We start from the raw sequence: 72,089 nt of genomic DNA, 5'->3' as shown, positions 1-72,089 counted from the left end.
ATGGGTTACTATCGCGTAAGTTCTATTGAGAATTATACAACCTATCGTAATTTTACGTATAATAATAGTAGAGAAGGTATGTAAAAGTTCTCAGTTACAATATCATAGCGGAGAAATTCAATATAGTCGATGGTAATAATAGTCTTCAGTACAAAGTCTATATAGTATTCTTATGTTCAATTCAACATTAAATGAATTATTTTTAAGTCATAAAATTTGATTAGCGATGAAAAAAATTACCTACTGATCGTGAGATCACACCGTTATACTCCTATATGGCATAGAAAACTAATAGCTGACCTAATGACCGCGAAAGTTGACTATCCTGAATACTCCTTAACAAACATTTTCGTATTTGACACAACCCTACAGTATGAGTATCTGATCTTAAATCTACTGTAGCTTATAAACAATAGCAATACTAAAAGCTACCCTCTAGCTATTGCATCCTGGCGAATTTTGATCATTTTTCGTGTATCTATGTTTGCAATGGGAATTTTTTCCCCAGTTAGAATACTAAGACGATACACAGAATTAAATGCCGATATACCTCATATAGATGACGATTCTAGTAATCTCCTGTAGAAGAGCCGTATTTCCTGCTCTTCTATTTGATTAGAAATTGAATAAATTAATGCTGAATCACAATATTTGGTAGGCTGTATTATACATAAATATGCTTAAATTACTTAATAATAGCAATTCTACGTCAAATCTCGGCATCACGCGCAGTATATTTATGATTGAGGTCAAGGCATTTAATAATTCATGATTACTAAAATTTGCACCAGCTGATATTTTCATTCTTACGGTATCTATAAGGTTTTTAATATAAATTCACCACTACACAAAGATTTTTTCAAGTACTTTATTACAGCTATCATTTGTGGTCGAGGCAGCACCGTTTAGTTGTTACAACAAATTTTAAATATTACAATGCAAAGGACTACAACCATTAATATTCTTATTACTGATTGATGATTTAAAAAAATCCATCGAGAATTGGTCCAATATGCTAATAGCTATAGGTGCCAGCAAAATTGCAACAACTCCATTCAAGGTATTAAATAATATTAAAACTAAGACTAACTAAGATGAAGATTTCATATAATGTAGTGAACAATCAATATAGATCGATTATTAAGTTATTTTATCATGATATTAATACATTCTTTCCGTAAAATGATATCAGATCCTACGGACTCCAGATAAGTCTTAAATCAACAATCTTTATATGTACATTTTGAAAGACAAAGCAGAATGTCCGCTGTTGTTGGACGAGAAACCGGATTCAGAGACCAACATTGAACCATTAAGTCTATCCAAGCTTTTGGCGGTTGTGGTGTAAATTCCAATGAAGGCCTCTTGCTTTGAGTGATCGCATCGATATAATTTTTCTCGTCAATCTCTTTCTTATCGTCCTCCTTCTCTGGCATAGCTTCTTCAGCATAACTTCCGTACCACATCTCATACATTACCATAGCAAAACTATAAGTATCTGCTTTGACATTATAAATTCGTTTTCCGGTCAATACTTCTGGCGCTATATAGAAGTGAGACGATGCATCGTCTTCCGGTTGTGAAGAAGTGGTAACATATCCAAATTCACACAGTTTAATTTCATTGCTATGCGATAGCTACCCAAAAAAATATGGAATGTATGTAATGAGTCACTGTTTCCGTATCAATTTCGATAAGTACTCGGTAAAGTAACCTTTACGAATAATTAACGAAATGAAAATAAATTCCATTAATTAAACATTGGAATAATGCTCCCTTTTTGGATACTACTACTACTCAAATTAACGGCATATCCGTATAATAGCGGTTATTACCGTAAATTCATGAATTCAGTAATATTATATAATCAATGACGATAGAAATACTTTTAGGTATGAGGTTATCTTGAGAATGAAATATCGGTCAGTACAAAATCGAAATTAATGCATCGTTATGGTTTTAATTTGATACTCACAGTGTACAGTATAATATGCTGTTATTACCTTGAATTTACGAATTTAGTGATTTTATAATTACTGATGATAGGCATATTTTTAGTCATAAAACTATCTTGAGAATGAAAGAGGGAACAGCCCAGAATGGAAATTAAAGGATTATGGTGTTTCAAATTTAATACTTACGGTGGATTGTATAATTTGCAAGTCTATTAATCTCGTAATAAGAGTGCTCTTATGTTGCAGCATATTATGAAGAAATCAATAACTGCAAAACTGGTGATGCCGGAATGGTTGTACGACATCATTACAGAATAATTATCTTACGGCGCTTAATGCTAGACAGTTGTACCACCGCGTAAATTTTAAGATTCTTTCAGTATTAACTAGCTGAGTAATACTCTAGTTATAAGTCCTACGTTCTATAGAAAGTAATAATAATCTGCACGATGATTCTACAGTCCTGAGTATCAAGATAATTATCCGGTTTATCTTAGCTGAGTGTCGTTTCTGGGTTTGACTGATTTTCAAGTAAGGAATTACTATATAGAGAGTAGGGACTGGTAGATATATGATTGGTATAGAATTGTGATTGATTAAAAATTGGCTAAGTCTGATTATCCGGTTTATCTTAGCCACTTTCGACTGTTCTTATGAGGGAGGAGAAGTGATTTACGACGGACCTTCCAGAACTTAATTTGCATAGCGGTTTAATAAACCCTTTGAATTTGAAGGCTATGTCTATATCGGCTATTCTTATTGTGAGATAAGATAGTGTTTTGCTAATTCTAGCAAATTGAATAAATATAAGCGAAGTGAAGTAAGAGAGATCTTACAATAGTATAGCCATAATATTTATTTGTACTTTTAAAATTACACCGACTTACAGCAATTGTGTCCAAGTTTAAATTCTTGTAGATATATCCATAGGTATGCATATAATCTAGTGCCGAGATGATTTGAGTTGCATAGCGAATGACAACATGATAGGTTTCCATCATATTCGTATCATGTTCATCATAATAAGATGGAACATTGGCCATATAATCAAAGAAATAACTTCTCAGAGTCATTTTAATCTGTTCAAAGGCTAAATAAGGTGATTGTATTCGCTCCGGATCCACTACCAAACCATAAAATGCAATAATATTGCGATGATTTAAATTTCTAAGATGTTCAAAATGAAATGATATTAAAATAAAATATTTACTGATATCATCATCGATGAAAGAAAAACTGTAACTTCATAGGTATATGTTAAATTTTTAAATTGATATAAATTACAATAGCGTATCCTTAAATGAAGCTTTGATAAGTTACTTCGTTAAGTAAGAGCAGCAGTAAGAAAACAATTATAAATACTGTTTCAATCATCGGCTATGATAGATGTTGTCAAGCCCATAACAGGTGCAGTAATAATCTTATATTTCCTGATATTGTTATCAACTACTTTGCTACTGAATGGTAATTGTATGATTTTCATTGGATTCATATATTAAAATCTTTGCGCTATAACTGCTAAATGATTGATGCTATAATTTCAATCCTTGAGTTAATTTTTTTAAGTTTAGTAATTTGAGCAATACTTGAATATAATGCAGATATAATATCAGTAAGTAGTAATAAGTCAAATTTAATACACTAAAGAGTTAAGATCAGAGATAGATAGCTCCAATGCTATTTAGTGCCCTTTCATTAATTTAGCGACTTTTACTTTAGCTAAATTATAATATTGGCTTCAAAGTAAGGCATCAAACATTTTTAGATTATTTGAAACATTGCACTTTTTCAACCTTCAGAAAACTATGGACTACAGTAATCGATGAACGTAAATTAATATCCATAAAGGGGTATATGAAATTTATATTACCTCAAGATCGATTCAGTGTTGAGAACTTGAAGGATACACTTTGCTTCATCTTGATTAATGTCGTTGTCGGCAGGTTGATTAGTTATATTTAATGTTATTGGAATAATTTCACCCCCGCATTTTTTTAATCGACTAAAGTACATGCTACTTTTCTCCTGCTGAAGAATTGGATTTTTCAAATTTAAATCGAGTATATCTTCCATTTTGTAAAATTGATGCTGTTTTAATTTTGTATACTTAAAGGTAGCAATGTCCTCTAATAATTGTTGGCCAAATTGCAGTATATCGAGTGTGTCTTCATAGATGAATTGATTATTATGGATATGATTTAACTCTTTTTGTAATAAAGATTTTTCGGTTTTAAGTATACCTGGTATTTCTGAGCTCATTTTAGTATAATATTCAATAATTGGCTTAATATGCCCTTCCACTAATGAATTCAATCGGCCGGGCACAGTAATAGATTCAAGGGATGCTTCTACTATTTCTTGGACATATTTTATCTTGTCCTTATTATATTTATGCTTTTTACGCCTTTCCGATAAGCTTGTAAGTGTAAATTTAAATCCCATAACGGGCAATGCAATGACAGCTGCTAACAAGCCTGCCGGTACCCAAATTGGTGAAGTTACTCCTATGGCTACTTTCTCGCTGGTTGAAAAAGCACGATGAAATAGTGTATTGGATGGATAAGATGCTTTACCATGACTTGTTATCGTGGAATGAACAATTACTTCATTACGATATTTATCTAATGTATTTGCAATAGCACCAAATTTTTCCTCTAATCGTTCAATAAGTTCTCTGCGAAATTGAGCAAACATTTGCTCTTTTTCCTCCCATTCATTAACAATGGTTATATAACGCCGATTAATTTTCTTTTGGATAATACTATCAATTATTTTCATACCTTCACCGGATGGCAGATCACTATCAGACCATTGAAGTAACTGTTCTTTGGCTTGCGGTGATTGCAGAAAGCTAACGATATTATGAATGATGGTTTCCTGCTTCTCTTTCATTAGGTCCATAGTATCTTTCAAGACATCTTTCTCTTCAACTTCAATAGTTAATTGATCCAAAATTTTTAACAAATTTTCAATTTCTTCTTCTCTTTGGTGATGGTTTTTGTCGAAATTTTGTAGTCTTACACGGTAACGAAAGAGGATGGAATCGAGTAGATTCTGCAAAGTTCTGTAAGTTTACACCGAAAATGTATCATTCATTATTAGCAAGCGAATGTAATTAAAACTGTATAAATAATATAAGTATATATTTGATATTCGCAGTAATTATTAGGCACAGTAAAATTCAATAAGTAAAATTTGGGGCTATGAAATTTCTTTGTTTATACTACATCATTTTAAGCAAGTTATAGTTTAATACGTTATTGGCGTTAAGAATTGCAAGATTTTCTAAATCATTTTCTAAACATTTTGAAATAGCAGCTGCTATTTATAATACTAGCACTAGGTTTAGAATAGGATGTCTCAACTAGGAAAATGATAAATCATTCTTAATGCAAGTGTAGCTGAAAAGCTAATCGCAAACACTTACTCGCCCTGCTTGAGCACTTTGTCATTCATACCATCTATAACTAGCCGTTGTAGACCACCAATGATACAGTATAATTCGTCGGAAATATAGCCAAGATGGAAATAATGGATAGCTTTAGTAATTGAAAGGAAATGGATTTGCGTTTCAGTGCATCCTCTCCAGTAAGTTAACATTTTTGCACGAATTTTACTTTGTAAATCTTCTATCGATTCTTGCGGCATCATGTAGTCTTTGTGTGTGCATATAAATATGACAGATTTGGGAGATAATCGTTCGAAAAGCTTCTGATATTCATAGTACATGATGGATAATAGATCCATAAACTAGGCATAGATAAATGGAAGAATATTATGTTTATAATTATAATTTTCATAGGCGAAGCATTGACATTGGACGATTTCTCTATGTATCATTTATATAGACTGAATCACTTTTGCATTATTCACTACCATGTTTAATACTTTTTCTTAATATGTACTTGGTTTCTACAGCACTTAATTTTTGGTCATAGTTATCAATTAGATGCTCTTAAGTGATGTCTACAGATATCAAATTACGACAAATTTTCGTATAATTGATCCAATTATTTTGTAGCTTTGTAGAGATCCTGCTAATCATATTATTAGCTTACTCTTATTAAATTATGATAATTCCTTACCAACTTACATAATCTGTGCTAACATGGTATTAAATCGCTCTTGATATCTTTATATAATTGATTAATGTACTAAATCTTCGGTAATGTAGTCTACATTAAGTAATTATTAAATCAAACTATCTAAACTTGAGTTTTAGGATTGGTCAAGTTTATCTACTTATAATCGTTTATTCACATACCTGATTTTCTTGTAATTTAATATCATCATCACATCGTGTAACATAAATAACTCCAGTAATTAAAGGTAAATAGCTCATTAACTGTTTAATAGTATCTTCTCCCGTATCGATTCCTGGTGTGTCAATAATCACTAAGCCGTGCTGGTAAAAATGAAATTATTTATAAGTTAGTTTAAAGAAAGAATGTATAATGATAATATCCTATAGGTTAGAAGACACATGTAGCATTTGTATTGCCTAATGTAACTGATGATTAGAAGTACTGTATATCGTTTCAAGATACAAAAGTATTGGAATTAAGAACGTTATGGACTCGTTATATTATGCCCAATCTGCTTTATATTCCATTAAATAGAGATGGGATTTGTTATGTTTTGATGAAGATAAAATTGCTTTGAATACAATACATGCTTTCAACATTAAAATTGAAAAAATGTTAATTGGTCGATATTATGCCGAAATTGTTGCTTCATTTATCACAAGTACTTTAAATGCAATTTTTTCTAAAAACCCTGTATAAATCAATCGTTGTAAATTCTTGCGTAATCAATTTTATTAACGAAGCAATAGAGCGAAATGCCTTTAATTGGTGAATGCAGTATTTAATGGCGTTAGAATCACTCGCTACGCTGTATTGGAATTTTATTTGCTATCAAAAGAATAGCTAAAATATCGAAGTAGTAATAAAAAATGCATATAGCTACTAATAACCTGGTAATTAAAGCTGAAAGGAACAAATTGGAATTAATGACCCAGAAGTAATTTTGAATAGCCACATAATTCTTGAATTCCCTTTAGTATGAGTTTGAAATTATTGTGAATGCTAACAAATAACGATATTCTATCGAAAAAACGATAGGAAATAACGGATTAACTAGAAATAAACTAACTTTTATCCATAAATGCTGACCATGCTAATGAACTAATTAAATAAGGTGGTAGGTTTAATCACTAGACCGAATTGAAAGCTATAACCATTACTTGCAGAATAGTTAAATACTGTTACAGCAAGAAATAGACTGTATTAACTATGAATAATTAGTATGCAGTTCAATTGAAATCAATGTTTCAGAAATCACCATCAATAGCTATAAAGTATACTTATTTAATTCTCTACATTGGAAATTTGAAATTATCGTGAATGATAATAATTAATATGGAACAATATTCGGTTCTGGCACATCAGTAATCTACTTGGAAAACTGCAGGAAACGATGGGTTAACTAGAAATTAACTACCGTAACTTTTGTCCGTAAAAAAGAAAAGAAATCATACCGGTTAAGTTTAATGTAAATAAAAAAGCAATAGATGAAAATTTGATGAAATAACTAACAGGCGAAATTGCTATAATTAGGGTTAGACAAACCTAGATATAAATTTACCTTAAGAATTGGTAAAGGTAAGAAAATTTCTGCTCTTTGATAATAGTTATTTTGATCATCACAGCAACTTGTAAAATTGATCAATTGCTCAGAAAATCCAAGATTATGATCTAATTGGACAATAATGGGCTCTGAAGAACCGTGACAATCCGTATATAAGTGTATAGCAGGGCGTGTGCTATAATGCAATTCACAAGGGCATGTAGTAGGGAATTCGAAACCATTGGGTAAGATATCATAGCCAAGAAGTAAATTGATAAAACTGCTCTTTCCCGCACCGGATTCTCCTAACCATTGATGAAAATAATAAACAGTATTAGTAACAACTTTACTAAGAGACCTTTTTCAGCACATTCTTCCGTTTCAATACGACCTGAAACAATCTTAAATTACCTACTACTAGTAAGCGACATCGAGTATCCGCCAATTGAGTAGAAATGGTCTGTAGTTTATGATCCACATTAAACATGGCTGCATGCCATTCTTCTCTCATTAGCTCGTCTACCGATGCTACAATATCGTCATGGAAAGCATTGGTCAGTCTCATTAACTCTATCTTATTTTCTTCGCATGCTTTTACTGATTGATTGATGACCGTGGAAAGCTAATCAAAAACGTAATAACAACAATAGCAAAATGTCAATAAGCTATGAGCTAATAAGTATATGTGCAGTATAAGCAAGTAGAATTGAATTCAAACATTAATTTATGGAATGGATAAAATATATTACATCCTTTCTATTCGATCATCTAATGTAAATAATAAAATAATTGAACTGGAACTTAGCGTATCAGTATTGATTCTATTCTTAATATGTAGTTTAAGTAGCAAAAATATTCAATTGTTAGCATGGTAGGATGGTTTAGTTATGATATATTCAGTGCATGGAAGGATCATATCTTTTCCTAGACTATATCTGCAAATGCTAGCGAAATGGACAAAGCTATTAGTAATCATTCCTTTCCATCATTTAGAGAATAATAGTAGAAAAAAATTTGTTGGTTTAATGCTAGAATAAGAAGACCAGCAACAAATCTCTGCTAGCGGTAAATAGTATGAACAATTTTGCCTTTAACTTGTTTTTTTAACTAGCTCTCGAATACTTATGAATTCATCAGTGTAGCAGCATTAGTCTAAATAGTTCGGTAGTTGTTGTACTATATAGATTAATACTAAAATCATAACTGAATAATTTTACTGGAGTATGTATGGGCTAATTCGATTGAAACGAATTATTTATTGTTTGATCAGCAAACCCTTTATCGATACATTGGATAGCTTAATAGGATAACTTTGTAAAACAACTGTAAATGTCAGTTATAAGCTATTTTCTCGAAGGCTTCTCCTAGCTATCAATGGTCATTGGTCTTGGTTTGAAACTTGAATCTTAAAGATCCCTTTGACTTGATCAATTTTGCCAAAGGTTGTTGAACTACAGTCAATAACCAAGTAATCAATGAAACTAGTAAATTCCGTTAACTTGTGCATGGGATAAATCGATGGAAAGGAATATTATTTTACGTTCTGTAGCAAGCTCTTTATTGATATATTGGATAACCCTGATAGGACTCATTTTTGAAATAACTAGAAATGGCGACTATAGGATATTTTCTCTAAGGGTTTTCCTGGCCATCGATGGTCATTCGCCTTGATTAGAAACTTAAATCTTAAAAGATCCCTTTGATTGGCCATTTTTACGAGTGGTTGTTGAGCTACAGTCAATAGCCAAGTAATCAATGAAAGTAACGTAGTAAATTCTGCTATAGATCTACTTGATTGCAGCCAAGAAGTTAGCCTGTTAATTTAAGAAAATCCAAGTAGCTAAGTTCATTAGCTTGCTCTCTTTACTGAATCGGATGCTAGTAGCTGATAAAATAGACGTTTCTTCATTTGTAATTCCATTCAATAAGGAATGCTAAGATGATATTCAAACAGCAATCATGTGGTTTAATTTTGACTAGTCTAGATGGGAATGCAAATTATAGACACATAGGATGATACTGAATATTTTGCTTGTACCTCTTACCACAATCTACTACAAGTAATGCCGTTTTTCGAAATATAATTTGTTGATTTAAGCCATAACCACAATTTTTTGTTAAAATCGATAGTATGTCAGGCTTTTCTTTGGTGTGTTCGGGCCCGCACTACAATAGTTTTCTTCCTTCAAAGATGGTAGAAGATCGTTCCTTTTTCATGCAATTGATTTATACGGTGTTCTTAATTGCACTCATTATCGAAGATGATTCATGTTATTACAAAAAATATAATTACCTTGAATTATTACCAGATTTTCTGGTAATTGTTGCGGTTGAAGTGGTGAAAAACTTTACTTTTACATTATTTTTTTTGTACGGTATATCAAAATTTCTGCCTGACTTATTGATGTAAACATGTCATGTAACCATTATCGAAGTCCTCAAGAAGACTTTCTTTTAATGAATTAGATTATACATGGCCTTGTCTGTATAAATTATAATTGTAGATGTTCATGCTCTACTTGTTCTTGGATAAAAAATTACCGATATAATTTTTCAAGCTGAGTATCAATTGAGGTTGAAAAAAGGAAAAATGATATTTGCAATCTTATGCTATATCCACTATTTCTAGTAAACTTGATCGGCTTGAACAAGCTAATGCAATCATTTTTTCTCATTTAAATTCTTATTTATAGACTATAAAAAAACTTTTCTCGACCATGGAATGCATCTTAAGTGGCGGATAGATCAGTGGCGACTATAAATGCTACTACCTGATCTTGCAAAATAACCAATTATCTGTAAATTATATCTTTTCGAGTTTATGTATTGGTTGAAAATCAAAAGCTGAAAGCTTTATCTCAAATTGCTTTACAAAATGAATTTATACTCGTCTATGGTAGCCTTAGATTGTGAATGTTAGTAGACGTTGTTTGTAGAATAATGAACTACTAGTATATTAGTTCAAAGTTTATCGATTAATTTACGGTTAAAGTCTGAATACTAGGAAATTAGTTTAACTCCATTTTAAAGTTTGCCTTGCAATAGGGAATAAGTAAACTAATCTATAAAATCACATTTTATAGTACAACTCAAATCAATGGAAGAGTTAACGCAATGGTTGGGTTACCTGGCTATTCTTGCGTCTTTCACCGTTAATACATAATTTTAAAATATCTTTAACATCGTCTAATGTCATAGCCATGTTGCCAATATCACTTTTACGCGCTTTAAGTAACTTCATAGCTATTTCAAAATCTTCAATTTGGTCAATCTGATCTTCAGTTAAACCAGAACCTAAAGTAAAAGTTGTTTCTCCCATTGTATATTATATACTGGTATATACAGGTTCGTCTATCTAGAGATGGTGTATCCTTATAATGTGGAGTACGTGTGCCTTGGATTGAAATTTTGAAAAAAGAACAAAGTTTGATTGTCTAAGATGTGTTAAATGTTCATAGACAAGAAAGAAGTCTTTCTAACAATACATCTAATTGATAGTTAATTTTTGGTGAATTAACGTCGTCTAGTCTACATCAACTTACTGAATGATAGAATAGCGGTGAATTCAATCAAAATGGTAATAATATCCTGTTGTGATGGTTATGGATGAAATAGATCAGCTTACTCGAAGATGGAAAAAACTAATGGCCTTATATGTCGACGCATTATTCATTGATTTTGCAATTCCGGCATAATCTATCCAACAGCGAAGATTAATAAACAGCTCGTTTAATATCAAGCATAGCTTTGTATTCTAGGATTATGGCACATTTGAAGTTGTTTAATATTCAATATTTCTCTATCAACAAGAAAGGGCATTTTATTGTCGAACTTTGTTTATGATGTCATCATTGGCAGTATGGGGCACATTAACATATAGCTACTAAATACTCAGATTCGAGGGGTATCGAATAAGCCTCTTCAGCAGTAACTAATGGAAGCGTTTACTTATCCCAATTGCTATACTATCCAATACGAATAATGTTAATAATCATTATAAGACCACTTTGAGTTGTTTATAGTAGTACACTTTTTTTACCTCTTCAGTCAGATATATTTTAGAAGGGCATTTTTTAGTCAATTCTTGTATGAATCAATCGATCATTCATGGTCGATACTTAAAATAGATGTTATTTAGAGCAACACTTGCAAGTAATTATCACATAGCTTTGATCCAACAAAGGAGTAGTTCTACCTAATTGGTATCCACTTAGGAGGTTAGCGATTGATGCAGAATCATCTCTGCGCTAGAATTAGAGCAGCTCGAATGATTGTATTTTATATGGTATCTTATGCTTTATAGCTTTAATTTCTATATATAATTATTGAAATAATTCATTCTTGGCAGCAAATAGGCAAAGGGCAATTAAAGTCAAATAGACTGTATAGCATATTCTAAATCTTTTTTTTGCCTAAAAAGTAGTTGTATTGCTCGAATCAGCTCAAAAGAATTTGCATACTGTCGTCATACTTTTTTTTATGCTTTTACATGGCTCACAAACCAAACCTGACCATTCAGTTTCTGTCTGTTGCAGTCCATGCAAAAGCGTACGTAGTCTACGTAAAAGTATTGTGTGTTTTAGGAATATATTGATTATGTAATTATTAATACAAAAATATGGCATGATCGATTAATTTATAAATAAATATCGACATTCTTCTTATTAAGTGGAATAGTTAGCAGTGATATTATAGGCTTCTCTAAATTGCAATGATGGATCTTATTAGGACATTTCAACACGATAATATGGAATATGGAGACTAGATCAAAGTGCAAAATAGATTCGCATCATTCGAATTTACTAACTTACAACGAACAGCGATCAAGTTTCATATTGCTGTAGCTATCTCACTTTGATAAAAAAGAAAACAGGTGTTAACCATTACAGTTTTAAAACAGAGAGCTATTTTCGTCGACCTGCCTATTTAAATTGGCCGATTGAAAATGAGTTTGTTCTTACTTGTGTATTGACGAGAGCAATCTTTAAACTCGATCGTATGGATAAAGAAACTTAGTATATCGCGTTAAAGTTAGAAAAATTTTTGTAACAAATTACTAGTAGTTTATTTTAAATTAATCCTCTAAAGATACCTGATATTATCGCCATATCAAGTAGCTTAATATAGAACTTGAGGTGTGATTTACAATGATCTAAGGGAGGATAGGATAGTTTCTGATTACTGATTGTGTTATATCTTCAATTGTGCTTGATTAAGTCGTAAAGGCACCAACGAAAATTTTTATTACATGTTATTTAAAGAGTACTCAGTAGTAAATGAATGATTAGCAGACTAGTAAATAAATGGAAAACGTGCATTCATAGCAAATATAGAGATTATTATGTAGGAATTAGGCCATTTTAATAGTTTATTATACTGCAAAGTTCGAAGATAAAATTGGTGAAAGATTTGAATCCAGTTTAGTAGTTAAGGATTAGATACGACTTAGTTATTTGGAAATGAATATACACAATCTTATATTAGTCTTGATTGCTTATACCTTGAGGTAGATACTGCTAAAGCAATAATTAAAAATGACAGGAGTGAAAGAAAGAAAAAAAACAGATTAAACTAGTACCGTGGCGACGATATATTCTATAAGCATGTATAAATGAGGTTTTATCGGTTTTGCTCTCTCTATCTGCTGCTGTCTCGGAATTCACAATGATTAGGCTATATACTAACGCTATTCACGAAGATGGCATGAAATAAAAAGACTTAATTTGGCTAATATATAACAAACTCTGGAGTTGTCATTGAGCAGTTTGAAATCTAGAAACTAATGAAATACTTGAAAATGTTAATTGTTATTACTAGGAAGATCCTCAGCAGTTTCTACACAAGGTATAAATTACCCTATATCGACATCTACATAGCAAATGATAGAATCCTAATCGCAACGAAGAAAGTTCAAAATTAGCAGCTGTCTACCCTAAAGTTTAAGCCTAAACTATTCAACATCAATACCAAAAATGTTAACTTACATCTTGGCACGGTTGAAAGAGACAAAGCAGTGCACGTCTATTATAGGATTAATCAATAATGAATAAACAACATCAAACTCTAAATTCAAGATATAAAAATATCGCATCAATAAGCATGAAGGTGCTGTAGGGCATTTTTGCTCGTTATATTCATTTATCTATAGTAATATCGATCAATTTTTCTCGTTGATTTAGTCCAATGGAATGTTATAACATCATGTAGCGTATTGTAGTTTTGTTACTATCAGTTTGTTGCTATTTCAGTACGTTACTTCGAGTAAAATAGAGTGGATCAATATCACTGGGAAATCCTTTTCCATATCAATAATATCATTTATGAGTTGTTACTGAAGTCATTTTAGTCCAAGGCCTATCTTGTCATCACCTAGTTGTGACATATTTAGAGAGCTCCGGAGTCCAACGCGGCATGACGCTTGTTGTACCGATCTCAGTATAAGTAAGACTAAGCTTGATTGCCGGTTATTTTGCTGCATGTTTTACAGTTGCACTTCGTTTTAGAACATATTAGATGCATGCTAGGATTTGAATCTATCAAACATATTTTTCGACTTCAAAGTTATTTTACTGTACTGTATAGCGACGTGGCGCTTGTTATATCGATAAGAGTATTAGTAAGACTAGGCTTCATTGCCGGTTATTTGCTCTACGTTTTACGCAAACACCTCGTATGATAAGTCTTAAACCTGACATACTTGTGTTTATTTCTCGATTCCAAAGTTACTTTACAGTACATCGACATGACCTTGTTATATCGGTGCGAGTATTAGTAAGACAGGGCTTGATTGCTGGTTATTTACTCCATGTTTTACGGATGATATTCTTCTTTTTATTACCTAGTACTACGTACGCGTATATGCTAGGATTTAAACCGGGTATACTTATTTTTTGACTCCAAAGTTACTTTAACCTGTATTTGTTGACAATTAGAAGTTGGATGACATTTAAAAATATCTCACTTGGTGGTTGTGTACAAAGTTATTCAAACGATGCTTTACGCCAATATAGAAGGGATAATTTTTATTTTATTATCATTGCATGGTAGTCACTCTGAAGCCCCCCTACCATTAGAACTTGATGAAAATATTTACTAGACTATAACATTCGCTGTGATATTCACGTGTAAAAATTGCTCTCTTCACACTTAATCCGAACCATCTAAGGATATATTCAATTGGTAATGAATTAATTCAGATATTTCGAGGTCTTTGGATGACCAAAATGATCTTAAATGCGGTGCAGTGATATTGAGTTTAACTGATTAGGAGAGTACTTTTACTTTACTTGCTGTGAATTTAAGTCATACACCGTGCAATCTAGTACGCATAGAGTACATTGCTACTTAACCAATTCTTGGAGTACTTTGCTAAAACTGTCCACAGATACATGGTATATCCCTCACTCATTTTTAGTAGCCAGTGGTTCAGGTTTCGGTCACGGTAAATTTTTAGGAGTGGTACACTCCAACTTTTACATAAGAGAGAGTTTTTTGTACCAGATTGGTTGTGAGAATTTCATACTTGATAAAACACTTGTGCACAGACTTGTGCACACATAAAAAGAGTCTTCAAGCTGATATTATTGAAAAATATTTATCCAACGATAGTGAATAAACACTTTACATTCCTGTTGATCGGATGTTTAATGAACTTGTGAGTCATTTTGGGGTCGAGATCAGTTAGAAGTTGTCCTTATATAGCGGGAATATACATTATAATTGATTATTCGATACTTGCCTATCGATATTATTGGCAGGAGATTGGAGGTATTTTTTTTGCGTCTTTCGACAGTAGACAATTAAGAAAAGCAGAAGTACGAGTACACTGGTATGCGTTTTATGCGATCAGCATAAAAACTTACTGTACTTATACTCTATGTCACTATAGGATTTTCCACCATTTTCTAGCTAGATATATGAGATCAGCTAGTCAAGATTGTCAATACACTGGCCTGCTTCTTATTTAAGCTTGTAGATTAGGATACAATAATGCCGGTATGGAATGGCAATCCAGATTGCGCTACACTTTACTAGGATTCTTTCGATATCTTACTGAGTTTACGTCAGGTAGATATTTCGTCTTAGTAATAATGCATGATTTATTATTAGATCGTGATCGGAAGGAGTATTTTCTATATCCGTTGACAGCAGATGATTCAAGAAAGCTCAGACACATCTATTATGCAAATTAAATAAAAGTATAGTATAATAAAATAATATACTCTGTACCCTCAGTAGCAATCGAATTTTTCGTATGCATGATCGGCTAGTCAAGGTTGCATCAGTAATAGTAAGGTGTACTTTATTGAGGTTTGCTGAATGGTATAAAGTAGATATTAAATAGCACTCCAGCTTACACTATTATGCGCGTATGGTGTACTTTATTTGGAGTCTTTCGATTGAATGATCTTAATGAGGATTAGTTAGATTATGGACTACTAAAAATACCAGTGCATCGTTAGATACTATTCTTAGTCAAAACTAATTCTTTATTGGACCATAATGGAGAGGAGATACGTGTATTTAAAAAATAATCCTTTGACAATAGATGATTCAAGAAAGCATAGGTACACCTATTTTGCGAAAGTATTGCATAAGTAGAGCATAATACTGTATTCTATATAGCTATGAAAATTTCGTATGGTTGGATATGGTATTCGGTTTATAATAAGGTTGTTGTCATCGACATCGATGGTGGCATGCATTTTATTAAGGTTTGCTGAATTGAATAATGTAGGTATGTGAGCTTGCATGGATAGCCGATGTATACATTCTACTGCAATTGATGGGCACCAACTAGGGGTCTTTCGATTGGATGATATACGAATACTCATAGAATGATATGGAATGGACAGTTGGATACATTTCATTTGCATATTTTGCTTGCAATTTTACTTCAAGAAGGAATCGGCTCTGCAGACGAGTCCAATGAGTTGCACGCACCAGGCTGTAATGCGTGAAAAGAAAATTTTTCTTGCCGTAGGCGATCAATGAAACAGCAATTGGTGTCCATTGATTCATCTAGTTAGAGCAATATTGATTGTATTTTACATTGATGACACAAAGTGATCTATCCATCGAGGTAATGGAAAGTTTTTTCGACCTCCATGCATCCATCATAGAATACCTACTTCACCGTAACAAGGACTCGAAAGAGAAAATGCTGTCATGAATGAAACCATCTGTCTATCCGTAGCTTCCATGCACCGTGTACCGGATTCACTAGCTGCAGCTGTCTCAGAGTCAGGGACTGCTATAATAACTAGTATACTAATAGTGTAAGACCAATACACTATACTGTCGACCGCTTACAGTATGTTGCCGATCCCTTCAGTTAAGACCAGGGGTCTGAAATGGTCCCTATGGAGATTGGGCACTGGGCCGGCACGAGTTATTTGGTGAGCAACTTGAACTACTTTAAAAGTAAAATTTTCTTAGTTAGGTAATGAGATCGCGATAATTACTACTTTAGTATGGCTCAGGATTGATAGACAATGCTATCGTTTACTGTGGTAGAACATGGTAATAGCCTTTATTATGCTTTTACTACAGGTAAAAACAATAATTATAATCGAAGTGAAAGAATAAAGCTGATTAGAAGGTAATGGAATCTGATAGCAAGTTAACCTCGGAGGAATCGGAAATTTCGTTGCCATCTTCCATCATCGATGATGGTTGTTGTGTTGCTCCATTTTATACGCAAAATGATTCATTGAACGATGATGCAACGTGTTGGAAGAATGAAGAAAACGATAATATTAATAATGATCATTCGCCTACTTACATCACTTGCCCTACTGGCTTGAATGACCAAGATAGTATCAATCGCAATCTAACAACTCATCATACGGATGATGATGGAGATAATTTGCATGATCGCTTGACCAATTTAATGCAAAAATTGGATACCACCCAATCATCAGTGGCAGTAAAAACTGTTGATAAATTATTAACTACGGCAATCAATCGTTATAGCGATGATCAATATCGTTGTAGAGCGTTCCAAATTGCTCGATGTATACTACAACAGTATGGAATGGAACCATTTCAATCTTTGCAAACAGATGTAAGTCTCATCTAATAGTATTTTGTAACCTTTTCTGCATCGACTGCAATATCATTTTTATACTTCTAGAAGTATTCGAGATTGTCTCTATGATATTCCTTCTAATTCACATAAAATCCATTGCATTAGCTGATAGATGATCATTTCGTGTAATTTGGATAGTGCTTCGAAATGAAAACATGCTCGTTCTAGTTGTAGCTGAAAATTTCACAGCATAGTATACTGGTGCTTTAGCTTTAGGCCATGCAGTAGTAAAGATTCATAATGGCCCGCTACTAATAACATTGCACAAGTTTATCGATACTAAGATGTAATCTGAGAATTTTATATCTTCTTCTAGTCATTAAAATACCCGGGATTAACTCAAGATGTTCTAGATTATCTTAATGAAGTTCAGTTATCAACAATGGATGAAATAGCTACATCTTAGTCCAAGACCATAGCTTCTATTATTGCAAACGGGCCAATTATTCTATAATATGCAAAGTAGGCTTGTCTTGTGATGACAGTTGCTATCTGGTGCTTATCGGTATCAAATTAGCCAGCCAAATCGATCATTTGTGATCTTCTGCAAATTTTGTAAATATTTGAAACAAGAATTCGTTGAAAACAGATTTTACTTAAAGGACTGTCTTTCTGTACGCTACGAAAGCTATTTTGGTAGTAATGCACTTATACTAAGATGTTTTAAATTAAGCGATTTTTGTCATAAAGTCACTGGAGGGTACATTATTCGTGGTATTATTTACTGTAGTTCAGCATAATTGGTATGCCTTATTGATTGCAATCAAATATGTGTGCCGTGTAGGTTATTCATATTTCCAGTTCTCGTGATATACAGTATATGACTTGAAGACGTTAATTACTAATAGTGTTAAACGTTCTAACAACATACTTGCAAGAATACATATTACATAATTCTTTGTGTGATACTGAACATAGTATTTATTGTCATCGTCATAAATTTTGTACATATATTCGCTGACGTTAGTGTACATATAAATATATAGTACATATGCATCGTATAATTAATTACCCTATAAAGTTGGCCACTTCGGAGGTTTGCAGTACAGGTGGATGACATCGTTCAGGCTACTGTGACCGATAGCAATATTCTATTCATAATATAATTACATGTTGAATTTTTCCCAATCATTTTCTTGATTAATTATAATTATTGGTATTACTATTAATAAGTTTTTTAAATAGAAATTATAAAGTCCCGCAGAGAAATCAATGTTAACCTAATGAGATATATAAATTATAATCACGTTACGATATCAGTCATATGTATATGTTAATTTTCACTCTTTGTTACTTAATCTTTTCCATAATATCACGCCGTCAGCTTAAAAGTGAAATTAAAATAACTAAATTTACTTTAAATTATTTTCCATATTGAGGTATTGAATTGCGCACCTCATAAACTGATGCCAAAATCTTTATAAACTACAACATTTGAAAACAATACATTGTAGGTGCCTTAATTCAACTAAAATGCAGTAGGATATGGATTAAGGCATCGGCACGAAAACTTCTTTTTAAAGACTTGGTATTGTTCGAGATACTTTGCATTGTACAAGTAGTATTAATATTCAAAAATAAATCGACACTCATTGCAATGGTAGATTAAAAAATAGCAATGTACTGTTTGTAATTTTATCCATATAATAGTAACATTATCAAATGGAAAGCCTCTGTAAACAACTATCTTAAGAATAACGATCTGAAATTATGATCCAAGTGAAATGCAGTCCCAAAATTACTTCAAAACTTTGCTGTACGTAGTAGATTAAAGTAGCTAAAAAGTAATTCAATATCGAATCAACGATAAAATTCAAGTGCGATCAGTATATCTTGGTGTTGGACCTTCTGTAACAGTTTCCAAAAATGCCTCTGAACCTTGTGATGAAAACTGCTGCACTTTAAGATTGCAGTTATGTGGAAATATAGTCTTAATTTCGGAGTATAGATAGATTCTACATGATTTGGAGGATATAAACCTGTGTAAGATTACACCAAAACGTTAAGATTGAAAATAGCTTCATCGCTGAGTATAAATTTCATTCAAAAATTTTATTGACTGCGAGTAAATGATTGTTAGTTACTCATAACCTACCTTAAATGAATAACGTATAATAGTGTATGTTTATCCTATCATAAAGGATGTTCAGAAATTAGTGTCATTGCACTTAAAGTACTGCACACAATAAAGTATCAAATAGCGCTAATTTAAAATTAGCTAAATGGACAATTTCAAACGTACCGATCTCCTATTCGTCATTATAGTAGTTCTTTGGCGTAAAAAAGTTTTCGATTTACCGGGCATGTCACTAAGGTCATAACTTGATTTAAATACTTTAATAATAGTTTCTTGCGGATTATAGATTGTCTGTTCAGGAGAAAGAGCGAACTTCTTGATGAGTGTTTCAATAATAAACATTATTAAATAGGTCGAAATAGATAGGAAAAAAGTCGATACTACGAATCATATAGTACATCCTAGTCTTGCGTAATCTCGTATATGAAAGTTTTACTATAAAAGGCGAAAATGGGTAAATTTGATATTGAATCAGCTTTTTACTTACCATGTTTAAAGTACCTTTCTTTGGGATATGATACCGTGATTTATTCAAAAATTGCAAGGTTGCTATCCCCTACAGAATCAGCAGAATAAATATTAAATTCAAACAGTAGTAGGCTTTAAGGATCTAGTACAATCTGCTATTTGTACTCATAGTCTAGTAGATTGCGGTTTGAATATCTTACCAAATAAGGCGATGGCGCTTTATTGTCTGAAACGTTATAGTAAAAGGTATTCATAGGCAGGGTAACTATTTGCGCTGATGAACCGACGACGCTTAAGGTCAATTTAAATCCCTAAATTTGGTTATCGCAATATTGTTAATTAATACAAACATTTGGTTAATAGAAGAACTAATATTAATGCAAAGTTCAATTGGAACTTGGAATTTAATACGAACGTACTTGAATTCTACCCGACGATTCGAGTCGATTGTTTAGTACAGATTCCTGAGTGCAATATTTACAATGGCAATATAGTTAGCATTAGCTATATGAAGCATGAAGATACAATTTGTGTTTTTAAGCACTTGATCTTCTTAAGTACCCGAATAAATAATGATATTCGTTTATTTGAGCATTAAAACCATGGTGAGTATAAACAAAAAGTAGCTACTTTATAAAATAACTGCAAATATCTAATTTTTACAGTAATTATACATATATCGAACGTTTAAAGTGCTAAAGTATTTTAGGTAAAACATTACTTCAAAATTTCCAAGAAGTCGCTGTTCATGAAGGCCAATTGGTGGGCTTGAACATCGCTTTTGATGCACTAACAATCTCTGACCCTAGAGGAATCATCATACAATTAGACTATTTCATTTTATATCACCTTCCAGATAGGTATAGCACGACTAACATCGTTACTATTATTGAATTGGCGTAAAAGAATTTTGATTCTTATCTCACCTTGACAAAAGCTGCAACATTGCCTGAAATTCTATGTAAAGCGAAGGTAATGACAAATTACAATCAAATAGAACAATTTTGAGGCTAGTAGCACTAGCAATATACCGTATTATCTACAGTCAATTAATCATATTTGTTGTGGCGGTATCGCAATAGCGTAATCGACGCTCAAATTACATACTGTACCCAGTACATCTAACTTACTGCGTAGGACTCTCGGCGGTTAAGAGCTTTGAATGCCTGTCTACTTCCTATCAAGAAAAATGTATATCTGATTTAGTTCCTATAATCTAATGAATTATATATTGTAAACTATAAGAGTTTTTCTGGATTAATTATACTCGTAATATTCAAGAGGACACAAAAATTTAAGTAAATAAATACAAATTATTTCTATAGTCATGTCCAAGTAATATGTTACCACAGGACATAAAATGGCCACACTTCACTGATATTGATGGTACCTATCTTTTTGTAGGTACAGGGTGTTCTAAAATATTACTTTTAAAAAATTTATTTCCTCACTTTTCTAATAAATTAGTTTTACCGTACCGTTGGACTTCGCGTGGAGGTGTTAATATTAACATCCACTGGGGCGGGAGTGGCACCAGAGGAAAGCTTCGGCAAGTGTAGTGAAGACCGACGAGTTGTATCGGTTTCTTTCGTATTTAAACCTGACTTTTGCTTATAAGATCCTAATGATGACGAGCGACGCCGATAATTGTTACTGTCGTCACCAATATCGTTTGCACTCTGTGTTAATTCTTTTAAGTGCAATCTAAATAATAGCATTTTAAAACGTGACACATTCGAATGACGGGGTGAAATTGGGCTTGATACTTTTACTTCTTGAGTGCTACTTGAATGTTCTCGATCGCTGAAACTTTTCGATCGAAATCTTAGCACAGATTTTTTATGAACGTTTGCCATAGTAGTTTTATCCGTAAGATCGCTATCTCTATCGACTTTATCTTTCATCTTGGGCGATAAATTAGCTGCCGATGTTGCTGGCTTTGTTGTAGCTTTAGTTACTTTCTTATTGATAGCATCGCGGTGGCTTGCTGTTTCATTGTTGCTTTCAAAACTATCCTTCGAAATTGGATCAATTGTTTCAGTCTTTTGTTTATAGAAATTTTTTGTTTCAGGTTTAGCTATTTCGATATTTTTACGGTTTGGAGATGAATTATAATGATTTCCAATCTCATATGACTCATTGCCGTTATTGCTACCATTTTTTTGATTCATAGAGTCTATATGTTTAGTTGATTCTACGTTTTTTAAGACATTCACTACAATTTCGTGAACAGCTGAAGGATCAGTTGTTTTGTTTTGGCTAACATTGACCTCTTCTTGTTCGATAGTTTCGTTATAAATATAAGCACATTCAGCCAGTGAATTTCTTCTCGGTCTATTATCGATTGCTATCACCTCACGATTATTAATGCGACATCCATTGGTCTGTAAGCTTGCACCTATTGCGTATTCATATAGCGGAAATAGGTATTAATTGCTATACGGTAGTACTTGCTACTGCACTTAATATTGAATAGATTAAGTTAATCATTGTGAAGATGATAACAGCCACGGAAAAAAAGGTGAAAGATATTGAACTAAGATCGTAAACAATAACCAATGGAATGACCTTCGAAATGTTCAATTTGCTACGAATTATTTCATTGGCGAAGTGATTAATAAATGATGAGAACATGAATAAGTCTAACATAATTAATTCCTTATAGAAATATAGATATAGAAATGTACAGTACAGTATAATTATAATACGTTATGAAATTTTAATCTAATATTAATATTATTCACCCAAGGTCAAACAGTTACAAAATAAAGCGTCCGTACGTGGTAGATAATTAGGATAAAAAAATCTTGGGAAAGTATAATGATCAGTGCAAACTTATCTGGAGGAGTACTTTTTTTATCAACCAATTTACTATATTGCATTTAAGGTCTTGCAAAACTCTTGGAATTTTCTATTTCACTATCTTAACGCATAAAATTGTAAGCATGTAATAACTTGTTACATACGTATTAATAACTATTACACAATATATCACTACCTCGATTCTGAATTCCTAATCCTAGATCAATCGATTGTCGTCTTTTATTCGGATTATTTTGTTGAGATTGAATGAAACTTGGCTGGTAGGTTACTTGTAGATGTAAAGATGCTACATTTGATAAGCTTGTGGCAGGAAATATTGTCTTTAACGGCGATCCTGGGCATTTAGTTATGTCGTCCCGGCTACATATCCTAATTACAATAATTAATTTAATTGTTATAGCAGACCAACGTGCTGACTTTCTTTAGTGGAGCGGTGATAAAAATTTTAGTTGCCTTTTTAATTCATTAATAAAAAAATGAATCTTGATATACTATAGGTATAGGTGTGACTATGCATTACGAAAACTAGGTAGAAGTGTTATAATAGCTATATCTACAATTTTACAGAAAAATTGAATCCGTGACAATGATTGACATACATCCAGTCGTATATAAATTTTAGTGTAGCAAACTACTATTGAACTCAATTAAATCAAAGTTTCAGACATAATAGCTATATTGCTTTAACTGGACTTTAGTAATTTACTTGCATTGATATGAAGGAAAGCGTACAAAGCTGCTGTTTCAAAACTAAAAAGGAAGTCATCGTTAGCAGCGTAAAAATACTGTGGGTGTATAATCTTGCACAGTGTACTATTCGCGATGATATCTCTAGATAATTTATTCGACTAATTTCTAGAGAGGCTATGAAATTTGATCATTACTATGACTGCATGAGTAGGTCACTTGTTCATTAAAATTGCCTAGAGCAGTACAATAACATGAATAAAGTTCAATTAATAATGTTGTGTCAATTACTAACTTGTAGACCACATTCGATGGCATTTGGCCTTGACTTTCTTGCATCATTGCTCGAATTTGTGAATAATAAAGATGCGATTTCATACTCTTAACCGTTAGATTCGATGCTAACATAGGAGTTGGTTTGCTAGTGGAATCTTCACCACTGTAAAATTTTGATTAAAGAATAGTAAAACAATTACAAATAATACATACTAGGCAAGAATTTCTAGTTTGCTGGTGTGACTTTATTTTGTTTGGCTAATAAAAGTTAAAACTTCTTCGTACTGTATTATCACAAGTTGCATGCCATTCTAATATAGTAAAGCATTTTTCCTTTAAGTAATCCTTACAAACGTCATTTCTCCAGTTTCTGTTATAATTTGATAGGGAATAGGATTTTGTAGATTTTAAAAATCAACTAATACATATAAAATTCTTCTCAAATACCGTACCGTAACAGTTTGATATTTAAACATATGAAGGAAAATTTCTCTAATATCGAATTCAATAATTACATAACGAGTATACAGTATATATGAGTAAAACTATTTCAAGAACTGCAACTCTTCTTATTCTAAACATTCCAGTGTTTGAATATATATTGCAATATTATAAATCTAGTTAGCTTCTATTATTTTTGATGGATAGATATCAATTATACTGCTGAAACAGATATTGTAGTATTCGAAATACTTTTCAATTGGTGACTATATCATCCATGTAGATAAGTTTGGTATTATAATTTAAAGTAGATGCATTACAAGTTACCAATATAGTTAAGTTGCAATCAAGCTTGAATAATGACAATTTCGTACTCATAAAAGGGTTAATTTGATATAGGTTAGCTATTTGAATCCGATTTCGTCTTCGTTTTTAATTAGGTAAAAAATGGGATGATATCGAATAGAAACTATTCGTATGTGAGAAAATTATTTTATAGCTATGTATTCATTTCCAACTCCAGAAGTAGCCATAATCACTGCATTTTTTAAGAGCCAGTTCAGTACAGTATGGCATCGCTACTGGGATATTTTAAAGCGATAATGCAAAATAATATCACAGCAGTTACATAAACTGTAGTACAGTACCATCTAAACTGTGTACTTTATCACTTACTCCTTCAAAACCGATATCATCCACTGTTCCATAAGGACGAAATCTTCCGAATTGACCTGAGTTGGACATGATACACGCTGAGGCCATGTGAGATCCGCTATTCTCTCTGATGATTCTTTAGTAATCGTTTCAAAACTACTTTGTTTGACCCATACTTCAATACATACCACGTTTTTATTTTGGCTTATGATTCGATCAAACTGCTTAATAGCAGCCTTTCCTAATTGGGTCTATGCGATAACGTAGTTTATTGGAGGTATTAGATAAAAAATGATTTATTTTAACAAAATGAATGAACAGCTAGCTTAAGTTTGGGCGGGTAGTTGTACCAATATTGACATAGAATTTAAAATGAAGTACTTGAAATAGGTTTATATAGTATAGTACAAAAGTGCGTACATACTATATAGCAATGAACACTAGGCAAACGGAAGATAACGCTGTTTACTACAATTGCACTGTAACTGTTGTGAACCCTAATTTTATGCTAGTAGATTAGGATTGTTACAATTTAAGATAATTAAGATAACTGTATTTAATTCTAAACATGTTCAAGACTAGATACAATAATTCATAAAAACAGAAACAATCAAGATATTTTTGCGTATTTTAAAAGACGGTTTGGCATGATTATTACTAACCTTTATCTGTTGTGGGGCACCTAGTAATCTCGGATAATCAGGCCCTTCGAGAAATCCTTTCTTTGATAAATGTGGAAGCCTGCTTTGAGTTATTAGTAAAGTGATTTGGCGAACGACATCCATAGTTTGAGCTTAGCAGTATTTCAAATAAAGGTACCACCGGTAGCAAAGGTGCTAAAATGGTAAGAATAAAATCTATAAATAATTACGGTAACCAATGGAGCATTTCCTTCATCGATTTTGTGTGCTATCATATTAGTATCCTATGCTGTACAGTATATATCATGGGCAATAGCAAACGAAGCAGATTCATTACAAAATGATTTGTATCCTAGTAATTTCGTAGATACACATTGCAAGGTAAGATATTTAATTTTACTTTTTTAACATGATATAGAAATATTGTCCATTCCACGGTGTTACTTTTACAGAATAAATTGTTATATGAGTCGGTTCGTTCCAAAAGCTAAACCAGTAGTAAGAATAATATATAATATTTCCCTTCACTTTTGCTGTTGTAATTTTGAACTAAGCGTATATAAGAGCTATATGAAAGGCATACAGTTATTATATGTTACTGAAGAGATCTCGAGGTTTTCAGTAAGCGTAAAAATACGTAAGTTGGAATACAGCTGGCAGCCAGGCCACTTTAAATAGGCGTAATATTTGATGACTTACTGTAGAGATTGTAAGTGGTAATTGTCAAACGCGTATATTTTAGTAGATCCCAAATTATTATAGAAATACTACAGTATAATATTTGTAGACAAAGTTGCTTGATAATTCCTGACAAGATAAAATCTTCTCGGCTAATAAAATACACAATATGATAGTCGGTTTACTGCAGTGATACATCACTTGGCTTGCAATAAGGAACAGTTATTACTTATTATAATAATATTCAGACATAACTGTCGTTTCTATAGATTTCTTCGTCATTATTAGTTCAATTCGATTCCACTGCGTATAATAGTAAGTCAATAATTACAGCGATCAATGTTTGTAAACTACTTATGGCAATAATCGGTTACCAAGAGTATGTGTCAATATTGCTTGCATAGATACAAAAAATGATAAAACAGCTGCACTTTAAATGATAGATCATATATATAGTCATTAATGCTCACATAAGGGTTAGCATCATTTTACTACAGTCGTCAAGACATCTTGCATAGTATACATTAGAAGAAGAAAATTGAAAAGTCCAATGTATCAGTTTTTAAAATAACAGTAAGCTCTAATACAACAGCAAGTATCATTGTTAGCAACATCAATCAATTTTTTTATTAAAATTTCAGTAGTACGATCTTAGTGCAAACATCATACTGTACAGCTAAATTTCAATTCGCTAATTACGCTCATGTATATTGGTAATTTTAAAATCGATATAATTCAGCCATGATATAACAGTTCTAGTGATTTCATTTTGTTAGTTTTTCGCCGTCTTTAACGAACATTTCGATAGTCCTTATACAACTTTTATTGTAAACTCTCTACATTACGGACATTACGGATACTATGTCAATCTCGAAAAATCAATATATGGAAGTACATTAAGTTGTTACATGTGATGGTATGAAATAAATGGATTAAATTGGTAAAAAAATAGAGTTGACTTCCGATAGCACTAGATAGAAATCAAAATAGGCCGCTCAAAACAATGCCAAATACCATATCTACGCATTTTTGAATTCATTAATTCATTCGTGTTCATTTCCTAGTACTACAGTAGATATGATTTCACAAGATCGCAAACAGACTAAACTAGTGTGCTTCAAATCTATCATACTTAACACTTATTCAATGGTACACTAGAATTGAATTTCTACCTGCAGAAGCAGCCATTCCGCTACATTATTCCCTTTAAACCTGATTAAACATGTGCAATGCCCCAATTCTTAAGACAGATCATAATAACTGCAATCCATGCAGGCAATTTATCCTCAATCTCCTAAAAACTGGTGTCAATATCTACATTGGTTTACATACAATACTACTATACTGTACTTAGTCATCCAAAATTTTATGCAAACGAGTCGGTAAGGTGTGCTCACTTAAATGATGGGTTCAAGAGTTTAATCCCTACTTCCATAACGATTAAAATTTGAACGGTTACTTCTTTACAGCCAGCATATACGTAATATCACAGAGGGTAAAAGAAAGAAAAAAAAACTAGCTATAATACTATAGCGTTGAAATAGGTCAGGATTGACCTCTAGTACGGTACAAGCTAAGTAGAGTAGATTGGCATTGGTAATGGATGAAAAACTGTGGATCAATATGAAATTTGAAGTTATTGGTACTTTGTAATAATCTATTTCTATGGACCAACAGATACAGCTACAGCTGATCACGGTTTGGTTTAGGTTTTGAAACCTTCACCATTTCAATGCCGAATCAAACCAGACACTGTAAATTTGAAATCAAAATCAAACTAAATGAGAAAATGTTTTACCATTATCAAAGGAAACCTGCTCGCCCGAAGTATAATTTGCCTTTCAACATCAAAGTACACATCAATGTACAAGTCTATCAATGGAAAATTTGAAATTATTGATATTTTACAATAATCTACTTCTCCTTATGTAGCGTAGCGAGTACAGGAAAATTTAGCTAGTCCAAACGCTGGCAATGCGAAATTTAAAGTTATTGAAATTTGGTAATAACCTATTTCTGCTTCTAATATAGCAACTACATGTGATTTTCGCTAGTCCAAACACTTCCAATGTGCAATTTCAAGCTATTGATAGAAAGGAATAAATCTGCTTGTATTAGTACACCCATTTTGTCAGGCATGTTTGTATCCGATTGTAATTGAGTAATTTATGCTGTCGTAGAGTATAGCATGGAGTAACCATTTTACTGTTTGTAAAATTCTATATAGTAGTGGCATTTTAAGAGATTTAATGCGCTTTTCAACATTGCACCTACGATGGCTTTATACAGAGAGTAGGATGATAGATAGTTGAGTTAATTTTACAAATTCGATTTTGTAGTGGCATTTTCAGAGGTTGAAAAGTGTTTTTCAACATTGCATCTACTACAGTGGCTTTCTACAGGGACTTGGATGATGCAGAATTGAGTCAATTTTACAACTTCTATTTTGTAGTGGCATTTTAAGAGGTTTAAAGTGTTTTTCAACATTGCATTTACCATTGCTTTCTACACGGACTTGAATGGTAGATAGTTGAGTCAATTTTACAAAATATTCAACAATAGTAATAACAACTTATTATAGTAACTATTTATTAGCATATCTGTAGAAAGAAAGTTATACAATGCTAGGCATGTTATTATTTGTATTCTCTTTTATGAAAGTCAAAACAAACTCTGCCGCCTTTTAATAATAACTCGGTGATGAAACACGGGCAAAACACAATAACCGTGGAAGTCATGGAATATTGAGTTATTGAGTAGAGCAATAGGAGTCGACTAGAGAATAACTCCTTTTGTATCTGATTGCTATCATCAATGACAGTTTAGCGTCATAAGGAATAAAAAACATTGCTTGCATCGCATATTATGCTTTTTCTTTTAATGGATCCCATTTTATAGCAGTTTATGAAATGCTTCTTTCTCAATCTACATGGTTCAAATTATGTCGCCAAAGTAATCCACTAGCTTAATCGCAACTCGCTCATATTAGTGTAAGCAATGGGCCAAACTTTCAATTGTACTCTAAATTACAGTACTGGGAATGTTTTGATCATGTTAATAAGATTGAATACTTTATTTACGATATGGGATACCAAAAAAACGAACTTTTCATAAAATTTACTTTCCTTTGTCTGGTTGAGTGTTGTACTTACAAACTACTGTACACTATAGTGTATACTAGACAGACAAGGCGTAAATCATGACATGAATTCAAACTTGTACCAGTCTATCCCATTTCTTCAGTAAATGTTGCACAAGCTGTAAAATTATACAAGTTTGTGTATCTATCTTTATCAACTTCATCGAAATGAAATCAATAAATTACGATCAATCCTCCAAATGCTTTTTTTTTTTATGACGCGTACATCGATATACATAATAATAATATACTGTCAGTGGAGTTTGTTAAGATTGACCAATCTACTCTGTGAAGTCCTTCAATGATCCACTACCTTATGTTGTTCCATCCCTCCCGCTGCTACGATGGCACTGCCGGTGTTGCAGTAACATCAATAAATATTATAGCTTCTATTGGTGTACCTCTTTCTACAGTACTGAATAGTTAGTGTCTAATGTCGTAAAACACCATTACTCTTCTTCATAAAATGGTTCCAGCTGCTAAATGATGACAGATGAGACAGCGGAATATTACGACATTAACAATCAATCAATTTGTTGCCGTTTTATCAGGCCAATCAATAAATGAAATGAAAATTTTGATCGATTGGAGTCGATTATTTCACACTATAAAATGAAAGAAAAAAATAAATCTCTCGCCATTTAGAATATTCATTGACTACAAATGTCTACCAAATAAAAGATTCAAGTTGAAGCAATGATGAGAATCGATACTTTTTCTACGATATTTATTACCGGTTCTTTATCTTTCTAAAGAACGCTTGTGCTATATCATTGGTAATGTCTGCTCCTTAATTAATTTATGTGAAAGTAACTTATGTTATTGAATGTTTTAGTAATTGGTTGAAAAAATTACCTTTGAAGCGATAGACGGATTAAGGGTAGAATTAACGCGTCGTACATATACTGTACTATAAAGCTTGCTATTAAAACAATTTCCCTTTAAAAAGTTGCTATTCCATATCAAAATAATTTTCTGATCATCCTATTAATTATAGATCGGAGAGCGCATCATTTTACTTTACGGCATCAGTTATTCCTTAATTCTATTACTATTACTATTTGTAAAAGGAACAGGATTAAAAGGTTTGCTCCATTACCTTTCAATACATTAACACTGCAGTCTACTGCAAGTTTGTCGTTGCTGCGCAATATGTTGCTAACAGTACCTAAGTACAATTATCGATGTATTTCCAATACTACTGTACGCCATCCTTGCTCATCATCATCAAGTATGGATAAAATTTGCAGTTAGCAAAAAGGCATGTCGATGACAGGCTATAAATGAAATATGTGTACTTGAATCAAAATCAATTGTACAAAATTAACTACAGACTAGATTGTACGAGTCGATGGTTTCATTTCATACTGGACGACATGATTGTGTTTTGGATGATTTTTGTTGATGCTTGTATCGAAAATAATAATTAGTGCCATAAAAGCGCATAAGCAAAGATAGTCAAGGCTAACGTGATATCGATCAATTCAACGGTGATAGCGAAAGAGGCATTCTATTTATTTATCTATTACAATAATACATCATCATCATCATCGTTATTTTTCTACCTAGCTCAACGATCCAAATCAACAACTGGCTAATACTAGATAGTAAGAATATTTACCTGATTGCTATCATCGCCAATCCACAAATACGATGAAGTTGATGAATGGAATGCTCAATTTCCAAATAGATATGCTGACTGTCAATAGATTGATTGGAAATGGATTGAAAACTATTCCAAGCTGTTTCTTTTCATCTCATTGATTTCCATACATAAGAATTGCTGATGAACGACTGTTGCTATATACTCATTCAAAATATCAATCGGGATTAATGCATGACTCCAGCTGGAAAATGCAGTACTATACGCTTGTAAATAAAGCTAATCAAATTGAGCACTTTTGCTCAAGGCAAATATTTTTGTATTTTAAATGAGTTGGGTACAGTACAGTACTGATGTTGTAATCCTGCCCTATTTAAGATTCATTTACCAACTGGCGTTGCATATGGTAACATGTTGACCGTGTTGGATACAGTCTTGTCCTTCCAAGCGTCCCGTCCATGATGGCTGGATGAGTTACAGTATTGTGTTCAAGCAGGCGACAGCGTCCTGATTACAGTTCAGTGCAGCACTGTACAGTGTATGTACAGTATAGCATTCTGGCAACAACTGGCGTTGCATAAGGTAACATGTTGACCGTGTTGGGTACAATCCTGTCCCTCCAAGCGTCCCGTCCACGACGGCTGGATGGGTTACAGTATTGTGTTCAAGCAGGGTGACAGCGTCCTGATTACAGTTCAGTGCAGCACTGTACAGTGTACAGTATGTACTGTACAGTACAGTATAGCATTCTGGCAACAACTGGCGTTGCAAAGAGTAACATGTTGACCGTGTTGGATACAGTCCTGTCCCTCCAAGCGTCCCGTCCATGATGGCTGAATGAGTTACAGTATTGTGTTCAAGCAGGCGACAGCGTCCTGATTACAGTTCAGTGCAGCACTGTACAGTGTATGTACAGTATAGCATTCTGGCAACAACTGACGTTGCATAAGGTAACATGTTGACCGTGTTGGGAACAGTCCTGTCCTTCCAAGCGTCCCATCCATGATGGCTGAATGAGTTACAGTATTGTGTTCAAGCAGGCGACAGCGTCCTGATTACAGTTCAGTGCAGCACTGTACAGTACAGTATAGTGAAGCATTCTCAATCATTTTTAGTGTACTGTAGAGCGTTCTCAATCATTTTTAGTGTACAGTATAGCATTCTCAATCATTTTTAGCGTACAGTACAGTACAGTACTGTACCAGCTGACTGTAGGATAAAGTACTGTAAATACGGATATTACCTGGTGTACTGTACTTGCTGTACAGTATATCGCTCTTATACTGTACTGCTACTTGGTTGTTACATGAACACGAACAAATGAACAAATGCTTTTACTGTTAGTAAACCTTGGTCAGCAGTCTGCTTTTTACTTACTCATGTTGATACACCCACAGGACGAGGTAAAAGAAACGCCTATCAGCTTACGGTTATAACTTACTCTTGTGGCACTAGTGAATCCTTGCGTCTGGGTAGAGTACAGTGTACAGTATTTGACTTACAGTACATATACTGTAAGGCTCATGGAGAGTAGTGCAGGACGAACTTTCAATACAGTTGTTAGTATCAACTCTAGACAGTAATACACAACACAGTACAGTTGTACAATGTACAGTATAGTGCTGTACTGTACTGTACTCTTCTGTCTGTACAGTGTACAGTGTACAGTTCTCTTCGGTCCTCACAGTACAATGTACTGTGATATAGTACTGTACTATACTGTACATAAGTGAAGCACAGGTCTGTAGTCTGTACTAGAGACCCTTCGCCTGTACAAACTACACACTACTGGAAAGCCCCTGCAAATCCAACCACGTCTACCCCACAAGAGTCGTTACTTATACAAATACATGCTGTACACGCGGAGATCTTCCTTTTCTTTCCGCCTTATTGGTAGCACGAGGAGTCAAAATGCCTGTAAGTATAGCAAATTCGAATCATCATTGCGCTGCATTTGCGTGCGGATGAAGGTTATTTTTACAATTTACAAATCCTATTCCTTGTCATCATTGCCTTCTATGTCTATTCTACCAAAATTGAAGTACTAGTTGTATTCGATTGCTTCGCAATACATGTGTTTTGTGTGTGTAGTTTTGCAATGGATCATACTGTTGAAATGAAAGATTGAAACACGATACGGTACTGCCAAAGGGATGCACCCTGTCGCTATAGACATTGTGCATCGTCAGCGAAAAAGTTGATAAAATGATCGCCAATAATTTGCCGTGAAAGATGAACTATTTAATAAATCGGATCAAATCCAATACAGGAGTCATATCTGCTAGTTCTAGTACATTAGAATTTTCTTTCAATTAAACAATCATTTTTAGTAGTGTACAAAATGAAGCTTTTACACGAAATTTTCACCTAGCATAGGTACTCGTACATAGAATCATGTTGTGTATGGTAGTGTTATTTTTGCTAAGTTGTTCTATTCAGACTTTACTATGGATATCAATCAGTGTAGTCTTACTCAGTACTGTATTCCCTGCCTTGGCTTACGAGTCCAATTAATTTCGTCAACATCTATTTGTAATGCAGTCGGCTCTATACAGCCCACACACAGTACCTGGTAGAGCGAGTTGTAGTTAGTTCGCAAAGTGTCATTTTACTTCATATCAGTAATATAAGTCGGTGGCATCACAGATCGAACAGTCTAGTCGTCACGGGTAGATAATTTCTTACTACTCGATACGGTATTCAACTAGACATGCTTGAGTATAGACTGTAAGCAGTATCTTGATAGTACTACGGTAGTTTTACTGCATTGGAAAGCATTACTTATGTTGCCTTATTAGCGTCTCATTACAATATATCTAGGGTATTACAGTACCACAATCGTGCAAAGAGTATACGGCCTAACATTACTTATCAATTACCGTTGCAAAGAACTAGTTGAATTCATTTTTAAGGTTCTCTCTTGGAGACTCTGGTACTGTCTAGTCCTGCTCTTAGATACCTGTTTCACCAATCTGACGAAGGATGACTCGAGGCATGAATCGAAAGGCCTAGTTGAGTTCAATATCACGAATCAGTTCATACTGTATGTTGCATCTCGTGATGGTTGCGAAACAGGGTACCAAATAGTTACATTAACGATTTTGAACTATAACGGTTAGTTAAAGTGCATTTGCTTGGCAGAAATTAGGTGGAGATGAGTCACAGACTCTACTGTAGCCTGTAAGCCCGTAGCGGAAGGGCAAAATTTTACAGAACTTGATTGTGTACTAGGGTAGTATCTGTCGTGTCGCAGCGACGTTGATATTTATGAGGCAGTGTTGCAAGGTTGCGTCTGATTGAAAAGTCGCAGTTTTAACCAACATACCGTAACTACGTCAACAGTAATGTTGTAATACAGTATTGGTGATCACGGTAGTTTATAGTCAGAAATTAGACATTGACTTTCTACATTTTGACGCATCTTACTATGTTGAACTTGTGTATTGTCAGTTACGTACAGTATGGCACGTTTTAACTTTTGATTACTATTCATAATCAAATAGCTTCCGCGAGATTTGTTACACCCGAATCGTAAAGAAGAACGTAGGAAGCACAAATTGAAAAGACTAGTGCAAAGCCCTAATTCCTACTTTATGGATGTTAAATGCCCTGGTTAGTAAAAATTCTATTGCCAAATTCTTGTCAAGTGACTTGTTTAACTGGCATTATTTCACTTGCAGGATGTTTTAAGATAACGACGGTATTTAGCCACGCTCAAACTGTAGTTTTATGTGTTAGCTGCTCTACCGTTTTATCGCAGCCAACCGGTGGGCGATGTAGGCTAACTGAAGGTACGATAAAATTGCTAGCATTAACGTTGATAGAAACTGACTGCGAATGCTTATGTTATTCTTATCTGCTTTCAGGTTGCTCGTTCCGTAGAAAGCAACATTAGAATGTACAGAAAGTGAAATTAGCCCTTGATATGGCTGTTGTACACTATTTTGTTACGAAGCAGCTTTAATAAAGTTTGCATTGAATATTGTGACTACAAAAGTTTGTTTTGGAATATTTATTGAGTTTTTATCTTAAAAATGCGTTTGTATCACACTGCAAGGCTAGATCTAAGACAATAACTTTTGAACTATGTTAGATTATCAGTTTGTGATAGCGCATTGATATTAGAGTCAATAACAACGGCTGCAATTCACATGTAATACAAACTTTTTGACTCTTGCTACCAGCGTACAGTATAGCAGTTAGCCTGGGGGCCATTGCATTTGTCTTCCTCCCAAGACATGGATATGCAGATGGTAAACTGATTGAGCACCGTCTTTGCCATTGTTGATCACAACACGATATCCATTGGTGACGTTCAGTTGTTGAGCAACTTTATTAGCTATTATTAGCAAATGACCTAGTAACTAGATTAGATTAAAAAAGAAATGAGTCGCCTTCGCGTTCGATATGTGGTAATAACATGGTCTACAATTGATATGGCGTAGCATCATGATAATACACTTAAACTAAGGATGCAAGTTTCATAAAAGAGCTAAAGGTGTAAATAGCAATTTCCTTACAGCCGCTCACAACGTTTCGACTACAGTATTTGATTATATCTAAGTAGGCCTACATCATTGGGTAACCAATCAGTCCTGCTGTGATTGGCACCTTCAGAAATCTCTATTAATGGAGAAGCTAGCGGAAATACAAATTTGCGTACAGCTACCGTACTGTTTATCAAGTATAAAGGTTATTAATTAGTTCTAATATTGTAATTATTGTAAAGTGTAAACTGTATACTATGGTATCGTACATCAAAATTGCTAATTTCGCTAATTATATGATCAATCAGTTAGATATATCACTAGCTAATTTACTACTATGCAGAGACGACGGATTATTTGCGAGTACGCAACTGTAGACATGTATTACTGAAATGCTCTGCTTGAGGATGGCTTATTGGCAAACTTTAGTATTGCTATTATTTGGTAAATGCTGTACTGTAGTCATAATTATCATATCTTGTTAATAAGCACATACAAGTTGCAGTCAGCAATATGGTTGTCAGGATATCGATATAAAAATGTTGAATGTAGATAACACAAACGGATTTGCTACGAGATACCAATGTAGGAAATTGCAATACGGTACACAGTAGTTTACAAGGTTACGCTATCACAGATATAAGAGTATGTCGTGATTTTTTCAATAGTGCGTAACACAGATGGATGAATGAGCAATAGTAATGACTTACAGAAGTATGCTCATTGCAAGCTTTCTCAAGGCATGGTATAGGCTTTCGCGGAATGACCAAAAAGTGGACTGGAGCTTGAGGATTAACATCTTTGAAAGCTACACACTAAATAATATGAAACGTATGCATAAATAAAACTGTTAATTCATTCGGGATAATTTTCATTAAACAAAGATTCATCAATCGTCACGTATACAGAGAGACAAAATTTCATTTCCATGACGTTTGTAAAGGTAATACCGAGTACTACCGAGAACACTGGAACGAACTAAGTGGTAAATACAGTAGTTCCGAATAACCTGTCATGGCAAAGTACAGCAATAGCAGTGTATCGTATACCGTACACTTGTACTGTATATATACTTTATTTCAGAACATGTATCTCTTTTTCTTGTTTCAAATTACAGTCTTAACATCAAAATTAGTTCTAGTATAAATTGAGTCCAGTACAATGCTATGCAGAAGTTATGCTGCAGTTCATTGCCAATCAGTTTTGCGAAAATCAATAATTAGATTGCGATATGTATACCGTGAAGTATTCTAAAGTGAGGGCCCAGTAGGCGATGAGTACACGTATGCTTGCTTTCATGAAGGGCGCACGTATAAAGATTATTGAATGTGAATTTGTCCGTTTTTACTGGGATTATTGCTTACATATAACGAATAATTTATTTGATTTGAAGCTTTAGCAATGCTCACTGTCGTCTATACAGTGAGCATCCATGCAAAGCAGACAAAGGAAATTGGACTATTTTCAATAAAGTAGTAGCTACAGTACTCATTGGATTGTCGCCCTTATTGACAGTTGCAGATGCAACAGCTACCCTACGTCTTCGTGCAAGAAATAACAACAATGTAACACCGCAATCAATGCTGTCTATTTATGTAGCCTACCAAATCATCTTCATACAGAAAGTCGCATGGAATTTCACGTCGTAAAATTTTACCAAATATTGTATCACCAGTATCGGGTGCTTCTTGAGCTTTTTCCACCTCCTCTGCCATGGTGACTGCGAAAGATGGAGCAATGACGATGATGCGTCAAGGTGCTTTTTATACAGTCCCTTTTTCTATACAGTACAGTATACAGTGTAGTACAAGTCTATTGTACTGTTGCCCAACATTCTGACCACTAGACTACTGACTAAACTTGGCAATAATGACTGGCGTACAGTAGGAATATTTGTCACCAGAGTGGTAGAAAAGAAAGAAAACCGAGCAGTACCGTACAGTACCGCACAGTATGTTGTACTGTAGTATGCGTACAGTACAGTACTATACACTGTACTGTATGCTACAGTGTACAGTACTGTGCTAGAATACTGTGTACTGTACTGTACACTGTACAGTACTGTACACTAAAAAGTGTACAGTGTGTATGTATAGTACAGACAGACGTACAGTACAGTACTGTACTGTACTGTACTGTACTGTACTGGACAGTGGACAGTACTGCACTGTACTGCAAGACTATAGATTGTTACTGCGCATGACACACTGCTGATTCTTCTTGCCTCTATGACAGCTAGAACAGTCATACTAGACTCGGTTGACGTAGTGATGCCCTACCAAGAAAGTTATTGCTACCTAATTGAGCCACGAGAAAGGATCGACTCTAATCCCAATACCAGCCATCATTCAAATAAATCAGGTGAGAATTCAAAATGAACTACCTGCCCAGTATGGCGTTGATAAATTCGATCGCTTACAATTACTGTAATCAATGGATCGCATACAATGGTCGGCATAACTTGGTAGAAGGCAATTCAACTCCAAATCACACCTTAACGTCAAATGCAAGCAACAAAATAGTTTATACGCGAACTGCACCTTGAGTCTACAAGAGTATACAGAAGAAAGTACAAGAGTACAGAAAGTGAAGTACAGAAGAAAGAAGAACGCGATCATCCGATGTTATGAAGTACTACAGGATCTGTACCGATTGAATAAAATTCATTTAAGTGTATTTGCAACACAACTTTCTAGAAGTACATTGCATGGTTGTACGCACTCATACAGTTAGATAAATCCTTTCAGGCTTTAAGAGCAACGCCGCCGCTCCTCATTCACAATCGAGTTACTGCCTTTTATACTCCACTCCATCTACGTAGAGTACGATAGTATAAATAGAATAGTAGCTACTAAAGGACCAATATGCTTTTGATATCGATTGCATTGATCACATCATATTAAGGAATATACTGTAGAGATAGGCCTATATTATATTTACTGTGTTCAGGCATAGAATTATCGTTCGCTAGAATATTCTCTTAACTGCTATATGTATTAATTCGCCATCTTCGGAATGCATGTGGCACGAGCTAATGTAGATTATCAATTTTCGCTCTTTGCAGGATTAGTATGCAAATAGTACCTTAAAATGCTCTCGCGTCAAGCTTCAATCGGCCGTTTCATCGTTAATTCTAGCTGGTTAACGTCTACAAGAACTCTTACAAACTCCAGCCATGTGTAAGTTCCTTATTTAGTATAATTGCGTATGATATTATTAATGCCAATGCAGTATCGAACACGTAGCTATTAACTAAGGCTGTACTGGTACGAGTAAGGATTATTTTAGTGTACAATGACGGTGTGATTCATCGGATAACAAATATTAACAGTACTGAGTAATCAGGCCTACTATGTATATTTTATTGTCGTCCCTGAGTTATGTTATGCAATGGAATTTAGTACAGCTATCGCTTGTATCAGTTATATTGTATTAACCTGATGGCCAAATTAATCCCCTTTCATAGGTTAAGGGAGGTATGAGTAACCGAATCAACTGCTATAGTTTGATAAAGATTGTATTTATCATACTCTTCGGCACTTCTTACGAGTTTAGTCTCGTGTACGTCCTACAGATTCACGATGATCGGAAAATACACGTATTAAAAGTTTATCTACTCTATACCTATGGCTTAGTATTTGGCTTATATGCTAGCTAAAGTTCTAGACATTGCTTTGCTTAGCTACCCTGCATGTAAGATGTCCACTGTCCAGTTTCCGGTACTACTGTATATGTACTGATATATCTACTAATAACTGAAGTTAGTATATATACATAGCTAATGCTTGTACGTAGTAGAGTCGAACTTGCACAAATGCCAAGTTAAAGTACTCGTATTAGCACTGATAAAGGTTAACTTTACAGAAAACCAAAAACCGCTATTATGATGCTTAATTTGGGTGGTCCAGAGAAAACGGAAGACGTACACGATTTCTTACTGAGATTGTTTATGGATAAAGATTTGATTCCATTACCTGCACAGAGGTACGTATGTGCGTCTATATTTCAGATAATGGTTCCTATTTTGAATTTTAGTAATGAAAGAAAATAGGAGTAAAATTCTATCATCCCAAATTGATATCGATAAGCATGCACTAGTACATACATGCGTATTAGCCTTTCGTACGCAGATTTAAATACCAATGGTTGTATTAATATTTGCTTCAACTGTCTTGTCGTAATTATAGTCAACTTGCGCCATGGATTGCAAAGCGAAGAACTCCCAAAATTCAGGAACAATATAAGAAAATTGGTGGCGGATCTCCAATTCGAATGTGGACGACTAAGCAAGGAGAGGCAATGTGTAAAATATTGGATGAAGTTTGTCCAGAGTCCGGTATGAATGTTGCCAGAATTTTACAATAGCCTAGCTGGAAGGCACTTCAATACTTTAGCCAGTCCTTACTACTAGTATATATATACATTTTCTTGCGTATTCAAGTCTTATAGATTAATGCATAATTTTGAAATTCGTAATTTTAGTTAAATACTTAAAAAAAAACAATCAGTGATGTGTTAGGACTCAGCTATTAGATTTAGATACTATGCAACCGTTGTTGATTGATTTTATGTCATTTTGCAGCACCCCATAAGCATTACATTGGTTTTAGGTACGCCAACCCACTAACAGAAGACGCCATCGATCAGATTATCAGGTCAGTGATGCTTCTCATTATTATCGTATATTCTTTAGAATGTTTAGTTACTAGTATTTAAGTAATATGTTTCTGAAATTACCATTTTTAAGACTCATACATTGTATGACTTTTACATGACGGCTTTATTCATCGATCATAGCCTCCATAGTCTTGACTACAAAAATTTACAGACAGTATCTTTCTCTATATTCCTCATTATTAGTTGACTAAAGAAAGTTTCTGTTTATGTTAGCGATGGGATTTCTAGAGTAGTTGCTTTTACACAGTATCCACAATATTCCTGCTCTACTACTGGAAGTAGTATCAATGCTATCTATCGTTATGTCAATAAAAATCCTAGCAATATTCGTTGGAGTCTCATCGATCGATGGCCAACGCATCCAGGATTAATTAAGGTTAAATTTAACAAATTTTAAACATCTCTATTGATCATTCAAAATTAATAGTCTTGCCTATAACGTCAGCTGTTTTTATTGACGCAGGCTTTTGCAGCAAATATTCGTAAAGGGATAGAGCAATTCCCTGAAAATACGAGAGACGATGTCGTAATATTGTTTTCAGCTCATTCTTTGCCTATGTCAGTAAGTTCTAATGCAGTTTCGATCCATCCATCATAGCTGCGATAGAAAAATTGTAACCTTTTGTTGATTAAAGAGCTCGATTTTCACCTACCTAACGTAACGTTTTTATGAAACTATCACTTGCAAACATTGCTTGCTGTATTCCACGGTAGGTTAGTGGGCTGACAATTTTATGTTAATTACAGGTTGTTAATCGTGGTGATCCTTACCCGTTAGAGGTTGCATCTACAGTAGAAAGAGTTATGGAAGCATTAAATCATTCTCATCCTTATCGCCTTGTATGGCAGTCGAAGGTAATGGAAACTTCCCATATCATTGATACTTTGTAACCGTTTGGTAGCGTAATTTTTCTAAATGGCAATTTAAAATTGCTTCTTAGGTTGGTCCTTTACCGTGGTTAGGACCTCAAACCGATGATTCGATCAAAGGTTTTGCGAGAACTAATGAAAAGAACTTGTTATTAGTGCCAATAGCTTTTACTTCTGATCACATCGAAACTTTATACGAGTTAGATATAGAATATATCGACGAATTAGCTACTAAGTGCGGAATTAAAAATATTATAAGGGCTGAATCATTAAACGATAGCCCATTATTCATCAGTGCCTTAGCAGATATTGTTGCAAAGCATCTAAAATCTGGTCAACTTTCTACGCGCCAGTTCGCTTTGAGGTGTCCAATGTGTGTTAACCCAATTTGTGCATCGGCTAAGCAATTTTTTACGAATCAATGTAGTGAAGATTCTTAGCAATTTAGAGCTGTACTAAGTAATATAGTAAAATCTTACACCATCAAATTGATGGCTCTTTAAGCATTAAACAGTGTTTTCATAGTCCAAACTATACATGATATTTGTCATATTCGATCAGATTTGTCATTTGTGCATAAATTCGTAACAGATGTTATCAATAAAAATTCTTTTATTTTAATTTCGGGTCTCTAAGAAGTACAGATTTCTATATTTTCTATTATACATACATAATTAGTTAGATAGGCATTTTAGACGAAAACTTATTTGCTTATAGAAAATGTCCTAGCAAGAAATTTTAATATTAGTAAATTAATATGTGCAATATACTCTTTGACTTGAATTTCTACTTGTGCAAGTTGTAATAAACTGTAAAGTATTTAATATAACGGGTGGACTTTAAGAATTTTTTAGAATAAATTTCAGGCGTAAAAATTTCTTCACAATAATAATAATTAACAACTGTGAAACTTGAGTTGTAATAAACTGTAAAATATTTAATGTAGCGGGCGGACTTTAAAAACTCTTTAGAATAATTTCAGGCGGAAATTTTTTCATAATAACAATAATTAACAACTATTAAACTTAACTTACTATACTCGGAAATTATCAGTCTGAAACCATAAAATTGACAATGTATTGCTGCTAAAGTATTCTACTTTCCACTATCACTTCATCGTAATCGTTTTTATCTAAAACCACATGAAGGAATTCGTCTAGCTTGATATTATATAATTTACATAGTATTTACAATTAGGTTATACTAAAAGTTCTAGTGTTTGTAATACAATATAAAGATTGCATCATTTGTTGTAGCATAGCGAAAGTACATCTACTCTTAAACGCAAAATTACTATTACAGCCTAATGTTATATATTCTACTATCAATATTATAGCTTATAGGAGTATATATTTGAGTGATAAGTACACTAGAATTTTAATCGCTTTTAGAAGTGATGCATTAATATCAATAATTCTCTTGATGCTGGTTTCAAATATATTTGCTACGTTACAACAGTTCTATAATCATGTCTACTGCATCAACGAATTTATCACAAACCGCGAAAGGTTTAATACCATGAGCTGATTCATCGCCCTCTCGATATTTACCTATTTAAGTAATAAAGTAAAATTACCTTTAGGTAAGGCTAACGAATAAAAGATACTAGCTTTAGGAGGAATTATGTTATGTATTCACCCGTCTTTACAAGGATTCCTCTCATGCCGATAGCCTGTGCTCCACCAATATCGTCTCTGATATCCTGCCAAGGCATAAAATAAGATTTATTCGTTAACCAATTCGTGAAATTAAATAAACTTGATTACTACGAAGTAAACGGTACAACTTCTGTTATGAGTTAGTAAATTAAAGGATTCGTATTGCATAGCAGTATCGTTAACCACCGTTTATTTTGTGTACTCACATCACCAATCATTATGGTTTCATCAGCTAGTCCGTCAACGCTTTCTAGTGCTGACTGAAAGAAATTGCTTTGAGGCTTGCCAACGACTTTAGCTTCAACTCCAGTAGCATACTCCAAAGCAGATACAAACGGTCCAGGGCCTAACGATAGCCCTTCAAGAGTTTTATAGTATCGTCCTTTGTGAACTGCAATCAGAGATCCAGCATTACCTAAGATTCTAGATATAAGAAAGCATAAAATAATTCAGTAAATACAGTGCAAATTAATACTAAAATTTTAGCAGTATATGCAATAAGAAAGGAAAGTATCCATTCGCCATCAGAGCTAAGTATACTACAGCTAAATCAATTCTGAAGTATAACTATTCAGTATTAGTATTATATAGTACATAAACTTCCAATAATATCAAACGATGGCTTAATTAAAATGAATTAATAAAAGCTACAAGATAAGTCTTCAGGTCTATACTTTCAAATATAATATGAATAGTATCATAGAAAGATGGAGGTGAAATTTAATTGGACTGTTTATTAGTCAGAAGATTCTGTACTTAGATGTACCGAAAGGCCTCGTTCATAGTTTGGTAATTGAATGAGTCTGGCGATAAGCCAACCAATACACCATTTGGGTTGCTTGTAGGAACATCTATAATTATATATAAGAATCAAGTACCTTTATTTATCGAGAATGTTCGACATTGAATATGGCCAAAATTTTATGTTTCATTTTGAGACACAATTACGAAAAAGTCGGTAATATGGTTCTACCTTGAAAGTCTTCTCTTGCTTCGGGCTGCAGCATTAGCATAGGTCTAATATTGTTCTTTAATACCATAATCTTAGCAGCAGTTAAAGATGTAAAAATCTCCTCTGTTCGAACGCCAAATCCTAAATTATTTAGTCGATCAACAAGAAGTCGTTTCGATTCTTTCGTTGTGTTCGTAACAAATCTCAACTTTAGGTTGGTCCTTCGCAATCTTTAACAAAATACAATCCAATAATTACTCATTGCGTTACTTTAATTAACCTGTTACAGCTGTATGAACATATGAACGTTCAGTACGTTAATTAGACGTAAATCCAAGCTTTTATGTAATGCATTTAAATGATGGACTGCACTACATCGTAACACTATAATTAACTTTTTACATTAGTTCATAATTGTTATGATAGTCACTATTACAATGGGGGAATAATATTACTGATTTAGATTTGCACATTTCACATTCCATCATCGACTCTCAGAATATCATGGTAAAACAAAATTAAATGAAAGAAAAGGCTGTTTATTTGTTCTTTCTATGCTGGTTAGAAATTTAACATTGGACAAGAAACCGTACTTGAAGGTGGAGTACCATGAGCAGTTTTAATTAACTGTAAATATCTTTATACTTCATAACTAATTCACGATTCTCGACCATTCTGTGTAGGTAAGACGTACATATAGACCAGTAGTAAGTGCGATATGTTATCGTAAGATTGATTTGGCAAAGTTGCTAAATTACCTAAGTAATCCAGTAATGCATTTTAAACACACAGCTAGTTTAATGTCTTGCATGTACTTGTTCATAAAAATTTATTTATTGTATAAGAACTGTTTTGGTGACATGGTAATTCATTTCATGTACTATGGCATTTTTTAATGAATTACAAATTACTGTATAAGAGTTGAAAAGTCCAAGGCGAAGTTACAGTCTTAAATATTAGCATAATAATTTCCGTCATCAAATTAATATAAAATCAAGCTGTCATGTTTCATGGTTATGTTAAGCAGGCACAACAGAGCAACGATGAGTAAAAACGTTGGATGAATGAAATTTTAGTAGTGGAGAAATCTTATACTAGTATCGTACCGTATACAAGTGTGTGTTGTCATTTTCCATTAGAAAAGGCAATACATTAGAGTAATTTAATTTAATTCAATTTTACTTTGATTATTACTATCTGATCAAATCATCGTCAGCAGTGTAATAGGCAGTATACTGTACAGTATGTTAAATTATGATTACTATCCGATTAAATATTACATATATAGAGTCTTTGTTTAACACATACATTACAAACCAGCAGTGAAAATATTACTGGTAAAATACTGTACATGATAGTAATATGAATTAAAGAAGATTTTGCTGATGTGTAATTATGTGCCATAAGAGGATGATAATTAAGTTATATTGAATATAATTATTATCAATATACGATTGTGAGAAGCGTAAATAAATACTAATTAATTAAATAATCTAATCGATATTGTACGCATGGTGCGTAGAAACTCAAATTAGGATCTTTATAGCTTCAGTTTAGCGACATTATAATTAGTTTTATGTCTATAAAAACAATAAAAGCTGATTGTTTTTAAATTTATTTGCATCTTTGCGTAAGTTTAATGGCTTTATAAATGTATAAATGATCGTAATCAATGTCTGTGAGTAACTACTGTACGCGTATAAGGTAAGGGCAAAGTACAGTAGGTAAACAATTATTGATTTGCAAACGCTGTAAAATTAATCAAGTTCATAGCCATGGAGTTAACAAGCTAAAATTCGGTTTTATGATTATATTATTTTCGTTTGCAGGTACAGTCCATTATCTAGATTATTAATCAAGATTCTATAATACTGAAGCTATGCGTGCTTCAACTTAGTTTGCAAACAAAATTGTAAAGACTTGATAAAAGGAGATAAGTGCTTACTTGTAATTACAGTATTACCTATCACTATGTAAACTATGCGTAACACATACACAGTACAATTACAGTACAGCCTTCAGTAAAAGCCCATTACTAGTAATACAGTATATTAAGGTAAAAATAAACTAAAACTCCCAAGTGTAAAAAGTGTAAAATGAAAAGTGATAGGCCAGATACTGATCATATGTTAGCTATGACTGTTTTGTGTAGGGTGCTATTCGACCATAAGCTATTATTATTATTAAAAGGAAAAAAGAACAAAGCAGAATGGTGCCTTATACTTAATCTTGTCATTAACAATTTATAAGATTGGCTACGCCATCTCTAAAAAAGTCTCGATAGTTTTAAATTGAGGAATATGTCGTTCTATCTGCCTTACTTTGTTCATTCTAAAAGTCTACACGTACAATTCAAACTAACATGAATGCGTAGTTGTATACCATGAAAATATAATGATATACGACGTAATTTACAGGCTAGTATGCACAATTAAATTAAATTAAATAAAAGGGTAGTCCGTGTTGTAGTAAGGAACAAAATTGTCGAAAATTAAGATTGGTCGTACGGTGCTTGCTGCAACACAGTAGTGTGTTTGTAGAAGGTGTATATAAAACCTTGTATAAAATAGCTTCATTAAATCATGCATTGTAACATAGCGTACCTAAATAGCAATTATAATTAATTATTAAACATTGAACGCTTAAGCTGACATAACAACCGAACACAAAGTATTACCCCATTCATTAATGAATTCATTGCACTCATTACTATTGAAGTATTACGAGTACGAATTATTACGTGAGGTAGAAATCTTTAAAATTTTTTAAAATGGCGCTACCTAAAGTTCCGATCAGCAATTTAGAACTGAACTCGCAGTCAATAAAATCCATTTCACGGTATGGGTGCGTTACTTCTTGATACAGTCATGAAGAAGAAGGAGCACCAGAATGAGCGTATACTTATTGCCTATTACATACGTTAAGCAATACTTACAAATATAGAGAGTGAAGGAGCAATACTGTAGATAAAAGTACTGTAGTAAGATATTTAAACGATATTCTTTTATAAATGTTGTGTTTTCAATCATAGCAGCTGACAATAAAACAAAGTAATAATTTGCTCGTACGTCTAATTTATATAGTATACGAATTAATATCTATTTATGTATAACGGAAACTTGCGAAGTAGTGACATTGTTGCAATTGGGATTTGAATTGTGGAACATTGACAAAAATTTATGCATCGCCAATCGGCCATCTAAAACCAATTCCTTCATCAAGTTTGATGCTAAAGAAATAACCCCTGATCCTTCGTGAACTGCAAGGTTACAAACCTATGCAGCACTATTTCACTTTAAATATTATTATTATTATTATTATTATCCACGCTAAACAGTTGAAACAGATACGGTGTGAAATCATTTCAAAATATCAAGGACCACTACAGGAGAAGTCTTCTTCCAGTACTGTTTTCCATGCCTGTACAGAAGGTAATCAATCAACCTCAAGAACTGCAGTTCGGCATAAATTGGATCAATACTCTTTTATGAAATAGAAACTAAGTACTGTACAGTCCACCAAGTTTACGCATTCTAACACCATTTTGTTTGGCAAAACATTGCTATATACTGCACTATGAGAGTGGATGATATAACACTTCAGAACATATCGGAATATCATGCATGATTAGGACTGACAGCATGATACTAAAAATATCAGTATGCTTTCTAGCATCGTTAGAACCAGTGGTGAGTGTAATATGTCGCCCTTTACCAGCACTCGATATTGCAATTTTATCGAATTGAATTTTGAAAAGAAAAAAACGAAAGCTGCACAGCGAGGATTCGTTACGGTATAAATTAATTAAAAGCATAAGAAATGGATAGTTGCTTAACCATATTGTATAATTAGTTCAACATGTACTTTGATGGAACGCTTTATCGGTTGCTCAATCTACGTCGACGCATTGCAGTTGGCATTGCAGTGTAAGCGAGCAGCCGACATACTTCAATCAGGCTGATTTCACTGCGTATGTCAACGATTGAATGACGGAAGGAGACACTACTCACAACATTTAAGTAGTCTGTGATGGCTGCGGTATCATAAAAGCAATAACAATAACAAAAAATTAAATATCATACTGTACAAATACCGTTGCATCCTTGGCCATGAAGGATAATTTAGTATAGAAATGGAAGTTATTGAACTTTTTTTAGCTACGATTAATTGGTTTAAATTTCAATTCACAGTGGTAAAACTCTATGACATGAAATCTGAATTGGAGGCGGATTGAAGTGCGTTGGTGTCAAGAACTGTTACGTTTGACCGTTTCAGACGTCAGGGTGAAATGACCTGTTAGGAGTGGAGCATAAATTCAATGAACGATATCCATATCCCGTAAAATTACGTACTATGGAAAAAAAACTGAAAAAGATCGTTTGCAAGCATCCATCGCATTTTTCACTGAAAATATCTTTCGCTGACGAACAACAATACATTCATGATGGGTCTTTCATCACCCTTCAACAGAAAATATAATTAATTGATCCAGGATTAAAGTACTGTATTTACTTATGAAAGTAACTGGGCATGCAAGTCCAGCAATGCATTCAAATCAACTGTAGTTGAACAGTTTAGTTAAGCCAATTCTAACCTGTCCAGTGCTTCGATAGATCCTGCAATAACTTGGTTTTCAACGTGTAATGTTCCACTAAGATCGATTAAAATACAACTAATGCGCTTTCCTGCCGCCATCGTTTGCAAGCTTTGAACGAATTGAATGACAATCAATGTTAGCAGTATGGATTTGACCGAATGCGGGTTGTGTGATGTTGGTCAACTTTTATTATTATTGCTATCACTGTAGTTGACCGAGCCGCCTGAGCGAGTGCCGAGTGCTACAGTACAGTACTCGCTCGCGATCAAGTGTATCAAGGTTTCGATGCAACAGCTACGGTTCCATCAGTACACTGCTGTTACAGCGTCAGCTTGTTGAAAAAAACTACAGTACCGTGCATTGTAGTATACAGTGCAGAGTACTGTCGCCATGTACTGTACATGTGTACACTGTAAAGAGCGCTCCACATTTTTTTCTGAACCCCATAGTACGGTATTATGTACGATGCTGGCTTGTGAGAAGTGTATAGTACTGTACTGTACGTACCTCTACCTGTAGTGTTTTTCTATCACTATCTGAGAAATGGGCGGCTTTATCGAACAGGGCCCTCTTTTTTATCCAGGGGGGAAATTTCTGTCCGTGGTTTTCACGCTGTAGTCTTATAAAAACGTCAATTGACATTTTAACTACCCAAAGCGTTGACAGAAATGCATAGTACGTACCTCTACCTGTAGTGTTTTTCTATCACTATCTGAGAAATGGGCGGCTTTATCGAACAGGGTCCTCTTTTTTTATCCAGGGGGGAAATTTCTGTCCATGGTTTTCACGCTGTAGTCTTATAAAAACGTCAATTGACATTTTAACTACGCAAACCGTTGACAGAAATTCCCCCAATCTTGAACGTAAAGTCATTAATAGAGTATACTACAGTGAAAATGGTAATAACAGACCGTAAATTCCGACGAGTTGCTCTTTCTGCTTACTGTAATCATGCAAATTAGCCTACTCAGATGAGGTCAGTGGAATCTAAATTCTACTGCACGGTAGAAGCAATTGTTGAACACTGAATGAGAGAGGGTATGTAAACAGGTGACCGAGGTCACGATATGCCGCATAGCCTATGCGCAGTGGGTACTGTACCGTGAATATTTCCCCTATTTTACCCTTTCTACTCTACAGTACAGTACGTACGATTATGCCAGTTTGTAGCACTCTACTATACGATGACGGCTGAGGTTTTCAGTCTGATCAGCAGCACAGACGTACAATACTGTGCAATATGCTCAGTCATTGCTATGAAAAAATGGGGTTGGATTGTCGCTGCTGCTGCTCTCTGTTCACGCAATCCACTAATCCAGTACCTGTACAGTACTGTACTGTACAGTGTACAGTACGTACGGTAGTTCATGTACGGGGAAAAATACGGTAACCAAGATCGGGCCAGACCCTTAAAAGAGAATATCTAGCCACTCCATAGCCAAGAGCCAAGAGGCAAAATTGACGGCAGCAACGCTAGATGCAACCATTCTGCTGTCTAATGTGATCGCGCTCCATTCGTCGAAAACTGGAATTCAAGCCAAATTGACTGCAAGACTGGATGCCATCTATCCAGACTGACAAGATCACATATTAAGTTTAGAAGAGTACTGTACGTCATAAAAGTTTCTCACTTTGCAAGCAAGTATTCACTTCTACTGCATACGGTCTTTTGCCAGCGTTGTGGCGGTGATTAAAATTGAAATTACGCTGATAACTTATTGCAATCATCCGAGAGAGAACGGATAATTCGTTCCATCCAATTCTTCCTAGTGGGAAAAAGCAAGAAACAATCAACCAACCAACGTTGACCTTTGTTATAAATAAACGATCCATGGTTAAAAGTAGCTAATTTATTGGTCATTAGATAACAACTTCATCTACTCAGAGTAATGATTAGAATTCATTCCAAGCAACGATTGGTTGAATGATGCAATAAAAATTAATGACGTGAAGATATTCGATCTCGCGATCAATGTCTTCAACTCACTGTCAAATCTGATATCGTATAGTAAGTGAATTTGAATTTGAATTCGCTTGGAGGGAATTATTACAATCCCATGTTGTAACACTAAATTATTACCTGGCAAAGACCGGAACTTGATTGCTATACTGTAAAGTACTATATTGTACTCTACATATTTAGATACAGTATCTGTTATTACATCGTGATAACGTCGTCCATTGGCGATTCGCGTATTGCACACCATCACCTTATTAGAGTATCAATTTATTCATATCCTCACATTTGGATTATTATTATTATTATTATTACTAGCATACACTTTATTCATCGAAAGCACAACCATGTCAGAAAAAATTGAATCACTTGGTTGGGATGATTTAGATAAATTCAAGTATTATACTATTGGACCTTCTATTTATTTTGGTATACGATTTACTTTATATCCTGCCAATCTAATCAAAACACGATTACAAGTACAGAGAGGTACTGGGATTTATACCGGCACTTTTGATGCATTCAAAAAGATACTGCGTTACGAAGGATTACGAGGCTTATATAAAGGATTCCTTGTCAATTCAGTTAGTTTAGGTATTGGCCAGATTTACATTACTGCCTACGAGATTGTTAGGCAAAAATTACAATCAAATTATGTTAGCGAAGCTACTCGAGGCTTTGTTGCTGGTGGTGCGGCTTCCGTTATTGCTCAATCATTTGGAGTACCGATTGATATTGTGTCACAAAAACTAATGGTACAAGGTCAACAGGCACCGGAAAGTTATACCAGTCACTCACCTTCTTCAAAGAAGGAAATCGCTAATCAAGATCAATACGATAGAAAGAGCAAAGCAACCACAACCATTGCAAGTAGACACACGACTGATCGTCCATTCGCCATCAGAAATCCTGCAGCAGCAGCATCATCATGCCGTCTTCCAGTCAAAAATCGACCAAAACTATAAATTCGCCTCAATTTCGTTCATTATATACTCTTAGTCAGCAAGATGCCAAGTTAAAATCGGCTAAAACTATCGCTAATGAAATTTGGAAAGCTTACGGAATACGTGGATTTTACCGTGGATACTTAATATCTATCTTAACATTTGGTCCTAGCAGCGCAATTTGGTGGGGTTCTTATGCTGCCTATAACAACTTATTAAGCAAATTTATACCTCCTAATACACCGCATCTAGTGGCACAAGCTACTGCTGGGGCCACAGCTGGTATCACGTCAGCGGTTCTAATCAATCCAGTTGATGTTATCCGTACCAGAATGCAGGTAGATAAAATTAAAAGTAATTGAAAATAGATGAAAAGCAGAAAAAGTACCAATTGATAAACTAATTGAAAGAATAAACTTTGCAATATTAATCTTATAAGTGTATTACGGTACTTATTTGAATGGTGTTCATAGTGCAATTAGAGCAGATTATAAGCTCATTTACCTTATTCTTTGTTCAGTTGATCAATTTTAGATGTAACTGTACTAATTTTGCTTTCTTACCGATTATCTGATCGTCGTCATTCATCAGGTACTGGATACTAAATCTATCATTGCAACTACAAAGACTTTAATACAAGAAGAAGGTCTAGCTGGATTTACAAAAGGGATGAGCGCCAGAGTTATTTCTATGGCCCCGTCAAGTATTATTATAATTATCAGTTATGAAACTATTAAGAATTTAAGTGCCAAAAAGAAATGAATTTGTTTATCGAATTGTATCTGAATATATATATTATACACTGAATGAAGATACCACAAGAAATTTGTATGATAAATACTCAATTTGTACTCTACGATATCTTTTAGTCCATCTTACGAAAGATGATAGATATTTTGTGAAATGCTTTATCCATCCTTATTTTATATTATTAAAGATTAAAACGCCATGGAAATTGAATTACAGTTACACTATGTACTCTTGAGATATTGTTCTAACCTACCTTTTGCAATGTGCGGAAATTTCCTGTGAATGAATACGTTTTTAATGGATAGCATTTTATAATTATTCCATGCGACACATTTACAATATACCTTTAAAATGAATAATTACGGTACTTTGTAAATTGCTAACACAAACGTCATCTTACGACTTGAACTCAGGTTGGCTCACGTAATGGATCAATCTTTTGCAATTCCAAAAGATTAGTTATAAATATTATTCTTATTTAGCAAACAAACTAGATCGTTACATAACAGAAATGTGATACTCTGATAAAGGAAAAATGTGTAGACCACTCGCTATAATATCAGTAAATTTCCTGTTACAACGTTACAAGTAAATAATTACTTGATTCTATTCGGTTGGTGTTAATCAATCAATTATTTTATATTAACTTTGCTGATTATAGATTAACAATATGATAGTGATAATACTTAAACTAATCTAATCAATTCCAAAGTACCTTGAAAAGATTTATCAACGTCACAAGATATTTTATCTATTTTAAGTTGTAACTAGTCAATTATTGAAATGAAGATTACAGATACGGGTTCTATATGACATTTAGTTATGGATTATTATTTAATTTTATTTCTGGCTGAGATACAGTAATTTTAGTAACGTAAGAAACATCTTTGGATATTTGTTGATCGTGTAGCTGCTATGCTACATCTTACTGTGACTGTACAGTATATCTTGGATGTAAAGTCTTAAGGTAATGAGATTAACAGTACGTATATGCGGTATGCTTTTAGACAAATGCAGTTGTTGTTATATTAAAATCTGGCAATAATATTATCTGATATCAGTGATATGCAATAATGTTGTTATTGCTCACAAAACTAAGCCTCGATTGGATTATTTTACTATCATACATGTATTGTGCTTTTACATGGCCAAATTTTGTACATCTTTCCTGCATTTTTCGGATAATAAAATTGATATTGATGATATGTATGATTCCTTCTTATTTCAAGTTTGTTTAATTGTAGATAATAAGAGTAGTACAGGGAAATGCGTAAGCGTTAGAAATGACAAGAGTTATTATCTTTATGCCTGATGCTTACGAGTACACAGTATATTTAGTCACATACAACAGCCACTCGTTGTACCACATCAATTATATTCATTCTACGAATAATAGCTTGGGATTCAGTATTCGCAAGCTATAACATCACGACCTTGAAAGGTCCTACTATAAATATTTCTGACCAGTTAACGTATAGGCCTCTTCATAGCTGCCTAAAGATAACATTTAGTTTAGATCGGATATCGTAAATGATCAAGCAAAGAACTGTTTCGCATTGTCCACTGCCTTTATTAGTACGTTCCTACACTGACCTAAGCCTAATGTACTGACATACATTGCATCCAACTGTGATAAAGTGTCTTCTCAAAAATATAACAAGAATTACAGTTTCTTGCAAACTTCACTCTATAACGTAAGACTAGTAAAAAAAATACCCGTTCATGTGAACGGAGGGATGATTTTTGTTGGTTGGTTTTCGTGGACATTAGAATTTCTATTACTACGTGGCATTATTCGTTCGTGATTTCCTCGATATACAGTACTGTACAACTCAATTTGTATTCACTAATTTTGTATTAGATTCCTATCTGTGTCTAGCGTTATCCTTTTTCCGCATTAAAGCTATGTGAATATACTACCGTACAATAACCATCCTGTAATGCCGTATGTTTAACAATTACTAGTACAAACTCCCGTTGGTTTGCTGACGGTTTACGATAATGTGCTCATTTAACAGATAGTATTAACATTTGATAGACCTGTCAGAGGTTCAGTAACTTTTACCGTGTTGATGCGCATTCGATAGCGTGCAACGGAAACCTAATATAGTTTACGTTAACCTTTGCTATTACTATGTATGTAAAAAGTAGGATACGTTTACCATAGAACAGCACCACGATACCCGAATCAACCATTACGTTGTAAAGAATACCCGCCCATGTGAACGGAGGGAAGGAAGTATAATACAATATATTTTTGACAATCTTGTGTTTAACAGCTACTATTCTTGGATTTTTTACGTTATAATTTGCGTTATACTGTACTGTATATAGTACTGTTGAATGATTTCAATCCTGTGCAAAACTAAAGGTATCATGAAAATAACCTACTTTAATTCAAATTTACATGGACAATTGATATAATTTCAAGCCTTATGTTGACAATTTAAGATAAAATCATCTCAATTCAATTATGTAGACATTATATGCAAAGGCTAATGCTGTCTTGATAAGTGCATTTATATACAAAATTTCAGGATGTACTATATTATCAGCAAATTGCATAATACTATCGGATAGATGCGCGTTTTTGGTTAGAATTTTAACATTGCTGACACTGCGTGTGCGGCTAAGTGCTTCACAAAATAACTTTGAACGTACCTAAACTAGTCTATCTACTCAAGATACAGTCTAATCCTATTTAATGTTTGGCGTTGAGATTTATTAGCTGTTATAGCAAATGCAGTCCGAATTGGAAACTGTTTTTTTTGCGTATGAAAAGGATAAATAACATCAGTTGGAATTAAATTAATACGTAATATTTGCTTCCTGCGTTAATGCCTATAGCAATGACTGCGTTGATAACGTAATCATACAATCCTTTAATTACATATCTACAGCCATTTGCACGGCCATTTTTCATGTCTAAATTTCTTAAAAGAGTTATACTGTAGCCTTTTTTCAACAGTAAGTTATAGGGAGGCAATCCTGATGGATTTAATTGATTAATGAATGAACTCTAGTGGATAATTATATTCGTGTTCAAGAATTTCATCACAACTTCTATGTTCGCGAACGTCGCCAGGAGATTTACTGAGCATGATGTTTTTGATTTTATCAACAGTAGAATTAGTGGGGCAAATAATAGCATGTGAACATAGCCAAGCTGTATTTTGGAAGTTATCAGATAAATTATCGAATATAAATCAAGGAGATCATTTATAAAATTAGAGTTTATAGTCAGATGTATCAATTCATAATTCGCACTTCTAATTAAAGCGTCATAATACAAATCTCACGGTACTAACATAATTAGTACTATCTATTATTATCTCAGAATCTTAATATAAGCATCTCAATACAATTACTACAATATGTACTGTAAATATCTTCCACAAATAGTTACTTAAGACAATTTTACACTCTAACGTACGGTTTAACCTATTCTCGTATAATCTTGAATCGCAATCTAAGCTATATTTGGGACTGCACTACAGCAATGTACATTGTACAGTATTACGTATGTGCTCTATGTGTACACCTATCACTATTAAATGTAGATCCTCGTGAATATTGTAAGCTCATGATCAGTTGGTCATAAATTACGATATAAAAGACATCTTTTTATTTCTCGCTGCCTACTTTTGTTGTTTTTATTAAAAAAGAACATATATCCAAAGAGAACTTATCACGTTCCATTGAAGATAATAACACATTAGACGATTTTACTAAAAGTAACCAATAGTAAATGTAAATAAATCAGACATAAAATATATTAATTGCTTTCCATCATTAAATGAACCTTCTATGTTATAGTATTGTTTTCGTAAGTAACAGTGGAATATAAGCAAATAGGGCAATACAATTAATTTGATATTATCGGATTAGAATGATTTAATTGGTAATATTTTCCAATAGCTTTTTTACTTTCAGATTCTTATAATCTTCACGTGCAGTCTTGACCAGTTTCATTAACTCATGATATTTTTCCTGTCAGTATGAATATCAAAGATCATATTAGAAATTAGCAATGCAGTAATATACGCCTTACAATTGTCAGCATAGATACGATTTTAGATTCATCAATCGATCTACATTAGAATAACTTAGTAAGACGATTTAAACTATCTTCTAATTTTTTAATCTTAAGATTTTACATTCTTACATGTACTCCATCGTAATTTACTACACCAACGATGCTAACAGGAACATGTCTCTTAACTGCTCTACCAAGAGAATGTCGATTTAGCCCAAAAACAACAGGTACGTTTTGAAAGTGACAGGTTTCAATGATTCGTTGCAACGTATGATCTATACCACCTTAAGGTAAGCAGAATATCAGAATTGCTTAGTGAGCAAACTTTATGATATCATAATTAACTGTAACATAGCGCTTTAACCAATACAAATTTAGTTTACCTTCATAAGTAATTTTTTCTAAATTTGGTGAAATAACGACACATTTTAGCTTTTTAAGGCGAAGATACTTTTGAATCTCTCTAAGGCCTAAGACATATCTACGTCGAATCTTTGCCTGTCAATTAGCAATTTTTTAATACATATCACAACTATAAACTAGAAGTAGCATTTATATTCTACAATTTGTAGTAATAAATTTAAAGCAACCGCCTACCTTAATGGGATCTTTTTGATACTGCCGATCTTGAAATCGGACTAATTCTCTTAATAAATCCCATATGTAATTATTAATTTCTTTAGATAAAACATGATCACAGTACCTAAAAGACAAAAGTATGTCACTATTAATAATCGATCTATAAATAAAATATATTAATTAAGCAAGTTATATTTTACATACTCACGAAACTTTCGACTATGAATGTCTGATTTCGTCGATTGTTCGGTAAGGCCATCAATTGATCCATATTTTGTAACAGTTAAGAACAGTGTACCGACTTTGGGATGGTGCTGGGTACTCAATGAAACTGCAGTATTAAACGATATATTTCAGTTATAGTGTTACCTTGCTCAACGATATAATTTATACAGCCATTAACCACTACAGTAAGTTTTGCACTTAATATTTACTATTTAGTAAAGTTGAAAAGTATTTGAGCAGTTAATCACTTACGGCACTGGTGGGTTTCATCAGCTATTTCAATTAAATTGTTGTCTTGATATAAACTAGAAGAAATTTTACACAGTGAAATATGATTATACATAGAGATGACGCTTGAAAAGCTTCCACAAAGTGTGCGTTATGTTGACAATATAAAATTACAATTCACAACAAACAACTGTACTTTGGTAAGGAGTGTGCCCGAATATCTTTAGACTTTTTCTTGTCGTTACGTTCTTTGAGTATGACCTAAAGTCATTTACAATAGGCAAAAATATATCAAGATTTGTCCTAGTAACGCCATATTATAAATTTTAAATTTATTTACTTACACGTTTAAGTAGACTCGGCTTTTTCTTCTTAGGTGTCTCTCGCTGTTTGCCATGCATAATAGTTGATGCGGAAGAGTCAAGTGGATTCAAGGGCTATTAATGCGCATTTTTACGCAAACAATAATAACTATTAGCGAGTGACTTAGAATCTATGCGTCGCTATAGTCGAGCATTGTATTTTGCATTATGATACGAAGCAAAAAGATGACTTGCATATGTATAATTTTGCATATCACGGATAGTCTGAATATTAAGTTACAACAATATGTAAATTACTCAGTAATATAATATTTACAGAGACATATTACTATCTAATGTCACAATTTCTTCTATGCTGTAGTTACAAGCCGTTTAGTCCTTTTATCACTTTTACTGTTGTTAATCACAATGAGGAAGGTATAATTCTTTTATTGATTAATGCTACGCTAATTTGATTATCTAAGTTGTAATACATACAATTATGTTATAATTACTATCAATTCGAAAGAGCACATAGCAGCTACTGTAGTTGGCATCATGTTATGGGGCCTTGTAAAACAACGATTTTTACGTAGTTTATACCTTAACTTTCTTATCAGATTGGCTAGGCAATAGCGATCGCTGACTATCTTCATTTTTTTTGTGGACGTATATACCTGGATTACTAATGCCGATGCTGATAGTTATACCTTTCTTTGTATTCTTCACTTTTTCTTTGTTATTACTAGTAGTCTTAAATATTAAATGAAAATCAACCGCATTAAAATTACATTATTTACATACCTACACATACAATATTGCGAGTATTCAACTATTGATAAACCACGTTATCGAATTATCGTCTCTATCAGTTACTAATATATGCATACGTCATAAATATCTATATAACTTATTTTTAAAGTAATTTGTTACCTGGCGTTGTTGAGATTGAGATATTATTTCACCTATGTTAAAGGTTGTCTTTCGGTCAATTGCTTTAGCACCTTGGTTAGCTTTCTTCTTCTTTTTCTTTTTTTTCTTTTTTGATTTTGTTTCCTGATCTTGATTGGAATCATCTTTGTGATCGTTATCACTAGTACTAGAGCTATTTAGATCCTTCCGGTTTATATCATTGTCATTATCTTGGGGGATAGTTTTCGTATCACTCTAACGTAGTTAATGCAGATACGTAAAAAACTTTTATATCAACACATAAGTAGTAAGATCAGTTTTGCTATTGCCATCGAAATAATTAATTTCACATATTCTGATTCTACAAAATGGTGACTTTAGAATTTTACCTGTTTCGAAGGAGGCATCTGTAGAACTTGACTATAGGATTTTACTGTTGATGTATTTACATTGGATTCTGAATTGATTTTAAGTTGAGGAAAATCTTCTATTTCAGATTGTTCTAAACTTGACGGATTTAGTGTTTTCATTGAAACTACGTCTAGTATCGAGCTGGGTGTTTGTACTGAAATTGCATCTTGTGTCTGCTGATTTTTGTCATTTGATATTGGAATTTCTAAGTAAAAAAATTAATCTATGAATGTCAATATCGGACCCTTACGTAATTTGATTGCAATTAAAGTGCAAGCCTTAATTAGAGCAGAAGCTATCAAGAATTAAATACAGAGATATCAAATTGCAAAATGAAGCGATAGTTTTAGCTATCATTTATGACTAAATTTACCTTGATGGGAGTTATCGGATGCGGTGGCGGTAGACAAAACTTTGTCATTAGCAGGTGTGTTTTTTTTCTTTTTCTTCCTTTTCGACTTTTTCGTTTCTTGTAATAAATCAGCAGAGTTACCAGCTAATGGAGTAATCTTTTTCTCATTTTGATTAGCATTATTGTTATTACGGTTGCTAGTGGTGTCAACAGTATTAGTATCATTGTTAACTTGGCTGACTTCCTTTTCATTGGATTGAACTTTAGTATCTTTTTCATGGGTATCATGTTTCACATCAGGATTACTGTGACGCTGAAAAGGTTTCTTCTTTTGGTTATAATTTCCGGGTATGGGATAATATCCTCTGTGATTCATAAGGTAATTATCAGAAATTGTATTAGGTGGGTATTGATAAGGTATCGGAATAAAAGGGCAATAATCTATCGGAAGATATTGATCGCAAGGCGTCAAGTTATTACTACTACCCGGCATTCCGGGTAGTGGCAAACTATTATTGGTCCGCACTGGAGATGGCATGTTAGGATAGTAATTGGCAGCATAGCCTGATGCCTTATTTCTGCGATGAATGTTTTTTTTGTTCTGCAATTGGGCATGCTTGCTAGATGATGTCAATTTATCTGCAACTAGGTTATCTTCTTGTTTATTTAAAAAATAGGATGGAACAAAAGGAACAGCTCCAGCTGACAGAACCTAGATTGAATTCAAATCAATTATATTAATTCAAAAAAGTCAATCATTATTATTAATATTGGCTTTATTTAGTAGCAATACGCAAGTATTTCCTTTTCCTAACAAAAATGGAGTTTGTACCGGACTAACGCTGAGTATTGCAGAGCAGTAAAGTACTAGAGGTTAGTTAGCAAGCGGTCGGCTGGCTTACTACTCGTCTATTCTAAGCTTGTTTTATGCTGATAAACGATATTTTAATGACATGCTTGCAAAATAGTGAATAAGAATTGGCCAATGACTGCCATGAAAGAGTAGATCAACATGATAAATACTTTTCCAGTTCACGTACAATTAAGATGGTATTTCATGAAGCTAATGCAAATAGAAATTATTAAAAATAATCTTCGCTTTCGTAAGTGATCGAATACAAGGCATCCTACTATCCTAGGAAAATATATCCGACTAGTAAGAATGACAACATTGAATGCAGATATACGGGCACCCCTGAGGTATCCTAATAGCGGAAAATCAATTGAAAGCAAAGCAGAGCCTTGATGATCGACTACTTTGAATGATTTCATGACTGAACTTGTCCGTAAACCGTATAACCGAGCGATATTTGTTTCAGCTTATCGTATGGCGCATTACAGTAAACATTTGCAAGTCAACAGTGCTGCTAATATGTTGCAAGCGTCTCTAATCAACATTTGAAAGCAAGTTAATCACTCATGCACTATTGTGGAAGTGTACAATTTCAGCACACATCTATCTGACTTCTCAGCACGAATAATTCTAATTTATCATTGTTGTTAATGAAAATTTGAAGTGACAGAATCGAAAGTAATTCTACTGAACAGTAAGCAATCTTTCCCAAGACTTCAAATTACGAATTTCAAGCAATCCACTTAGTTCAGTACGATTTATAATATGCCATTGGACCAAGGATTAGCTATGCTACTATCCGACGTGAACAAGTATTTTAACTGAAGCTGTCATCAAGGTATGCAAGTTGTCGAACCGTAGCTACATTGATAATTAAACAATATACGCGTATAATATAATCAATCGAAGTGAAAGAGTTAATAATAGCTCCATACTAGCTGAATCCATGTAGATGGCATTCAGTTCAGCAGTTGGACAAACATGCCATCTATTCATCCATTCATTCATTAATTATCAATGATAATATAGTAAAATTAATTCTTATCAGCATCGATTTATTGGTCTAATTTTATCAGCACTCGTCTGACTGTTTTTATTGTGCAACACTCAACATGTTAATCTGAGAGAAATAGTCCTATGGACAGTACTAACTGTACGATAAATAAAAAAACTGGAGGCTTACTTGCACCTTGGAGGGTTCTCGTTTATCTTCATCTTCTGACTTGGTTGCATCCATCTTGGCCCTTTCGAAGCTTGAAAACAACCAGTCTAATAGACGGTAGGATAACTATTTATCAATGGAAATCAACAACAATGATAAACGTTTTAACAATGTTGTAGCACGATCCACTCCTGAATGAAGGAGGTTGACAAGTACTTTGTTTCACTATCCACTATTCCATGCTCAATTGCTCAGGTCCATGGCAAATAAGGCTAATTTAAAGATAGAGAGGAATGGAATGGCTCTCATGAGTAGCAAGAATAGTCTGGAAAAGGAAGAGAAGAGCTAATTGGGCCTTGGTTGTTTGAGTCAGGTTCAAGGTAGCTGGAGGGACAATATCAAGTTGGATGGAACACACTACTGTATTATTTGGATGGGGCTGCTGCTGGGTAGTAAACACGGCAAACTATGATATGTATCGCCCACACAGGCTTGACTGTAGCTGAATCTATGCACGATACACCTACAGTACAAGACGACTAAAGTCTTACAGTCTGGTCATTCAACACTGGTTATCAACTTACTGTACAGTACAGTACTGTACACTGTACACTCAGTGTAATGTACAGTACATTACAGTAGAGTTCCTTTTATGAACTCGATGCGTCTGACTCGTGATGATGTACACGTGATACCACCATTCCGTGACGATACTAAAGTATCACGAGTGTAGGAGACCGGTTTTAGCGCATGAGCGAGCAGTCACTCAATCATTTTTCATAGTGAATCCAACCTTGCGCCATCATTAATCCGATCTGTATCAAGCTGCTCGCATCTTTCAGTAGTCCTAGTGATTCCTTACTGACATGCTGTACTCTACAGTGTACAGCACAGGGGAGGTCAAGTGGTCAAGGAAAACCTCCTCTATGTACAGTACAATGCATTGTACGTATGGTACATGTGCTCCTGCGCAAGAAAAAGGCAATAAAAATTGATCTTGAAATATATTCACTATAGCAGACTATAATCTGCACGGTGTACAATAGACACTAGATAGCCAAGGGCTTTTCATCATACTGGATATTGTCAGAGACAGGACGGACACCAGTCCTCGGTCACGGCCAACTACAACGCAAAATGGAGGAAGAGAATGCTGGCGTCCCTAATACTGGCAAGAAACACGATAGTGAAACTGCTGCAGATTTAGAACGTGTCACTGATTATGCTGAAGAACAAGAAATTAAATTGGATATTGAAAATGTCAGTAGTAGCAGTAGTAGTAACAGCCAGTTTTGTAACATGATGATATCGATGAGTGCAGTATGAAATTGACTTAGTTCAAGAATACAATTATTATACAATTATTGATCAATCCTACGTTTGTTGTTGAGGCGACGACTTGCAAGGTGGCCGTTAACTCATACCCACCATAATGTTCATCACCGATATCCACACATCTCTATTCTGATTGATGCAATGTAAAGTGGGTATTTAATATAGTTTGTAGCAATCTGAAACTTTTGCGTACCTTTTTCATTGGAAGAATGGATATAATGTAGTCTACGATCATGTTCACCTGCTAAGCCTTCATTTCCAGTTTGTTACAGGCTAGACAAGTCGTTATGATAAAACAAACTGTCAAGGTACATAGTGCTTGTTTTATGCCTGCTTGGTAATGATGCAGGGAATGAAATAAATCAGGCACCAGTAGTGAGCTTTCGTATCAGTTGTATACCATGAACTGTTCTTAGCAGGATGGAAAGCTATAATTTGATATTCTCCTCTGCCAGGAGATTTGCATTCATGTTAGTGTCGATTCCTCTTCTCAACTTGAAATTTTACCTTGTTACTTTTCTATTATTTTTCATATGTTAAGGCTTTCCAACTCATCGGAGAGAAACGTCAACAAGAATTAAATAAAAAAGCGCGTAGGTATGTAATACAAGTTGCAAACGAATAGCTGGTCTATACCTTGCTCAGTCGATCGATAGCAATGTTGAATTAGCACGAAATACGTGTCGATGTTACGTTCGATTTTCATCATACAAGATGCTATTGACGGTGCGAACGATCATACAGTCATTAGTATTCATATCGATGGATTGAGTGTATTGTAGATTGCTTATTTATAGTTTATTAGCTACGCTGTGCTGAATTGAATTTTCTCAATAATACGTCGCGTCTTTAATGAGAACAATATTTGCTATTTTCTTCATAGAGAGCTGGAATTAGCTAAAGTTAAAGTGAATAAGGAAGACATTGAGTTAATTGTAAGTCAAATCCATTCGTATTAGGATAACAGAGGATAAATTAAACACAAATTATAGAATTAATTAATAATTACGATCAGTTTGCCTTCCTATCATTGCATAACATAGTTACGATCATACTGTTATCTGCTGTAACTAGGCAAATGAAATGGAAATCTCCAAAGCTGTAGCTGAGAAAAATTTACGAGAAAACGGTGGCGATGTTGTCAAAGCTTTGTCAGTCCTGGTCAACGGGTAATCAATCTACTCCAAGCCGAAGCATCGAATCCTCACATTATCTATTGCCTTAGTAACTATACGATTGAAGATGACTGCATTCTGCATTCAATGTTTTATATCGCTATCATAATTGTTTCTTGTAATAAAAAGTCTGCATATTAATACTATTTGTTTATGGGACGTTGTTACATAATATTTTTAAAAATTAAATTTTATTGAGCTGGTATCTGTCATGTACCTATTTTGGCCAATACAACGACGCATTCAATACACGATGCTATTGGATCTCCTAACTAACAAATTCTAATTTCTTGAAATTGTACGAGCAATGGCGAAAAAATGTGACTCTTAATAAGACATTATCGTTCTTAAAATAAATTACGACTAGGTTTATAATATGGAATAGATATTGACAAAAACAAACACCTTTGGGTAAGACATTTCTCATTGCATACTCGTACTTTTGGTATGGTGAAGAAAAAGTTCATACCTGATAGTCATGTTAGAAATCGGAAATTATCTACTACTACATAGTGTACTACGCACAACAAATTACACACCATTGGATACTAGCTAGCAAAACAGTATAATTTTGGACTATTTAGTTAAATGTAAATGCTATCGTTTACAGATTGATTTGCCATCGGATACCATGCTGTAGTGAGATGACTTTTACAATACTATACAGTACTGTACAATGTATTCGTATTAAAAGATTTTCATGAACATTTACAGTATTTATTACGCAATGCCATAAATATTTTAACTTTTGCTTTTATCTGGCGATCAGACGATCTCATTTTGAGCAAAATCTGTTAGGGAGTATATTATTCAGATCTATTAGTGTAATTAGTTTGTATTTCCCTACTTCTTTTCTAAGTGAGAAAAGCGCTAATTAAATACTGAAAGTGTAATTAGAATTCGATTGCACTTGCACTGTATAATCACATCTGTAAATATAAGGTAAATTAGCCCATAAGGGCGCGACTTTATCATTGATAAATTACTAATCTAAGGCCTAAATGAATAGATTATTGGTACATATGTACCAATGATATATTGCATTATACATGGATTTTCTTACTCTAGAATCCAAATTACAGGAGATAAAGGTTATTGCTCGTATAATAAACGCGGAATATAATTTAATCTTCGATTCTTCATAATAATCACGTAGTATTTTAGTTATCTTCCCTCAATTAACGAACAATTTTATGAAGTACAATACCGTATACGAGACGTAATTAATTTACACCGAATATTTGCACACATATTTTTTTGCAAGCAGATTTTAATATGATATATATATATATACAGTACAATGCGTGAAATAATTACGTAAAATTATCATAAAATTGAAGTTTAGCGTAAGTTTATTTCCGTAGCAAAAATATTAATATTCAATATTTCTGTCTATCTCCATTTAATTGGTACCACTAAAATGAAACTTAAACAGAAGGTTACTAACATAATGGTGATAGATTTGAAAGGGACAGTATCTTCTTGACATTTTCTTTATACTCGTAGATATCTGTATAGTCAGCACAAACGATATCGCGCGTGTATCTCCTTGTTCCATAGTTTTAAAATTTGCTTTCGATGTATCATGGATTAGTATATGTGTCAATATATACAAGTATATTGCAGATTTTTACTAGCTTATCATGCCACCTTTAATTTCATAAATCAAATTATAGGCATTTATTTTAATTAATTTTAGCTAATAATTCAATTCTTAATAATAAAACAAATAAAATATTATTTCTTTAAACATCATAGGTTATTCTAAAATGATAGATTATAATGGCTTTCATTGCCAATTGTTAGTTTTAATCTTACATCCTTCATTACATACATAAGAAGTAATTTAAAATCTGGAGATTTTAATATCAGGAAAAATATAGTTAAGTTCTATATTTTAATTAAGAGTTCTCGTACAATACCATTTATGGACTAAAATTGAACATCTAGTAGCACTTCTTATTAAATTTCCTATTTTTAAAATTTAAAGTAAACTTATTTAACTATGGTTGCCTTGAGCTCAGACGTTAATATAATAGCATGACGTTCAATCGATTTTAGCATTGTACTTGTATTGGATTGTTATTTTAATCACCTCGCTAACTGGAAATACAATCGAATGTTAAGAAATGGTTGGCTTCCTGTTGACAGCGTAACACAGATGTTTCTTTATAAACTTACCCCATTTTACTAAAAACTCTCAGACAACATTTTATAGATTGATATTATCAAAGGTAAGAACTAAAAATTGGCTTATATCTCTATCTGTAGCTATGAAAGATTCATAATTATGGAAGTAGCATCAAGGCAGAAATTGACCTCTGTAACAAATAGTACAGTAAACCTCAAAAGAAATAAAATTCGAAATCACAGAAGAAGTTATTACTTTTATATTCTCGTATTGGATTTTAATTTCATCAATATTTATTAAACCCTCAACTCAATAGGATACAGTACCTCTCTAGTTCGTATACTAACATCGATCATACATTAAATTTATAGGCTACCTTAGTAGATAAAAATGAGGTATAATACAAATGGTAATGACTGTAATAATGATGACGTTATGAGCAGATTGGTAAACCGAATACAATAAGCTGCTATTATTTTAGGGGGACTTTGTTGTAAATTTTTTATTGGTTATATTAGCTATATGTTAATGACCGGTAGATCAACCTAAACGTCTGAAGCTATTCTTCCTATATTAATTAATTAATTCCTTATATATATGAATGCTTTCAGCACGGATTATTAATAAAAATACAATAACTGTTAGTTTTTGTCTCAGAATATTAAGATCATAAACTTAAATATGATCGTTAATTAATTAAGTGAATTATGATTACGCAACTTTGAATTTCTAATATACACTAAATATTTGCCATGATACTATTCGACGTTAGATGTCATCAACATCATTTGTTAATACTCAGTGTTTGGGGTATAAGGGTAATAATTCATCTCATAAATATTACCGTACTTAATTTCCATTTTAGAGTTTCAACTCAGTAATACCATCAAAAGTAAATACGAAGTTACATAAGCCTTTAGATCTAGTAAATTTAGTACCGATAGAAATATACCAGCATAATTGCAGAGACATTTCTGGGAATTGATCTTCACTTTAGTTACCAAGATTACTAGTTAAGGTGGCATCCACGTCATGGCTTCGAATCGATCATCCGCAATTACTGGACATAGGGTTTTCGCACCATTTGTGACTTGGATACCAGGCGTTCTAGGTAGTTTAGCCAATATTGCTGCCATTATAGTTCACTGTAAGCGATTCCGTAAGAATACCAATACTGTGCAACGTGTATCTTCTATACATCACAATAATGGTAATCGATTACATGCTACACCGTCATATTTACTAGCACATCTTGCTTTTGCTGATTTAATCGGTACATTTTATATGACTGCTATTGCTGCCGTTGACGTTTACTTGGATCGTCAATCGTATCCATCAAATGATAGATCACAGTACTATCAATGGCCAAATAGTTCATTTTGTGCTGTCTTACGATTTCTTAACTGTGTTTCTACGATTGCATCATCATCATTTGCAGTTCTAATAGCTATTGAGAGATCGAAATTAATTTTACACTATCGTGCCTTGAGTTGGCAAGACTATCGCATCACGATACTAGTAATCACATCTATCATATGGATGATAGCCATTATAACTGCCAGCATTGTTACAATTTTATCCCGTACCTTAACAAGAATACCATTCGATGATACTTATGATGTCAATGGTTTATGTATTTATTTGAATACTTCACCTGAGATCTTATTTTATTCAGCAACATGTTACTTGGCCTATTGCTTTATCTCCTACTGCTTAGTTATTATTATCTATGCTCATATAATATTTACACTTGGCTGGTGTCAACAATCAATTCCGTCACGACAACATCACAGTCGCAACGATGCGATATTAGTCAGAAATGAAATTAGACCGTGGCTGATATTTTTTGCCATCGCAATTGCAATCACTGATGCAACAACTTGGTTACCTTTATCTCTAGCAATTTTATTACAACCAATGGAAATTAATCAGACAGTAGCTTCGTTGAAATATGTTTCTATTTCTGTTATTCTACTTCAAAAAGTGAATATGGCAATTCATCCCTTTATTTATTCTTCGCCGATTAGTAACGTCAATAATATACTAATAAATTCTTGAATGAATTACTGAATTGGTCCGCATTGTCATGATATTACATCATGGCATACATGGTAAACAATGCTGTTGAAGAACTTACAAATCGGTATTTAGATAGTGGACAAACAGCATTTGTAGAATACTACGAATCAATTTCGAATTTAAGAAATTGCGATTTAGCCAACATTAATTCAATTGTATTTTACCAAACCTCACCACAGTTTCGTTTAGTTTATTAATACCAGTGATCATGAAATGCTGTAATTATAGTATGGGATACTGTTCAGAACCAAGGGCAAAATGGAAAAAGCTACCATGACCATAAATGTACGGAAAACAACGGCTTGAATTGATTCTTCAAAGAAAGTGGATTATTAAGATATTTGGATGGATTTATTACCATAGAGCATCAATGTTAAGATGATATTAATTTGTAATTATGGTGTAAAAAAACTATATCGAGTCAAGGTTATAATTTTATCTTGATTTCAGTAAATATAGCGATTCGAAAGTAATAGACACTTTCCTAATAACAGTAAGGACGATCAAGCTTTTGGCTGATGCTAAATACAGAATGAACAACTTTCCTTATGTAATGAAATCATAACTGCTTATGACGCAGACTATCTTGTCGCTGGATTGATAATATTTACTTAGTCGTTTCTCATCTTAAAAGTAAGATTAGTTGTAATTTTATTCTTTGCAAGCCATTCAAGTATCAATGACCATGTATGTCTATCATCAAAGCGACATAAAGCTTGAAAGCAAGAGTTAATACAATCCCGCTAATATCTAAGATGTATTCTGCCTTTAAATTAATTACGATACTCATTAATTTACTGTCTTGAATTGGTAAGGTTGCGTTTATGACAATAAAATGTAACCTTTTCACCTAATATCTCATATACAACTTCAAAGCTGTTTTACTGTAGAACTACTGGCTGACCTTGGTGTCTATGGATACTTAAATATAATAATCCAGGTTTCATTTATTTACATCAAACAGATTCACTGTCAATATTATTGTCTTACTAGAGCTCTTTTTTAATTGCATATATATTTAGCCTACATTCTTAGATATACCAAGCAATTGTGTATATTAATATTAAATTTTTGCAGTGTTGCAGTCCACTATATCTGTAAATAGAAACGATAGTACAGTGGCATCAAAAACATATAATAAATTTGTATATTATATAATTCATCATAATCTGAAAAAGTTTACTTTATATGGGCTCGTAACAATTTATTGACGATTATATCAGGCAGTGCTGGCACCATTGTGAATCCTGGCATTATAAGCCTATTCTAAATAGAGCAATGATTAATAGAATTACACCTATTGCTCTGATAATATTTGCTACGCAAAAAATTACTATAGAGGAAATTCTTCTACGTAGTCGAATTGTCGCGCAAGAAAATTGATGCATAATTCTTGCAATAGTATTTGCTGTAAAATTTGCATCACGGCTAACAAACTTTAATGATTTCATACTTTCGGAACTGAATTAGCTGAGCTACAGCTACGGTTAATATTTATACCAAGTGCTTTCGTGCTTTGTAAATTGAAATTCCTATTCATTTTACAGAACTTTAAATCAATTACAATTTCCATAAAATTTCGTAACCGCCAAAGTAAAATGGTAGTCATCTATTAACTACTGCTATACAGTGCCGCAGGCATTTCATGCCTTGTTGGAACCAAATATCTTGAACCTGTATAACGTGTAATTAATGAATTTCGTATTACAAAATTTTTGATGTTATTGATTATTCGATAACAACTGTATCCAGCTGATTGAATAAAGAACGATACTTTGAATTTAGTTTATCGCATAGCTAAGAGAAATTCTCTGTGGATTGTTGTACTATTTTTATCTTAAAACTGTTACACGCATCAGATGCCTTTTAAATTTTGTTTCCTATAGAAAGGGTAGAAAACAACTATCATAACTGTCAGTAGTAGTGCCAAAATTTAGTGTCGAGAACCAATATTAACGTAAAAGAATGCTATTGAATAGTTGCAGCAAGCTATCAAGCAATAAGCATCTATGATACCGGATATCTCATTCGAATGCTCGATCATTCGCCAAATATCTTTTTATTGATAATTCTAATTTTAAAAACTGTGAATAATCCTTAATCTTGATATTTATTGTCTTTACGGCTATTCGTAATAGTTTAAGTAATTACCACGCTAATGTGACGGAATGTGTTCTAACGTTATCCAAGCGGGCATAAATGTATTTAATGGTTAACGATATTCAATAGGTCACAAGAGTAGTTAAAGAGTGAAATTGTTTTGAGGCTACTGTTCTATTGAACACAGTATCAGTTGAGGCGACTCAAATATTTACTCACTAATATACACCATTATACTATCAAATTTAAATTTTATTACTAGATCTGTCCTTAGGTTTTCAATTTGCATTATAACGTACAGTAGTTTTACCTTATTGTAGTCAGAACAAACAAAAAGTTTCTACTTGAAATTTGCGTACATTCATTTTCAATTCCTATGGACTGGTTTCTCTGTGTATTAGCATTTGTATGTATATGCAGTGTAGCAGATTGCTGCATATTATCCTGAGGTGCGCTTTATTAAAAGTGGTTGTTGATTAATGACCTGCTTTGCCTAAATTAGCTAACTATAGGAAAGGAATTAAATTCAGTAATAAAGTGATCTTTCTGTTCTCATCATATAGGTTAAATTAAATTTCATGGCGAGGAATGAGAACTAGCAACTTATTAGAAATTCGTTGATAGTTAAGATTACAAAATTATAAACGATATTAAGGTATTGTTAGTTACTAGATATATTATAGAAAAGCATATTGGGCATTTTAGAATGATATTGAATTACACAGCCCATAGCAATTATTAGTTGGAATAGATCATATAATATCATAAATCAGTAACAATTTATGCAATGTCAGTACGGTGATAGTAACATGTCGTAAGGTACACGTATACCGTAAGATAAACTATCTTATTTTGGTGTACAGTACTTTCCAGTAGAATTTTATTACTATGATGCTGAAATTTATGATAGAAGTATCAAAAAAATCTTTGCTATTACATTTTTCTGAAGATATACCTAGGATTCAGTTTGTAATGGTAGTAATTTGGAAAACAGCACTATGAGTACTGCAGCGTGGTCTATATAGACAAGAGGAGAGGCTATTAAGTAAATTATCACCATTGGAGTGAAAACGAAATATCCTTGATTTCACTAGAGATGCGGTGCCGATATCTTAAGTATTTCTCGTTTGAAGATCATTACGAATATTATTTTACGATATTATCTATAAGATTACTTTATAAATCATCCAAAATTTGTAATAAAGACTGGAATACTTGTAATGCTGAAAGGGTTGTCTCTTTCTGAGTTTATGAAACATTTGTTAATAATTCTAACAAATATTTCAGTAATACGAACATCTTACTTTAAAATTTAATAGCATTTATCTAAGTAATTAATTTGTATAAACAGGGTTACTTATTTCGGCTTTTTTCAAATTATCATGCTACAATTACTAGATTCATAAATTTATTTAAAATTGTAATGCAAAAATATTTGATCTTAGCCATACAAACAGGACTTCCACACAAATATATCGCCAAATTTTCGCGTTATCCTGTATATATTATATGCACTGATACATGGTAGGCCCGTATTGGTATTATTAAGGTAAAAGCTTTTGAATGATATCCTTTACGACTTAATGAATAGGTAAATGGGAGATTAGTCAATAAATCAATTTTCGCTTACGGCTACTTAGCGATACAAGTAATGATTTGGTATCCAACAAAAGAATGAAATCCCTCAACATCTGAAACTACGTCAGGCCGTTAATTCTATAGCTATTTACTAAATTTAAGAATGGATGTACCATATGTGCTGCGCTATCGTAATTAATGAAGATTGTTTACTATTTATTTATTATATTATCAAAAAGTTAACCAATAACTTTTTACTAAATTAGTCTCGATGTAGTCAGGATTTTTCAATTTATGAATTGTAGCTGATCAAATTTAACTAATTAATTATAGAGGATTAAGGCCAGATGCTTATGAAATTATTTATTGTAGTTGGTTTGATTTGCTTTAAACGAGTAATCTTACGATGGCTTTCGCCTATATAATAATGAATCAATATTGAAAAAAGGCATCGTAGTCCTAAAATTTTATTTATTTTATATTTCTACCTTTTCGTCATAACTGTTACTCAGAACGAATTACTTATTATAAATAAAAGACAGTAGATAAATAATTACCGTAATTAATGACGTACATTTT

General features: G+C 33.4%; 11 protein-coding genes across 11 annotated transcripts; 6 read left to right on the top strand and 5 right to left on the bottom strand.

Moving 5' to 3' along the window:
• Positions 1 to 1,220: 1,220 nt before the first annotated feature.
• TRIADDRAFT_55130 (uncharacterized protein) lies at positions 1,221 to 10,902 on the bottom strand (the record flags this gene model as incomplete). The annotated part of the gene is made up of 8 exons (XM_002111265.1): positions 1,221 to 1,637; positions 2,843 to 3,122; positions 3,826 to 5,019; positions 5,383 to 5,705; positions 6,220 to 6,360; positions 7,602 to 7,888; positions 7,995 to 8,205; positions 10,711 to 10,902. 8 exons carry the CDS (start codon positions 10,900 to 10,902, stop codon positions 1,221 to 1,223), a joined length of 3,045 nt encoding a protein of 1,014 aa, XP_002111301.1.
• Positions 10,903 to 17,187: 6,285 nt separating this feature from the next.
• TRIADDRAFT_55129 (uncharacterized protein) lies at positions 17,188 to 18,079 on the top strand (the record flags this gene model as incomplete). The annotated part of the gene is made up of 2 exons (XM_002111724.1): positions 17,188 to 17,649; positions 17,990 to 18,079. The coding sequence occupies 2 exons, from the start codon at positions 17,188 to 17,190 to the stop codon at positions 18,077 to 18,079; spliced, it is 552 nt and encodes a 183-aa protein (XP_002111760.1).
• Positions 18,080 to 19,764: 1,685 nt separating this feature from the next.
• TRIADDRAFT_55128 (uncharacterized protein) lies at positions 19,765 to 25,884 on the bottom strand (the record flags this gene model as incomplete). Its single annotated transcript, XM_002111264.1, has 13 exons — positions 19,765 to 19,803; positions 19,916 to 20,041; positions 20,238 to 20,306; positions 20,419 to 20,529; positions 20,638 to 20,682; positions 20,940 to 21,023; positions 21,145 to 21,175; positions 21,349 to 21,395; positions 21,697 to 22,616; positions 23,217 to 23,410; positions 24,024 to 24,167; positions 25,121 to 25,350; positions 25,762 to 25,884. 13 exons carry the CDS (start codon positions 25,882 to 25,884, stop codon positions 19,765 to 19,767), a joined length of 2,163 nt encoding a protein of 720 aa, XP_002111300.1.
• A 7,149-nt stretch (positions 25,885 to 33,033) lies between these two features.
• On the top strand, positions 33,034 to 35,156 carry TRIADDRAFT_37472 (uncharacterized protein). The gene is made up of 4 exons (XM_002111723.1): positions 33,034 to 33,077; positions 34,664 to 34,772; positions 34,841 to 34,951; positions 35,027 to 35,156. The coding sequence occupies exons 1-4, from the start codon at positions 33,072 to 33,074 to the stop codon at positions 35,053 to 35,055; spliced, it is 255 nt and encodes an 84-aa protein (XP_002111759.1). The 5' UTR covers positions 33,034 to 33,071; the 3' UTR covers positions 35,056 to 35,156.
• Positions 35,157 to 35,205: 49 nt separating this feature from the next.
• On the bottom strand, positions 35,206 to 37,386 carry TRIADDRAFT_35755 (expressed hypothetical protein). The gene is made up of 3 exons (XM_002111263.1): positions 37,252 to 37,386; positions 36,358 to 36,462; positions 35,206 to 35,524 (listed from the first exon to the last, which is right to left on the bottom strand). The coding sequence occupies exons 1-3, from the start codon at positions 37,360 to 37,362 to the stop codon at positions 35,360 to 35,362; spliced, it is 381 nt and encodes a 126-aa protein (XP_002111299.1). The 5' UTR covers positions 37,363 to 37,386; the 3' UTR covers positions 35,206 to 35,359.
• Positions 37,387 to 39,530: 2,144 nt separating this feature from the next.
• Positions 39,531 to 41,634, top strand: TRIADDRAFT_50124 (uncharacterized protein; the record flags this gene model as incomplete). The annotated part of the gene is made up of 7 exons (XM_002111722.1): positions 39,531 to 39,631; positions 39,835 to 39,983; positions 40,230 to 40,302; positions 40,538 to 40,700; positions 40,788 to 40,886; positions 41,072 to 41,179; positions 41,266 to 41,634. 7 exons carry the CDS (start codon positions 39,531 to 39,533, stop codon positions 41,632 to 41,634), a joined length of 1,062 nt encoding a protein of 353 aa, XP_002111758.1.
• Positions 41,635 to 42,643: 1,009 nt separating this feature from the next.
• Positions 42,644 to 48,499, bottom strand: TRIADDRAFT_24696 (uncharacterized protein; the record flags this gene model as incomplete). The annotated part of the gene is made up of 6 exons (XM_002111262.1): positions 42,644 to 42,744; positions 42,833 to 42,896; positions 43,059 to 43,275; positions 43,619 to 43,703; positions 43,826 to 44,034; positions 48,399 to 48,499. 6 exons carry the CDS (start codon positions 48,497 to 48,499, stop codon positions 42,644 to 42,646), a joined length of 777 nt encoding a protein of 258 aa, XP_002111298.1.
• Positions 48,500 to 50,705: 2,206 nt separating this feature from the next.
• TRIADDRAFT_23904 (uncharacterized protein) lies at positions 50,706 to 52,064 on the top strand (the record flags this gene model as incomplete). Its single annotated transcript, XM_002111721.1, has 4 exons — positions 50,706 to 51,138; positions 51,233 to 51,291; positions 51,374 to 51,640; positions 51,894 to 52,064. 4 exons carry the CDS (start codon positions 50,706 to 50,708, stop codon positions 52,062 to 52,064), a joined length of 930 nt encoding a protein of 309 aa, XP_002111757.1.
• Positions 52,065 to 56,205: 4,141 nt separating this feature from the next.
• On the bottom strand, positions 56,206 to 56,793 carry TRIADDRAFT_24181 (uncharacterized protein; the record flags this gene model as incomplete). Its single annotated transcript, XM_002111261.1, has 3 exons — positions 56,206 to 56,372; positions 56,472 to 56,586; positions 56,686 to 56,793. Coding segments are annotated over 3 exons (390 nt in total), but the record flags the coding sequence as incomplete, so codon positions are not given.
• A 5,438-nt stretch (positions 56,794 to 62,231) lies between these two features.
• On the top strand, positions 62,232 to 63,620 carry TRIADDRAFT_23390 (uncharacterized protein; the record flags this gene model as incomplete). The annotated part of the gene is made up of 4 exons (XM_002111720.1): positions 62,232 to 62,372; positions 62,989 to 63,044; positions 63,331 to 63,382; positions 63,522 to 63,620. Coding segments are annotated over 4 exons (348 nt in total), but the record flags the coding sequence as incomplete, so codon positions are not given.
• Positions 63,621 to 66,785: 3,165 nt separating this feature from the next.
• TRIADDRAFT_55121 (uncharacterized protein) lies at positions 66,786 to 67,811 on the top strand (the record flags this gene model as incomplete). The annotated part of the gene is made up of 1 exon (XM_002111719.1): positions 66,786 to 67,811. The coding sequence occupies one exon, from the start codon at positions 66,786 to 66,788 to the stop codon at positions 67,809 to 67,811; it is 1,026 nt and encodes a 341-aa protein (XP_002111755.1).
• Positions 67,812 to 72,089: the final 4,278 nt, after the last annotated feature.

This window comes from Trichoplax adhaerens, genomic scaffold (assembly GCF_000150275.1).
Source record: "Trichoplax adhaerens TRIADscaffold_4 genomic scaffold, whole genome shotgun sequence".
In the NCBI taxonomy this organism is placed as follows: domain Eukaryota; kingdom Metazoa; phylum Placozoa; class Uniplacotomia; order Trichoplacea; family Trichoplacidae; genus Trichoplax; species Trichoplax adhaerens.
The sequence above is the reverse complement of the archived record's forward strand: the minus strand, read 5'-3'. Positions and strand labels throughout refer to the sequence as shown.

Coding starts and splice junctions, on each gene's coding strand:
- TRIADDRAFT_37472 (XM_002111723.1), top strand. Junction 34,773..34,840: donor TATGGATGTTAAATGCCCTG/GTTAGTAAAAAT, acceptor TTTCACTTGCAG/GATGTTTTAAGATAACGACG. Junction 34,952..35,026: donor GCGATGTAGGCTAACTGAAG/GTACGATAAAAT, acceptor ATCTGCTTTCAG/GTTGCTCGTTCCGTAGAAAG.
- TRIADDRAFT_35755 (XM_002111263.1), bottom strand. CDS start 37,362: ATGGCAGAGGAGGTGGAAAAAGCTCAAGAAGCACCCGATACTGGTGAT. Junction 36,463..37,251: donor TTCTGTATGAAGATGATTTG/GTAGGCTACATA, acceptor CATATTATTTAG/TGTGTAGCTTTCAAAGATGT. Junction 35,525..36,357: donor CTTGCAATGAGCATACTTCT/GTAAGTCATTAC, acceptor AATCTAATCTAG/TTACTAGGTCATTTGCTAAT.